The sequence below is a fragment of the Balaenoptera borealis genome (genome assembly GCF_965194805.1).
Source record: "Balaenoptera borealis genome assembly, chromosome: 19".
In the NCBI taxonomy this organism is placed as follows: Eukaryota; Metazoa; Chordata; class Mammalia; order Artiodactyla; family Balaenopteridae; genus Balaenoptera; species Balaenoptera borealis.
Genome location: NC_138878.1, coordinates 57,288,083 through 57,359,123, shown reverse-complemented (window position 1 = coordinate 57,359,123; position 71,041 = coordinate 57,288,083). Strand labels below are relative to the sequence as shown.

Sequence of the window (71,041 nt, the reverse complement as noted above, 5' to 3'; positions counted from 1 at the left end):
AGGCCCGGCCACCCTCGATGTGGAGGTGGTGCTTTCCATGAGGTTCAGCTGCTTCACCCCATGAGGAGCGGGGACATGCTGAGGGTTGGGGATGGTGGAGTTGAAGCCTGGCATGTGAAGTGGAAATCCTGTCACCCACACAGAGGTCTGCGTGCTCCCCATCTTTTCTGAAATGGAGGGTTAGTCTCCCTCAGGGCCCTGAGCCGGGCAGTGCAGATAAACAGGAGGAAATATGAACCATCCACGACGCGTTTGGAGGGCTGATCCAGTTACACTGCCTGCCTTGAGTGAGGACAACTGAGAGTTTATAGAGTTCAGTTTTGGGGATGTTCACACATTGGGTCCTTGGGGACATCCAGAGATGGGGCAGGGCCCTGGGCTGGGAGTGAGGAGAGCTGGTTCTGAGTCAGCTAAGCGACCAGTTTCCTTTGTTACCATGAGAAAGTCACTTGCTCACTCTGGACTTGAGTTTCTTATCTGGAAATTGTTGGATTTGGGTGAGATCATCTTTGCTCTCAAGTTCTGTTTCTGTGATTAGTAGCAGGGAGGCCAGGGCAAGTGTGGCAGAGCCCTGAATGCTTCTTTTCTTTTGGTCTCACGTGCCTGCGCCCCCACCAAACGAGCAGGTTGTGAGTTCTGTTTGTGCCTCTTCTTGCACAGCCCTGTGTCTCAGTGGCCTGAAGATGTCCACTGTGGGTGTGGTGAGGAGAGTCTGTGGAGCCAGGAGCCACCCTGGCCCTGGGGAAGCAGGGTCTAGTCGGTGGGTTTCCTGCCATTTCTGAGAGTTCTCCTGTTTTGGGGTGATATGACTTCCCTTCCTGTTCTCTCATCGCCTCCTCAACCTACCCCTGAGCATGACATTCAGTTTCTGGAGTGGGCTATGACTGCTGACTTTCCTGGCTGTTTCTTTCCTGCCTGTGGTTCCCTGAAACATATAGCAGGAAATTCATTTCACAGCCACCAGCTTCTCTACTTCATGTTTTTCTCTTTCCCCATAGAACCTGACAGAACACACATGGGTCAGAGGGACACACGTGCGTGCTCCAGCTCCCAGCATTCGTGTACGGTGAATCAATATTCTTTTTTTTTTTTTTTTCCTTTTTTTTTTTTTTTTCACACACACACACTGTATTTTATTTTTACAAGAGATAAATAGACTGACGCCAAGCATTGTACATGGATGACCACAACAAAAGCAACAATGATTGCAATTACCAAACATGAAACACACTCATACTATGTCATAATATTGACATTCAGTCCAGTAATCCTCCACTGTAACAGCTCCTTTACTTTGCAGTGAAAATTGACTTGTATATTCTTTGCTTCTGAGTCCTTGTGGGATTTTTTTTTTTTAAATTCAGACAGAAAGTCACAAAAATTATACTCATCCTCATCAGTTCACTCAGTCCCATGTAATTAATTTTTTTTTTCATCTTGATCTTTTGTTAGCACTTTTATGAGTTCATCAGTTTTTCATTAGAGTTCTGAAAATGCTTATTCATTCAGTTCAGCAGTACAGTCAGTTACCAGAAACCTGTACTTGTCAGAGTCTTTTCCATGAATTTCTTGAAGATGAAACCCTTTTATAGGAACATATTTGCAAAAGCATCAGAGTACACACAGAACTGTCTGTAAATGACAAAAGACTTAAAAATGACCACAGTTAAAGATTTGATGAAAGTTCATAATAATGCAGTTGACAAGAAAATTAGTTATTTCTGAGATATACATTTTAAAGTAATAACTAGGATTATTACTTATAACATTATACCAGAACATATAAGATTTTTAAAAATTTCATGTAATGTCTGAAACATTTATATTAACATATTTCCATACATATTTCCATACAAATACAAATATAAGATTTTCAGAAATTTCATGTAATGTCTGAAACATTTATATTAACATATTTCCATACATATTTCCATACAAATACAAATATAAGATTTTTAGAAATTTCATGTAATGTCTGAAACATTTATATGAACATATTTCCATACAAATAACCCAATGAAAGTTTAGTATTAGTTGTTTTGTTTGTTTGTTTGTTTTTATACTGCAGGTTCTTATTAGGCATCAATTTTATACACATCAGTGTATACATGTCAGTCCCAATCGCCCAATTCAGCACACCACCATCCCCACCCCACCGCAGTTTTCCCCCCCTTGGTGTCCATATGTCCGTTCTCTACATCTGTGTCTCAACTTCTGCCCTGCAAACCTGCTCATCTGTACCATTTTTCTAGGTTCCACATACATGCATTAATATATGATATTTGTTTTTCTCTTTCTGACTTACTTCACTCTGTATGACAGTCTCTAGATCCATCCACTTCTCAACAAATGACTCAATTTTGTTCCTTTTTATGGCTGAGTAATATTCCATTGTATATATGTACCACTACTTCTTTATCCATTCATCTGTTGATGGGCATTTAGGTTGCTTCCATGACCTGGCTATTGTAAATAGTGCTGCAATGAACATTCGGGTGCATGTGTCTTTTTGAATTACGGTTTTCTCTCGGTATATGCCCAGTAGTGGGATGGCTGGGTCATATGGTAATTCTATTTTTAGTTTTTTAAGGAACCTCCATATTGTTCTCCATAGTGGCTGTATCAATTTACATTCCCACCAACAGTGCAAGAGGGTTCCCTTTTCTCCACACCCTCTCCAGCATTTGTTGTTTGTAGATTTTCTGATGATGCCCATTCTAACAGGAGTGAGGTGATACCTCATTGTAGTTTTGATTTGCATTTCTCTAATAATTAGTGATGTTGAGCATCTTTTCATGTGCTTCGTGGCCGTCTGTATGTCTTCTTTGGAGAAATGTCTATTTAGGTCTTCTGCCCATTTTTGGATTGGAGTGTTTGCTTCTTTAATATTGAGCTGAATGAGCTGTTTATATATTTTGGAGATTAATCCTTTGTCCGTTGATTCGTTTGCAAATATTTTCTCCCATTCTGAGGGTTGTCTTTTCGTCTTGTTTATGGTTTCCTTTGCTGTGCAAAAGCTTTGAAGTTTCATTAGGTCCCATTTGTTTATTTTTGTTTTTATTTCCATTACTCTAGGAGGTGGATCAAAAAAGATCTTGCTGTGATTTATGTCAAAGAGTGTTCTTCCTATGTTTTTCTCTAAGAGTTTTATAGTGTCCAGTCTTATATTTAGGTCTCTAATCCATTTTGAGTTTATTTTTGTGTATGGTGTTAGGGAGTATTCTAATTACATTCTTTTACATACAACTGTCCAGTTTTCCCAGCACCACTTATTGAAGAGACTGTCTTTTCTCCATTGTATATCTTTGCCTCCTTTGTCATAGATTAGTTGACCATAGGTGCGTGGGTTAATCTCTGGGCTTTCTATCTTGTTCCATTGATCTATGTTTCTGTTTTTGTGCCAGTACCATATTGTCTTGATTACTGTAGCTTTGTAGTATAGCCTGAAGTCAGGGAGTCTGATTCCTCCAGCTCCATTTTTTTCCCTGAAGACTGCTTTGGCTATTCGGGGTCTTTTGTGTCTCCATACAAATTTTAGATGATTTGTTCTAGCTCCGTAAAAAATGCCATTGGTAATTTGATAGGGATTGCATTGAATCTGTAGATTGCTTTGGGTAGTATAGTCATTTTCACAATGTTGATTCTTCCAATCCAAGAACATGGTATATCTCTCCATCTGTTGGTATCATCTTTAATTTCTTTCATCAGTGTCTTATAGTTTTCTGCATACAGGTCTTTTGTCTCCCTAGGTAGGTTTATTCCTAGGTATTTTATTCTTTTTGTTGCAATGGTAAATGGGAGTGTTTCCATAATTTCTCTTTCAGATTTTTCATCATTAGTGTATAGGAATGCAAGAGATTTCTGTGCATTAATTTTGTATCCTGCAACTTTACCAAATTCATTAATTAGCTCTAGCAGTTTTCTGGTGGCAGTTTTAGGATTCTCTATGTATAGTATCATGTCATCCGCAAACAGTGACAGTTTTACTACTTCTTTTCCAATTTGTATTCCTTTTATTTCTTTTTCTTCTCTGATTGCCATGGCTAGGACTTCCAGAACTATGTTGAATAATAGTGGTGAGAGTGGACATCCTTGTCTCGTTCCTGATCTTAGAGGAAATGCTTTCAGTTTTTCACCATTGAGAATGATGTTTGCTGTGGGTTTGTCATATATGGCCTTTATTATGTTGAGGTAGGTTCCCTCTATGCCCACTTTCTGGAGAGTTTTTATCATAAATGGGTGTTGAATTTTGTCAAAAGCTTTTTCTGCATCTATTGAGATGATCATATGGTTTTTATTCTTCAATTTGTTAATATGGTGTATCACATTGATTGATTTGCGTATATTGAAGAATCCTTGCATCCCTGGGATAAATCCCACTTGATCGTGGTGTATGATCCTTTTAATGTGTTGTTGGATTCTGTTTGCTAGTATTTTGTTGAGGATTTTTGCGTCTATATTCATCAGTGATATTGGTCTGTAAATTTCTTTTTTTGTAGTGTCTTTGTCTGGTTTTGGTATCAGGGTGATGGTGGCCTCATAGAATGAGTTTGGGAGTGTTCCTTCCTCTGCAATTTTTTGGAAGAGTTTGAGAAGGATGGGTGTTAGCTCTTCTCTAAATGTTTGATAGAATTCACCTGTGAAGCCATCTGGTCCTGGACTTTTGTTTGTTGGAAGATTTGTAATCACAGTTTCAATTTCATTACTTGTGATTGGTCTGTTCATATTTTCTGTTTCTTCCTGGTTCAGTCTTAGAAGGTTGTACCTTTCTAAAAATTTGTCCATTTCTTCCAGGTTGTCCATTTTATTGGCATAAAGTTGCTTGTAGTAGTCTCTTAGGATGCTTTGTATTTCTGCAGTGTCTGTTGTAACTTCTCCTTTTTCATTTCTGATTTTATTGATTTGAGTCCTCTCCCTCTTTTTCTTGATGAGTCTGGCTAATGGCTTATCAATTTTGTTTATCTTCTCAAAGAACCAACTTTTAGTATTATTGATCTTTGCTATTGTTTTCTTTGTTTCTATTTCACTTATTTCTGCTCTGATCTTTATGATTTCTTTCCTTCTGCTAACTTTGGGTTTTGTTTGTTCTTCTTTCTCTAGTTCCTTTAGGTGTAAGGTTAGATTGTTTACTTGAGATTTTTCTTGTTTCTTTAGGTAGGCTTCTATAGCTATAAACTTCCCTCTTAGAACTGCTTTTGCTGCATCCCATAGGTTTTGGGTCGTCGTGTTTTCATTGTCATTTGTCTCTAGGTATTTTTTGATTTCCTCTTTGATTTCTTCAGTGATCTCTTGGGTATTTAGTAACGTATTGTTTAGCCTCCATGTGTTTGTCTTTTTTACGTTTTTTTCCCTGTAATTCATTTCTAATCTCATAGTGTTGTGGTCAGAAAAGATGCTTGATATGATTTCAATTTTCTTAAATTTACTGAGGCTTGATTTGTGACCCAAGATGTGATCTATCCTGGAGAATGTTCTGTGCGCACTTGAGAAGAACGTGTAATCTGCTGTTTTTGGATGGAATGTCCTATATATATCAATTAAATCTATCTGGTCTATTGTGTCATTTAAAGCTTCTGTTTCCTTATTTATTTTCATTTTGGATGATCTGTCCATTGGTGTAAGTGAGGTGTTAAAGTCCCCCACTATTATTGTGTTACACAATTCCTCTTTTATGGCTGTTAGCAGTTGTCTTATGTATTGAGGTGCTCCTATGTTGGGTGCATATATATTTATAATTGTTATATCTTCTTCTTGGATTGATCCCTTGATCATTATGTAGTGTCCTTCTTTGTCTCTTGTAACATTCTTTACTTTAAATTCTATTTTATCTGATATGAGTATAGCTACTCCAGCTTTCTTTTGATTTCCATTTGCATGGAATATCTTTTTCCATCCCCTCACTTTCAGTCTGTATGTGTCCCTAGGTCTAAAGTGGGTCTCTTGTAGACAGCATATATATGGATCTTGTTTTTGTATCCATTCAGCCAGTCTATGTCTTTTGGTTGGGGCATTTAATCCATTCACGTTTAAGGTAATTATCGATATGTATGTTCCTATGACCCTTTTCTTAATTGTTTTGGGTTTGTTTTTGTAGGTCCTTTTCTTCTCTTGTGTTTCCCACTTAGAGAAGTTCCTTTAGCATTTGTTGTAGAGCTGGTTTGGTGGTGCTGAATTCTCTTAGCTTTTGCTTGTCTGTAAAGCTTTTGATTTCTCCATCAAATCTAAATGAGATCCTTGCTGGGTAGAGTAATCTTGGTTGTAGGTTCTTCCCTTTCATCACTTTAAGTATATCATGCCACTCCCTTCTGGCTTGTAGAGTTTCTGCTGAGAAATCAGCTGTTAACCTTATGGGAGTTCCCTTGTATGTTATTTGTCGTTTTTCCCTTGCTGCTTTCAATAATTTTTCTTTGTCTTTAATTTTTGTCAGTTTGATTACTATGTGTCTCGGTGTGTTTCTCCTTGGGTTTCTCCTGTATGGGACTCTCTGCGCTTCCTGGACTTGGGTGGCTATTTCCTTTCCCATGTTAGGGAAGTTTTCGACTATAATCTCTTCAAATATTTTCTCGGGTCCTTTCTCTCTCTCTTCTCCTTCTGGGACCCTTATAATGCGAATGTTGTTGCGTTTAATGTTGTCCCAGAGATCTCTTAGGCTGTCTTCATTTCTTTTCATTCTTTTTTCTTTAGTCTGTTCCACAGCAGTGAATTCCACCATTCTGTCTTCCAGGTCACTTATCCATTCTTCTGCCTCAGTTATTCTGCTATTGATTCCTTCTAGTGTAGTTTTCATTTCAGTTATTGTATTGGTCATCTCTTTTTGTTTGTTCTTTAATTCTTCTAGGTCTTTGTTAAGCATTTCTTGCATCTTCTCAATCTTTGCCTCCATTCTTATTCCGAGGTCCTGGATCATCTTCACTATCATTATTCTGAATTCTTTTTCTGGAAGGTTGCCTATCTCCACTTCATTTAGTTGTTTTTCTGGGGTTTTTTCTTGTTCCTTCATCTGGTACATAGCCCTCTGCCTTTTCATCTTGTCTATCTTTCTGTAACTGTGATTTTTGGTCCACAGGCTGCAGGATTGTAGTTTTTCTTGCTTCTGCTGTCTGCCCTCTGGTGGTTGAGGCTATCTAAGAGGCTTGATGGGAGGCTCTGGTGGTGGGTAGAGCTGACTGTTGCTGTGGCGGTCAGAGCTCAGTAAAACTTTAATCCACTTGACTGTTGATGGGTGGGGCTGGGTTCCCTCCCTGTTGGTTGTTTTGCCTGAGGCAACCCAACACTGGAGCCTACCTGGGTTCTTTGGTGGGGTTAATGGCAGACTCTGGGAGGGCTCACACCAAGGAGCACTTCCCAGAACCTCTGCTGCCAGTGTCCTTGTCCCCACGGTGAAACAGAGCCACCCCCCGCCTCTGCAGGAGACCCCCCAACACCAGCAGGTAGGTCTGGTTCAGTCTCCCCCAGGGTCACTGCTCCTTCCCCTGGGTCCCGATGCACACACTACTTTGTGTGTGCCCTCCAAGAGTGGGGTCTCTGTTTCCCCCAGTCCTGTCGAAGTCCTGCAATCAATTCCCACTAGGCTTCAAAGTCTGACTCTCTAGGAATTCCTCCTCCTGTTGCCGGACCCCCAGGTTGGGAAGCCTGACGTGGGGCTCAGAACCTTCACTCCAGTGGGTGGACTTCTGTGGTATAAGTGTTCGCCAGTCTGTGAGTCACCCACCCACCAGTTATGGGATTTGATTTTACTCTGATTGCGCCCCTCCTACCGTCTCACTGTGGCTTCTCCTCTGTCCTTGGACGTGGGGTATCCTCCTTGGTGAAGTCCAGGGTCTTCCTGTCAATGATTGTCCAGCAGCCAGTTGTGATTCTGGTGCTCTCGCAAGAGGGAGTGAGAGCACGTCCTTCTACTCCGCCATCTTGGTTAATCCTCTGAATCAATATTCTTAATGTTGTCTAGGGGCCTGCATATCACATACGTGAACCCGTATGGAGTCCTAATGTCTTCTCTGTTGCTGCCACTTAAGAGCTGAGGGTGGGGGCTACGAATGAGCAGCAGAGTATTACATGTACCTGGGTGTGTGCATGTGGGGCAGAGTGTGGGGTCAATGGCAGTGATGGTGAGAAGAAGTGATTCAGGAGCTGGGTTTGCTCTTTATGTTTCTGCTTTTTACTCAACATACCGGTCACTTGTGTTGTCAGAGGACTGATTAAAAAGGTGTCAGAAATTTCCTGAATGTGGTCTGAAATTCACTTTGTTTTATTCTTGGTTGTGTAATGTGTGAGGGTGTGGGGAGTGGAGGATGAAACACCAGGCCTTCTTGAACAGTCTGAGGTCGGCTCTCAGAAATTAGATGTTGAATATTTAGCTATTACCACCCATGGATTTGTGAGTAGGACCCAGAGGATTTGAGAGCTTCTGTGACCGAGGAGTCATCCTGTTCTGGGAAGGTTAGAGGCACACTGACAAGCAGGAAACAGGCCACATTTGTGGCGTGTTTCTAACCTATATTTAGGCATTCCGACCTTTAAAACAACTTAATTTCACTGATACTGTCACCTACCTACCAACTGCCAGGTGCTGAATATTCAAAGCTAAATGTAATTCAGTCCCTGTCCTCAGGAGCTAGTAGTTGGTCTTTTCTTGAACCAAGGCTTTCTGGGCCTAGTTGCCACGGTTCCCAAATGTGTCTCACTAGGAAGCCTTTGGGGACTCTCAGGACCAGACTGATGAGGTCAAATGCTGGAGCGGCTGATGGAGAAGACCATTCTCATGGAGCAGGAGCCCAGCTCCTTGTCCTTTCTAACCCTCCTTTTCAGCAGCACGGTGACCACAGGAAGTAGGAAACTGGACTCCTTACGAGATGCTGTGATAGGTAATGCGGTGGGGATGGCAACTCGATTGTCCCTCAGCTTGTCTCTCGGCTCCTCGAGACACGAGAGCCTGCCACAAGCATTGCCAGAGATGGAGAATGAGTGTATGTTCCTTGGGGACTTGGAAACAGGGTTTGTTAGCCACTGTTAAGAACAATAGCAGTGGGACTTCCCTGGTGGCACAGTGGTTAAGACTCCGCACTCCCAATTGCAGGGGCCTGGGTTCAATCCCTGGTCAGGGAACTGATCCCACATGCATGCTGCAACTAAGAGTTTGCATGCTGCAACTAAGAGTTTGCATGCCACAGCTGAGTTCGCATGCCACAACTAAGGAGCTGGCAAGCCGCAACTAAGGAGCCTGCCTGACGCAACTAAGACCCGGTGCAACCAGATAAATAAATAAATAAAATGTAAACAAATAACTCAATAAATAAAATAAATATTGAAAAAATTAAAAAAGAGCAATAGCAGTGAGAAGTCAGGGCAGTGTGAGGCCTTGTGGAATTGTCTCTAGGGAACCACACTTTCTTTACCTGTTCAGAACAGGAGGATGGGCTGTAGCTAAGGGTGGGGTAGAGAGAAAGATGCACAAAATGCTCAGAGGAACTGGTGCCAATTTGTTCTCCTGAGGCTCCCATACTAAGCTCATATCCCCTCGACCATACCAAGGCACCAAGTCAACTTGGGTAGGACTTCCCCTCTCCACTGAAAATCCATTCTGCTAAGGCTTCATGGTGCCCTCATGTGACTTCTTTTCCCCTTCAATACTGTCTTGGATATTCACTTTAGCCTGATGTACTTGTGTAAAATCACTGGGGTAGGGTGAGTGAAAGTTTTCCAGACCCCACATTCCTAGGATTGGCTCTGGGCCTTGCACATTTCTACTTCTCCAGGATGACTCTAGGAACTTAATTAAAACCTGGGTCCTACTGTGTCTCTTTCACCACCCAGCTGCTCCCTAAGGACAGTTTACCAAGAGACAGAGACAGGGATAGAGACACAGACAGGGAGAGAGACAGAGAGAGGTTTCACACACTGGGATGTGTCAGGTGTCCATGTGCCTCTGGAAACAGGTAGACCAGGCCTGGATTTAAATCCATGCTTTGTCCTTCATTAACTGTGTGCCCTTGGCAAGTGACTTAAGCTCTAAGAATCAGTTGCTACATCCGTAAAATGCAGAGGATGCCCACATAATAGTTATTATAGTAGCCAATATGTATTGAGCACTTTACACTTAATTGAGTTAATCCTCATACGTTTCTAGGAATTAGTTAGTAGGGTAGCTGTCATTTGTCAGGTAAGAAATTGAGGCACAGAAAAGTTACCAGGTCCAAGTTAATGTAACTTGTAAGTGGTGGAGCTGGGATTCTGAGTTTGGACAGTCCGACCCCAGGGCCTGTGTTTAACTACTGCAGTAGACTGTGTAGCTCACAGAACATTAACAAGCATTAATTGAGAAGAACACTTAAAGCCCTGGGTATAGTTCTTGCCACACAGTAGGCACTCAGTAAATGATAGCTGTTACCACCGCAGGGGAGAAACCTGCTTCCACGTCGGCATGTGGAAGATGTGGTCCTGGGTCAGGGAGAGGCAGGAGAGACACAGGGCTTCCTGCCAATCTGGGGTTTGCACAGTGTCAGGGCTTCTTCCAACCCACTCTGTTAGACAGGGCTTTTGGCAAAGTCTTGTCCCTGCAATCCCAAAGTTGTCTGACAGGCCCCGAAAGGAAAACACAGCCTGAGCTGAGACTAGGTGGCCATAGGGAGGGGCTCCCTCCCAGGTAACCAGCTGCTCAAGAATCACTTTTCTGACTCTGCTTTCCGAGGAATTTGGCTTTTCATTTCCTGCCATCTTACGCATTTGGTCAGGGCTCCCAGATGAACTACCTGTGAAACAGAGTGGGGCTACTGCCTGGATGGGCACAGGGTGAAGGGTTAATACCATGAAGCTCAGGGGACCCTGCAAGGACCCTGGCAAACGCAGTGTGCGCTCAGAGGAGGGGTGTATCAAGCTTGCTTTGTTTCTTGTCATGTGTACCTTGGCTCCCCACCTGGCCTGAGACCAGCTCGGTCAGCAGTGAGCAGTTCCAGCCCACCCATCCTCGCAAAGTGCCAGCCGGGTTAGGGGCAACGTGGCTTATGACTAAGGACTTTTCGAGGCTGGGGGACCTGGATTCCCTTCATGGCTCTGCCACTTCTTAGTTGTGTGACCTTGGCTGTTTATTCATGTTCTCTGAGCCTCAGTTTTCACATTTTTAGAAAAATTGTGAGGATCAAATGAAATACCATTAAACAAAGAACCTAGAATAGCAGCTTCCATACAGTAGGTGCTCAGTAAATGTTCTCAGTCACAGGTAGGTATAGTGACTGGGAATGTGGAGAAACATAAAACACAACCCTTGCCTTTAAGAAGGTTTTAGTCTGGGTGGAGGGAAGGGTAATAAGACAGGTGAACATAGAAACCAGAGTGTCAGGACTGCATGTAATTAAACACAGGCCAACAGGTGTAATGGACGGTGAATCGCTTTGGGAGTTCAAAGGTAGGAGAGATGCCCCATGGGCTAAGCTGGTCAGGGAAGTCTTCCTGAGCAAGTGAACCTTACATGTGTGGAAAGGTTGGAGAGGGAGGTGGAGGGACATTCCAGGAAAATATCTGAGATGAGGCCAGGTAGCATACGTGCAAGGGATGGAGAAGAAACCAGTTGGATTCAATGGTCTGTGGGGGAGATTAGAGGGGGAGGAGGTTCAATAGGTAGGTTGGAGTGGGGTGTGAAGGCTTTGAATGTTATGCTAAGGAGTTTGGAATTTATCTGAAGGCTTATTTTAAATTAATTAATAAATTTTTAAAACATCTTTATTGGGGTATAATTGCTTTACAATGGTGTGTTAGTTTCTGCTTTATAACAAAGTGAATCAGTTATACATATACATATGTTCCCATATCTCTTCCCTCTTGCATCTCCCTCCCTCCCACCCTCCCTATCCTACCCCTGTAGGTGGTCACAAAGCACTGAGCTGATCTCCCTGTGTTATGCGGCTGCTTCCCACTAGCTATCTATTTTACGTTTGGTAGTGTATATATGTCCATGCCACTCTCTCACTTTGTCACAGCTTACCCTTCCCCCTCCCCATATCCTCAAGTCCATTCTCTAGTAGGTCTGTGTCTTCATTCCTGTCTTGCCCCTAGGTTCTTCATGACCTTTTTTTTTTCTTAGATTCCATATATATGTGTTAGCATATGGTATTTCTTTTTCTCTTTCTGACTTACTTCACTCTGTATGACAGACTCTAGGTCCATCCACCTCACTACAAATAACTCAATTTCGTTTCTTTTTATGGCTGAGTAATATTCCATTGTATATATGTGCCACATCTTCTTTATCCATTCATCTGTTGATGGACACTTAGGTTGCTTCCATGTCCTGGCTATTGTAAAGAGAGCTGCAATGAACATTTTGGTACATGACTCTTTTTGAATTCTGGTTTTCTCAGGATATATGCCCAGTAGTGGGATTGCTGGGTTGTATGGTAGTTCTATTTTTAGTTTTTTAAGGAACCTCCATTGTTTCCGTAGTGTATCTGAAGGCTTTTGAGGACGGCAGTGACATTGATATTAGGACCTTGATTCAGTGACTTATTCTTTTAACCTCTCTGGGCCTTAGACCTCTCATCTTTAAAGGAAGGAGTTTGGACTGTGTGATTGTAAAGGAGTCCATGATTCAATGATACAGGAAGATAATTTTGGTGATAAAGTGCAGAATTGGTTGGAAGGGAAAACTGGAGGTAGAGGTATTATTTAGGAAGCCAGTGCAGTACCAGGCATGAAGCTTGTTGTTGCCTCTTGAAAGAGACTCCAGGTGTAGGTAGGGAAGGTCTTTACTGTATGTTTTAGGTACCTTGACATTCTAACTCTATACCAATTTGAGTCCTGCAAGATGCCTCCCCCGGAGACACCCACTCTTGGGGCACCTGGGGAAGTGGGGAAACTGGTAAACTGTTCTGGGAAAGGAGTGATTATTCGGTGGGCTTCAGGTTTATATCATTCCCCTTCTGCAGTAAACCGAGAAGGGCAAAGTAACAGTAGTCCCTTATTGTTTGTCTTTAGATGTTGTGTAGAGTTTACAAAATAATGTCACAGGCATTATCTCCTTTCCTTCGCACCAGAGTCTCCTGAGGGGAGTTAGGCAGTGCTCCCTCCATTTTCTGGGTGAGGAGAGGCCATAATTTCTCAGTGTCTCGAAACTAGGCATCCTCATTCTACGTGGAGTTACGTTTCCCTGCTCCATGTTCCTCAGGCAGCAAATAGGAGCTCACTTCTTCCATTAATTAATTAATTCACCTCATATGTGTTAAGTGCCCAGTAGGTATCGGGTACTGTACTAATTTGAGTCCACAAGAGAGCATATATTTAAGAAAAAATACTTTTTTTTGCTGATTGTAAAAGCAATACATGTTTATTATAGAAACTTTGCAAAGGTAAAGATTTTCATCATCACACCACCTGGAGACATGGATGTGTTTAGACTTTTCTTTGCCCATTTTTCTATTTACTGAGATCACACTAGATATATAACTTTACTGATTTTTTTTTCACTTGTTATGATTTTTTTATGTTATTTAAATTATAACAAACATTTAAAAATGAGTGTATAACATTATATTAATGAATGATTCACAACATAATAATCTCCCTATTGTTGGGCATCTGGGTTATTTCCAATTTTTTTCTCTTTTAAATATTGCTATGGTAAACTTCTTTGCATTAAGTTTGTTTTGCATTCTAGTTGTTTCCCTAGGCTTTATTTCTGAACATGAACAGATAATTTGGTCAAAGGAGTTACTTGGGCTCTTGACAGATATTGCCACATTGTTTCCCAAAACTTGTTAGAATTATCTGTAATTGCATTGGCGTTATATGAGTGAAGGTGAGTTTTGAAGTAGGAAAAGAAGCTGTTTTCTATTGTTTTGGCAAGGGTGGACATGAGGAAGACCTCTGGAAGATGAACTTGTCATTGGAGCCTGGCCCCAATACTGCCCTTGGTGAAAAATATTAAGACACCCTAAAGCAGAGGTCCCCAACCCCCGGGCCACGGACCCCCACTGGTCCGTGGCCTGTTAGGAACCCGGCCACACGGCAGGAGGTGGGCGGCAGGCAAGCGAGCGAAGCTCCATCTGTATTTACAGCCTCTCCCCGTCGCTCGCATTACCGCCTGAGCTCCACCTCCTGTCAGATCCGCGGCGGCATTAGATTCTCATAGGAGCGCGAACCCTACTGTGAACTGCGCGTGCGAGGGATCTAGGTTGCGCGGTCCTTATGAGAATCTAATGCCTGATGATCTGAGGTGGAGTTGAGCCGGTGATGCTAGCGCTGGGGAGTGGCTGCAAATACAGATAATCATTAGCAGAGAGGTTTGACTGCACAGATACCATCATAAATCAATTGCTTACAGAGTCATATCGAAACTCTGTCAGTGAGTGGCAAGTGAAAACAAGCTCAGGACTCCCACTGATTCTGCATTATGGTGAGTTGTATAATTATTTCATTATATATTACAATGTAATAATAATAGAAATAAAGTGCACAATAAATGTAATGCACTTGAATCATACTGAAACCATTCCCCTCCGTCCCAGTCCGTGGAAAAATTGTCTTCATGAAACCGGTCCCTGGTGCCAAAAAGGTTGGGAACCGCTGCCCTAAAGGATAGAACCATCCTTGACAAAGATCAGGCTAAGGCATATATTCCACAGAGGTTATTTTCTCAAAAAAGAGGAGAAAAGGTGTGTTTCAGGCAGCAGAAGAAATTCCAAGACCTCAAAATTAGAGTGATTTCGGGGTAGGGCAAAGGAAGCTGCTGCCAGGTAGCCTCAGGTGAGGCTACAGTACAGGAGAGGAGCCTAGAGTACAGAGAGGAGGGCTCCCCTCCCCCAGCGATCAGGACCAGCAGAGTTTACGTACAGCATCACCCAGGGGTTAATGAAAAGGAGGGAAAAGTAAGTCAGGCCAATCCCTTGGGGAGCTGGTCAGGGGCCTGAGCAGCCAGATCTGTTTTCCAAGGAAGTTCAGACAAGGCACGAGGTATCCAGTGAAAATTCTCTAGCTAGCCTTCAGTTATACTTGGCTGACAATTTCTATCTTTTAAAAAAATTCTTTTGTACTTTTCCTTTTCTTGTTCCTGTTGTTAGTGCCTACTGAAAAGTTAGTCAGACTTGGCTGAACTAAGTAGAAAAGTTTCATTCTTACCTAGACACCATAACTAGGGTGGTTGAAAGAGCAACTCTAGAAAACAGATGGTGGTCCCATGGCCATCCCATAGCCCTTTTTTTAAACTTTAATGGCACCTTTTGCATTGTCATTATGCCTTGTTCTTTATCTGAGTACATATTTACTTACCCTCTTCTGAAAGCAGCTTAAGGATAGAAACTACGTCTTTGTTTCTGATTTTTTAAGTATTTGGCAAGATTCTACTTACACTTTAGGTAACCAATGAATATTTATTACATTGAAGATTTTTCCATGTGTCTCACACTTGGATTCTAGCCAATGCTTGGTACTTTTCATTCATTCAATCCCTTAATAAGTATTTAGTTTCCTGAATGTCTACTAGATACTAAGCATATATAAAGTACTGGGTATACTAATTGGAATAAAAACTAAGGCTTCTAGTGGCCCTTAAGGAGCTCATAGTCTTGTGAGAGAAAGAGTCACTAAACAATTACAGAACAGAGTGTTGTGATTGAGGGACAGATGAGATGTTATAGGAAAACAGAGGAGGGTCTCCGAAATCATCCTGGGATGAGGGTGGAGGTGTTGAGTAAGAGAAGGCTTTTTTTTTTCTTTCTCCTTTTTTCAAGAGCTAAGCTCTAAAGGAGGAGTGAAAAATGAGGGAAGAGCTTTTCAGGCAGAGGGAATATCATGTGTAAAGTCAGTGATGTGGGAGAGTACCTCTATTCAGGGAATGCAGGTGGTTGAGTATGTTGTAACAGAGTACAGAGGGTGGTGGTTGGAAATAAGCAAGGAGCAGACTATGAAAAACCTGGCATGCTGGGTGTAGATTTTGGATTTTATCCTCAAGGTGATGGAGAGCTGCATCTAGATTTGAGGCAGGACATTGACGTGATCAGATTTGTGATTTAGGGAGATCACTCTGAATACCAAAGTGGCTAACAGATTGAATCAATGAGCTGGGGGAAGATGAGCTAAAGCTGGGACAATTTAGCAAGGGAAACCCCAGGAACAGGGTAGGTTGAGTTAGCTGTGATTGCTGCTTCCTTCTTCTCTAGGCTACTCTTTTCCATCTGTAGGGACTAGGTCTTCAGTACCTGCTATAGCACCCGGTAAACAGGAGGCATTTAATAAATGCTTCTTAGATAGCTCACTCCTCTTTGTATCTCTCAAGCATAACATGATGGCTGACACAGGGAGGTGTTTGGTTCGTGTTAGGTAGCTCCACTGCTGTAGCTTGTGCTAGCAGCTACTGAGCCCTGATTTGAGTGTAGGTGGGCACCCTTTTTTTTGGGGGGGGAGCACCCTTTTTCCTGTGGTCACAAACCAGGCAAATTTGCCTTGCAGGTTAGAACTGACCTGGAAGATATATTTTGCATGACCCTTCTCAAGATGTCTCCAAAGACATTCTCCATCTTGTGATGAGTTTTCGTTCCAAAGTAGACAGGAGAGAGGCTGGGACCTAAGACTTGGAACCCTTTGCTGCAGAGCTTGCACCTGGACAAATGTCTCTTCAAGCAACAGAATACAAAGAAACTATAAGGGACCAACAATAACTGCATGCATGCACAGCTGGAGCAGATAAGCAACAACAAGATCCAAAAAGACCAAAACCTAACTGCCACTTCTGAGGTGCCAGGAGCAAAAGCAGAGTACAGTGCAAGATCCCTGCACACAGCACCACCAAGGGGGTGGGCAGACCACCTAAGCCACCCTTCAGGCCTGACCCATGGTTCTGCCCCTACTCTCACCCCATTTAAGGGACGAGCTTGCCCCTGCCCCCCACCCCAGGGAGCGAGCAAGGGAACTGGTTACTTGTTCTCGCTCCCTTGTGCAATTCCCAATAAAGCCTTGCCTGAATTTCTTGTCTGGCCTCTTATCAATTTCCATTGATTAAAGAGTCCAAGAGAGTGGAGTTATTTGGTGGGGCTAATGGCAGACTCTGAGAGGGCTCACGCCAAGGAGTACTTCCCAGAATTTCTGCTGCCAGTGTCCTTGTCCCCACGGTGAGCGACAGCCACCCCCCGCCTCTGCAGGAGACCCTCCAAGCTAGCAGCATACAATTGTACCCTGCTTCTAAATTCATTCTAACAATTGATCACTTTTGATTTGGAGGGCAGACAGCAGAAGCAAGAAGAACTACAATTCTGCAGCCTGTGGAGGGAAAACCACATTCACAGAAAGATAAACAAAATGAAAAGGCAGAGGACTTTGTACCAGATGAAGGAACAAGATAAAACCCCAGGAAAGCAACTAAATGAAGTGGAGATAGGCAGCCTTCCAGAAAAAGAATTCAGAATAATGAGAGTGAAGATGATCCAGGACCTCGGAAAAAGAATGGAGGCAAAGATCGAGAAGACACAAGAAATGCTTAACAAAGACCTAGAAGAATTAAAGAACAAACAAACAGAGATGAACAATACAAGAACTGAAATGAAAAATACACTAGAAGGAATCAATAGCAGAATAACTGAGGCAGAAAAACAGATAAATGACCTGGAAGACAGAATGGTTGAATCCACTGCCATGGAACAGAATAAAGAAAAAAGAATGAAAAGAAATGAAGACAGCCTAAGACAACATTAAATGCAACAACATTCACATTATAGGGGTCCCAGAAGGAGAAGAGAGAGAGAAAGGACCCGAGAAAATATTTGAAGAGATTATAGTTGAAAAATTCCCTAACATGGGAAAGGAAATAGCCATCCAAGTCCATGAAGCACAGAGGGTCCCAGGCAGGATAAAGCCAAGGAGAAACACACCAAGACACATAGTAATCAAACTGACAAAAATTAAAGACAAAGAAAAATTATTGAAAGCAACAAGGGAAAAACGACAAATAACGTACAAGGGAACTCCCATAAGGTTAACAGCTGATTTCTCAGCAGAAACTCTATAGGCCAGAAGGGAGTGGCATGATATATTTAAAGTGATGAAAGGGAAGAACCTACAAGCAAGATTACTCTACCTGGCAAGGATCTCATTCAGATTCGATGGAGAAATCAAAAGCTTTACAGACAAACAAAAGCTAAGAGAATTCAGCACCACCAAACCAGCTCTACAACAAATGCTAAAGGAACTTCTCTAAGCAGGAAACACAAGAGAAGAAAAGGACCAACAAATACAAAACCATAACAATTAAGAAAATGATAATAGGAACATACATATTGATAATTACCTTAAATGTGAATGGATTAAATGCTCCAACCAAAAGACACAGGCTGGCTGAATGTATACAAAAACAAGACCCATATATATGCTGTCTACAAGAGACCCACTTCAGACCTAGAGACGCATACAGACTGAAAGTGAGGGGATGGAAAAAGATATTCCATGCAAATGGAAATCAAAAGAAAGCTGGAGTAGCTATACTCATATCAGATAAAATAGAATTTAAAGTAAAGAATGTTACAAGAGACAAAGAAGGACACTACATAATGATCAAGGGATCAATCCAAGAAGAAGATATAACAATTATAAATATATATGCACCCAACATAGGAGCACCACAATACAAAGGCAACTGCTGAAAGCTATAAAAGAGGAAGTCAACAGTAACACAATAATAGTGAGGAACTTTAACACCTCACTTACACCAATGGACAGATTATTCAAAGAGAAAATTAATAAGGAAATGCAAGCTTTAAATGACACAATAGACCAGGTAGATTTAATTGATATTTATAGGACATTCCATCCAAAAACAGCAGATCACACTGTCTTCTCAAGTGCATATGGAACATTCTCCAAGATAGATCACATCTTGGGTCACAAATCAAGGCTCAGTAAATTTAAGAAAATTGAAATCATATCAAGAAGCATCTTTTCTGACCATAATGCTGTGAGATTAGACATCAATTATAGGGAAAAAAACATAAAAAACAAAAACACATGGAGGCTAAACAATACGCTACTAAATAACCAAGAGATCACTGAAGAAATCAAAGAGGAAATCAAAAAATACCTAGAGAAAAATTACAAGAAAAACACAACAATCCAAAACCTATGGGATGCAACAAAAGCAGTTCTAAGAGGCAAGTTTATAGCAATACAAGCCTACCTCAAGAAACAAGAAAAATCTCAAATAAACAATCTAACCTTACACCTAAAGGAACTAGAGAAAGAAGAACAAACAATACCCAAAGTTAGTAGAAGGAAAGAAGTCATAAAGATCAGAGCAGAAATAAATGAAATAGAAACAAAGAAAACAATAGCAAAGATCAATAATACTAAAAGTTGGTTCTTTGAGAAGATAAACAAAATTGATAAACCATTAGCCAGACTCAAGAAAAAGAGGGAGAGGACTCAAATCAATAATATTAGAAATGAAAAAGGAGAAGTTACAACAGACATGGCAGAAATACAAAGCTTCCTAAGAGACGACTACAGGCAACTCTATGCCAATAAAATGGACAACCTGGAAGAAATGGACAAATTCTTAGAAAGGTATATCCTTCCAAGTCTGAACCAGGAAGAAATAGAAAATATGAACAGACCAATCACAAGTAATGAAATTGAAACTGTGACTAAAAATCTTCCAACAAACAAAGTCCAGGACCAGATGGCTTCACAGGTGAATTCTGTCAAACATTTAGAGAAGAGCTAACACCCATCCTTCTCAAACTCTTCCAAAAACTTGCAGAGGATGGAACACTCCCAAACTCATTCTATGAGCCACCATCACCCTGATACCAAAACCAGACAAAGATACTACAAAAAAAGAAAATTACAGACCAATATCACTGATGAATATAGATGCAAAAATGCTCAACAAATACTAGCAAACAGAATCCAACAACACATTAAAATGATCACACACCATGATCAAGTGGGATTTATCCCAGGGATGCAAGGATTCTTCAATACATGCAAATCAATCAATGTGATACACCATATTAACAAATTGAAGAATAAAAACCACATGATCATCTCAATAGATGCAGAATAAGCTTTTGACAACATTCAACACCCATTTATGATAAAAACTCTCCAGAAAGTGGGCATAGAGGGAACCTACCTCAACATAATAAAGGCCATATACGACAAACCCACAGCAAACATCATTCTCAATGGCGAAAAACTGAAAGCATTTCCTCTAAGATCAGGAACAAGACAAGGATGTCCACTCTCGCCACTATTATTAAAGGAATCCAAATTGGTAAAGAAGAAGTAAAACTGTCACTGTTTGCAAATGACATGATACTATACATAGAGAATCCTAAAGATGCCACCAGAAAACTACTAGAGTTAATCAATGAATTTGGTAAAGTTGCAGGATACAAAATTAATGCACAGAAATCTCTTGCATTCCTATATACTAATGATGAAAAATCTGAAAGAGAAATTAAGGAAACACTCCCATTTACCATTGCAACAAAAAGAATAAAATACCTAGGAATAAACCTACCTAGGGAGACAAAAGACCTGTATGCAGAAAACTGTAAGACACTGATGAAAGAAATTAAAGATGATACAAACAGATGGAGATGTATACCATGTTCTTGGATTGGAAGAATCAATACTGTGAAAATGACTATACTACCCAAAGCAATCTACAGATTCAATGCAATCCCTATCAAATTACCAATGGCATTTTTTACAGAACTAGAACAAAAAATCTTAAAATTTGTATCGAGACATGAAAGACCCCGAATAGCCAAAGCAGTCTTGAGGGACAAAAGCGGAGCTGGAGGAATCAGACTCCCTGACTTCAGACTATACTACAAAGCTACAGTAATCAAGACAATATGGTACTGGCACAAAAACAGAAATATAGATCAATGGAACAAGATAGAAAGCCCAGAGATAAACCCACGCACCTAAGGTCAGCTAATCTATGACAAAGGAGGCACGGATATACAATGGAGAAAAGACAGTCTCTTCAATAAGTGGTGCTGGGAAAACTGAACAGCTACATATAAAAGAATGAAATTAGAACACTCCCTAACACCATACACAAAAATAAACTCAAAATGGATTAGAGACCTAAATGTAAGACCGGACACTATAAAACTCTTAGAGGAAAACATAGGAAGAACACTCTTTGACATAAATCACAGCAAGATATTTTTTGATCCACCTCCTAGAGTAATGGAAATAAAAACAAAAATAAACAAATGGGACCTAATGAAACTTAAAAGCTTTTGCACAGCAAAGGAGACCATAAACAAGACAAAAAGACAACCCTCAGAATGGGAGAAAATATTTGCAAACGAATCAACAGACAAAGGATTAATCTCCAAAATGTATAAACAGCTCATGCAGCTCAATATTAAAAAAACAAACAACCCAATCCAAAAATGGGCAGAAGACCTAAACAGACATTTCTCCAAAGAAGACATACAGATGGCCAAGAAGCACATGAAAAGCTGCTCAACATCACTAATTATTAGAGAAATGCAAATCAAAACTACAATGAGGTATCACCTCACACCAGTTAGAATGGGCATCATCAGAAAATCTACAAACAACAAATGCTGGAGAGGGTGTGGAGAAAAGGAAACCCTCTTGCACTGTTGGTGGGAATGTAAGTTGATACAGCCACTATGGAGAACAATATAGAGGTTCCTTAAAAAACTAAAAATAGAATTACCATATGATCCAGCAATCCCACTTTGGGCGTATACCCAGAGAAAACCATAATTCAAAAAGACACATGCACCCCAATGTTCATTGCAGCACTATTTACAATAGCCAGGTCATGGAAGCAACCTAAATACCCATCAACAGACAAATGGATAAAGAAGATGTGGTACATATATACAATGGAATATTACTCAGCCATAAAAATGAACAAAATTGGGTCATTTGTAGAGACGTGGATGGATCTAGAGACTGTCATACAGAGTGAAGTAAGTCAGAAAGAGAAAAACAAATATCATATATTAATGCATATATGTTGAACCTAGAAATATGGTACAGATGAACCGGTTTGCAAGGCAGAAATAAAGACACAGATGTAGAGAAGAAACGTATGGACACCAAGGGAGGAAAGTGGTGGGGCAGGAGGTGGTGGTGGTGTTGTGATGAATTGGGAGGTTGGGATTGACATGTATACAGTAATATGTATAAAATGGTTAACTAATAAGAACCTGCTGTAGAAAAAAATAAATAAAATAAAATAAAAAAAAAAGAGTCCAAGAATCTGGGTTGATAACAGAGAGCGGGTCCTTTAAGATAGGAAATGTGTGTTTTTTTAATTGATTTTTTCTTCCCCTGACTTAATCACAGTGTATGATACATAGTAGGTTGTGATAGAAATTTGTTGCATGAATTTGAAATTAATTGTTTTGAACTTGAAATATGTTTCATGAAATATGTTGTAAATGTTGATTAGGTGGTGATTCCGCCTCAGAAGGCTTTTACATCTATAGCCTAACAGGGGTAATTGTGAATATTGAAGGCCTGAGAAAGAGAGCAACTCTAGCAGGTGGGAGAATTTAGCAGAATGGAAAGTAAGTTACTTCTCAGAAATATTTAGCAGTTGAACTGAAACAGTTTCAGAAAGGTGCTGGGCCAGAGGTAGGTTCTTACAAAGTCCTAATGGGGAGATAGGGAAGCTCTGTGTTCCCTTTACCAGCTACCCTTATACAAATGGCTTTCGATTTTCCTCATACTCTTTAAGATTTTTTTAAATTGAAGTATAGTTGAGTTACAATATTATATTAGTTTTGGTTGTACAGCATAATGTTAAGTATTTTTACAAATTATACTCCATTAAAAGTTATTGTAAGATAATTGCTATAATTCCCTGTGCTATACAATATATCCTTGTTGCTTTTCTGTTTCATACAGAGTAGTTTGTATTTCTTAATCCCATACTCCTAATGTGTTCCTCCTCATTTCCCTATCCCCTCTAGTGACCACTAGTTTGTTTTCTGTATCAGTGAATCTCTTTCTGTTTTGCTATATACCTTCATTTGTATTAATTTTAGATTCTGCAAGTAAGTGATATCATGTAGTATTTTTCTCTCTGTCTGACATATTTCACTAAGCGTAATATTCTCTGGGATCATCCATGTTGCTGCATATGGCAGAATTTCATTCTTTTTATAGTTCACTAATACTCTATTGTGTATATACACACACACACACACACACACACACACACACACACACAGACCGCATATTCTGTGTCCGTTCTTCTATTGCTGGACAGTTGGATTGTGTCCATATCTTGGCTATTATAAATAGTGCCACTATGAACATTGGGGTGCACATATCTTTTTAAAAATATATATATATTTATTTATTTATTTTTGTCTGCGTTGGGTCTTCGTTGCTGCATGCGGGCTTTCTCTAGTTGTGGCGAGTGGGGGCTACTCTTCATTATGGTGTGTGGGCTTCTCATTGCGGTGGCTTCTCTTGTTGCAGAGCATGGGCTCTAGGTGCTCAGGCTTCAGTAGTTGTGGCACGTGGGTTCCGTAGTTGTGACTCACGGGCTCTAGAGCACAGGCTCAGCACACGGGCTTAGTTGCTCTGTGGCATGTGGGATTTTCCCGGACCAGGGCTTGAACCCGTGTCCCCTGCATTGGCAGGCGGATTCTTAACCACTGCACCACCAGGGAAGTCCCCGCATGTATCTTTTTGAATTAGTGTTTTTGTTTTTTTGGATATATACCCAGGAGTGGAATTGTTGTCTCATATAATAGTTCTATTTTTAGTTGTTTGAGGAACCTCTATACTGTTTTCCACAGTGGTTGCACCAATTCACATTCCCACCAGTGTACAAGTGTTCCCTTTTCTCCACATCCTCACCAATATTTGTTTTTGTAGCCTTTTTAATGATAGCCATTCTTTTTTTTTTTTTTTTTGTACTGCTTGCTTTTATTTTATTTTTATTTTTGGCCATGTCACATGACATGCAGGATCTTAGTTCCCCAACCAGGGATCAAACCCATGCCCCCTGTAGTGGAAGCACAGAGTCTTAACTACTAGACTGCCAGGGAAGTCCCAATGATAGCCATTTTGACCTGTGTGAGGTGATACCTCATCCAGGTTTTTATTTGCATTTCTCTAATAATTAGCAACATTGAGCATCTTTTCATATGCCTGTTAGCCATCTATTTGTCTTCTTTGGAAAAATGTATATTCAGGTCTTCTGCCCTTTTTTAGATTGGGTTGTTTGTTTTTTTGATATTGAGTTGTATGACTTGTTTGTATATTTTTGGATAGTAACCCCTTGTCAGTTATGTAATTTGCAAATATTTTCTCCCACTCTGTAGGTTGTCTTTTCGTTTTGTGATTGTTTCTTTGATGTGCAAAACTTTTAAGTTTAACAAGGTTCCATTTGTTTCTTTTTCTTCTATTTCTTTTGCCTTATGTGACAGACCCAAAAAACTATAACTACGATTTATGTCAAAGAGTGTTCTGCCTATGTTCTCTTCTAGGGATCTTATGGTTTCAGATATTACATTTAGGTCTTTAGTCCATTTTCAGTTTATTTTGGTGGAAGGTGTGAGGAAATGTTCTAATATCATTGTTTTACATATAGATGTCCAGTTTTCCCAGCACCACCTATTGAAGAGACTGTCTTTTGTCCATTGTATATTCTTGCCTCCTTTGTGGTAGATTAATTGACCATACAGGTGCATGGGTTTATTTCTGGTCTCTCTGTTCTGTTCCATTGATCTATGTGTCTGTTTTTGTTCTGGTACCATTCTGTTTTGATTATTGTAGCTTTGTAGTATAATCTGAAGTCTGAGAGGGTGATTCCTTCAGCTTTGTTCCTTTTTTCTCAAAATTGCTTTGCAATTCAGGATCTTTTGTGGTTCCATATGAATTTTGGGATTGTTTAAAGTTCTGTGGAAAATGTCATGGGTATTTTGATACAGGTTACATTAAATCTATAGATTACTTTGGGCAGTGTGGCCATTTTAACAATATTAATTCTCCCAATCCAATAGCACAAGATATCTTTCCATTTTTTTGTATCATTTTAATTTCCTTCATTATTGTTTCATGGTTTTCAGATTATAGGTGTTTCACCTCCTTGTTAAGTTTATTCCTTGGTTTTTTTTTTTTTTGATGTGATTTTAAATGGGATTTTTTTTCTTTCCCTTTCTGATTGCTCTTTATTAGTGTATAGAAAAGCAACAGATTTCTGTATCTTAATCTTGTATCCTGCAACTTTGCTGAATTCATTTATTAGTTCTAATAGTTTTTTGGTGGAGACTTTAGGGTTATCTACATAATGTATAATTTCATCTGCAAATAGTGATAGCTTTAACTCTTCCCTTCCAATTTGAATGCCTTTATTTCTTTTTCTTGTCTGATGGCTATGACTAGGACTTCCAACACTATGTTAAATAGAAGTTGCAAGAGTGAGCATTCTTGTCTTGTTCCTGAATTTAGAGAAGACTTTCAGCTTTTCACCATTGAGTGTAATGTTAGCTGTGGGTTTGTCATAAATGGCCTTTATTATGTTGAGGTATGTTTCTTCCCTGATGACTGTTTTATCATGAATGGTTTTGAATTTTGTGAAATGCTTTTTCTGCATCTATTGAGATGATCATGTGATTTTTATCCTTCCTTTAGTTAACATGGTGTATCACATTGATTGAGTTCTGAATACTGAACCATCCTTGCATCCCTGGAATAAACCCAACTTGATCATGGTGTATGATCCTTTTAATATAACTGTTGGATTCAGTTTGCTAATATTTTGTTGAGAATGTTTGTATCTATAATCATCAACGATATTGGCCTTTAATTTTCTTTCTTTCTTTTTTTTTTTTTTTGTAGCGTCTTTGCTGGTTTTGGTATCAGGGTAATGGTAGCCTTATAGAATGATTTTGGGAGTGTTCTGTTTTCTTTAATTTTTTAGTATAGTTTGAGAAAGATAGGTATTAGCTCTTCTTTGTATGTTTGGTAGAATTTACCTCTGAAGCCATCTGCTTCTAGACTTTTGTTTGCTGGGGGTTTTTAAAATTACCAATTCAATTTCACTACCAGTGATTGGTCAGTTCAAAGTGTTTATTTCTTCTTGATTCCATCTGGGCAGGCTGTATGTTTCTAGAAATGTGTCCATTTCTTCTAGGTTGTCTAATTTGTTGGCATATAACTGTTTATAGTATTGTCTTATGATTTTTGTATCTCTGTGGTGTCAATTGTTATTTCTCCTCTTTCATTTCTTATTTTGTTAATTTTGCTTCTCTCTCTTTTCTTCTTGGTGAGCATGGCTAAATTTTTATCAATTTTATTTATTTTAAAAAAAGCCCCAGCTCTTGGCTTACTTTATCTTTTCTATTATGGCAGGGTCTCTATTTTATTTATTTCCTGTCTGATCTTTACTATTTCCTTCCTTCTGCTGACTTTGGGCTTTGTTTGTTCTTCTTTTTCTAATTCCTTTTGGTGGTAGGTTAGGTTGCTTATTTGCGATTTTTCTCGTTTCTTCAGGAAGGCCTGCATCACTATAAACTCTCTCTTTGAACTTCTTTTTCTGCATTCCATAGATTTTGGATAGTTGTGATTCCATTTTCATTTGTCTCAAGGTATTTTCTCATTTCCTCTTTTATTTCTCATTGTCCCATTGTTTTTTTTAAACTTTTAATTTTATTTTGGAGGATAGTTGATTAACAATGTTATGTTAGTTTCAGTTGTACAACAAAGTGATTTCCTTATACATATACATGTATCTATTATTTTTCAAATTCTTTTGGTCCATTGGTTTCTTAGTAGCTTGTTTATACGTGTTTGTTCTTTTCACATTTTTTTTTCTGTAATTGATTTCTAGTTTCATACCATTGTGGTGGAAAAAATGCTTGATATCAATTCTATCCTCTTAAATTTGTTGAAACTTGTTTTGTGATCTAGCATGTGATCTATCCTGGAGAACATTCCATGTGCACTTGAAAATAATGTATATTCTGCTGGTTTTGGATAGAATGTCCTGTAGATATCTATTAAGTCCGACTGGACTATTGTGTCACTTAAGACCACTATTGGGACTTCCCTGGTGGTCAAATGGTTAAGACTCCACGTTCCCAGTGCAGGGGGCATGGGTTCAATCCCTGGTCAGGGAGCTAAGATTCCACATGTTTCAGGGCATGGCCAAAAAAAGGAAAAAAAGACCACTATTGCCTTATTGATTTTCTGTCTGGATGATCTGTCCATTGATGTATGGGGTGTTACAGTCTCCTATTATTATTGTTTTATTGTCAATTCCTCTTTTTATGTATGTTAGTTTTTGCTTTATATGTCTAGGTGCTCCTGTATTGCATACATATATGTTAATGAGTGTAATATCCTCCTCTTGTATTGATCCCTTTATCATTATATAGTGCCCTTGTTTGTGTTTTGTTATAGCCTTTCTTTTAAAATCTGTTTTGTCTGATATGAGTATTGCTACCCCCACTTTCTAATCATTTACATTAGTATCCCCTCACTTTCAGTCTGTGTGGGCCTTTAGCTCTGAAGTCTATCTCTAGTAGGCAACATATAGACAGGTCTTTTTTTTTTTTTAAAATCCAATCAGCCACTCTATATCTTTTGATTGGAGCATTTAGTCCATTTGACATTTAAAGTAATTATTGATAGGTATGTACTTATTACCATTTTACTACTCGTTTTCTGGTTGTTTTTGTAGTTCTCTGTTCATTTATTCTTTTTGTTTCTTCACTTGTAGTGTGATGATTTTCTTTAGTAGTATGCTTGTGTTCCTTTCTTTTTAGTTTTTGTGTATTATTGTAGGCTTTTTTTTTTTTTTAATTTAGACTGCCTGGAGTCAGACTGCCTGACTGATTTATTTATTTATTTATTTATTTTTGGCTGTGTTGGGTCCTCGTTTCTGTGTGTGGGCTTTCTCCAGTTGCAGTGAGCAGGGGCCACTCTTCATCGTGGTGTGCGGACCTCTCACTGTTGCAGCCTCTCTTGTTGTGGAGCACAAGCTCCAGACGCGCAGGCTCAGGAGTTGTGGCTCATGGGCCTAGCTGCTCCGTGGCATGTGGGATCTTCCCAGACCAGGGCTCGAACCCGTGTCCCCTGCATTGGCAGGCAGATTCTCAACCACTGGGCCACCAGGGAAGCCCTATTGTAGGTTTTTGATTTGTGGTTACCATGGGGTTCACAAATGTCAACCTATAACTATATCTATTTGTTTCAATCTGGTAGTCATTTAAGTTCAAACACATTCTTAAAGATCTACAGTGTTTTACTCCCCTCCCCAACATTTTGTGTTTTTTGATGTCATATTTTACATCTTCATGCTTATCCCTTAACTATTTATTCTAGTTGTAGTTGCTTTTTACAATTTTTTTGTCTTTTAATCTCTGTACTGACTTATTTAAGTGATTGATCCTCAGTCCTTATGATATAGTTGCCTTTCCTAGTGGGATTTTTCCTTTCCTATAGATTCTTACTTCTTTTCCACTTAGAGAAGACCCTTAAAATTTCTTTTAGAGTAAGTTTAGTATTGATGAACTCTTTTAGTTTTTGCTTATCTGAGAAATACTTTATCTTTCTGTCTATTCTAAATGGTAATCTTTCTGAGTAGAGTATCCTAGGTTGTAGGTTTTTCCCTTTCAGCACTTTGAAAATATTGTGCCATTCCTTCAGGCCTGCAAAGTGTCTGCAGATAAATTAGCTAATAGCCTTATGGGAATTCCCTTGTATATGACTCTTTGTTTTTCTCTTGCTACCTTTAGAGTTCTCTCTTTATCTTTAACTTTTGCCATTTTAATTATGATATGTATTGATGTGGATCTATTTGGGTTCATCTTGTTTGCCACCCTCTGTGCTTCTTGTACCTGGATATCTGTACTGTTCTTCAGGTTTGGGAATTTTCAGCCATAATTTTCTCAAATACATTTTTGATCCCCTTCCCCCTCTCTCTTCTCTTTTTGGGATCCCTATAACGTGAATGTTGGTATCCTTAATGTAATACCAGAAATCTCTTAAATTGTTTTCATTTCTCAAAATTTGTTTTTCTTTTTGCTGTTCTGATTGGGTGATTTCCTTTATTTTATTTCCCAAATGACTTATGTGTTCTTTGGTATCAGTCTGCTATTCATTCCTTTATTTATTTATTTATTTATTTATTTGGCTGTGCCAGGTCTTAGTTGTGGTACACAGGATCTTTGTTGCAGCATGTGGGATCTTTAGTTGTGGCATGTGGAATCTTTAGTTGTGGCATACGGAATCTTTAGTTGTGGCATGCAAACTCTTAGTTGCGGCATATAAGATCTAGTTCCCTGACCAGGGATCGAACCTGGGCCTCCTGCATTGGGAGCATGGAGTGTTAGCCAGTGTACCACCAGGGAAGTCCCTGCTATTCATTCCTACTAATGTGTTTTTAATTTCATCTATTGAATTCTTCATTTCTGATTAGGTCTTTTTTATATTTTCTACTTCCTTGTTAAAGTATTCACTGTGTACATCAATTCTTTTCTCTAATTCAGTTAACATTTTTATTACCAATTCTTTGAATTCTTTATCTGATAAATTGTTTCTTTCTGATTTATTTAGTTTTTCAGGGGTTTTCTCTTATTCTTTCAATTGAGAGTAGTTCCTCTGCCTTTTCATTTTGCTTAACTTTCTCTACCTCTATGAGTTTAGGTGAAATAGATACCTACTGTGGTCTTGAAATGGTGTTCTTGTGTGGGAGCATCCCTCTATAGACTGCATGTACCCAGTACCTTTGGTTGGAAAACTGGATTTGACATGGATATAAGTCATGTCTTGCCTCTGAGTGTGCTGGTATCTATAACCTTTGTAGGGTGTGGGGCTGGAGATGGAGGGGCTACAACTGGAGCCCGGTGTCTGGTGGGACTTCCCCTCTGCTCAGTGGCCATCACTGCCCTATTGGAGGTGGGGTCTGATACCAAGTTGCTGGAGAAGAAGCTGTGAGAGTTGGCCTGAACTGGCTCTGTTCCCTTTAAGTGTATGTTTTTCACTCTCCCCACACTGAGACCCCTGCCCCAGAGCAGGGGAGGGCCAAAGCAAGTGGGGCTCTTGTGAGCTCTTGGCTTGCATTGGCCACAGACAGAGGTCCAATGCACTGCCTATGCAGACGCCTGTGGTTCTGCTCTGACATAGCTTTGGTTGCAAGTCCTCTTTGTCCCTCACAGCTGGTCACTGTCCCCAGCCTCTGCTACCCCTGCTGTGTTGTAGAACCACGCTGCAAGGCAGGTGGGGCCTATGTGGGATCTCAGCATGTATCAGGGTGAGCTGTGGTGGAGTAGCTGCCCTCAGAGATCTGGGCTGCTTCTGCGGAACTATTTGAGTAAGCGCCAACAATGGCCACCACCACCCCACACAGACTCTGCCCTGGGACTAGGTTGCCTCTGTGTCCCATGGTTGATTCTTTACCAATTCTTTATCACTGAGGAATTGACGTAAACAAATTTCTCTGTCTAATGTAAGCTAACCAAAAAATGCACAAAGTCTAACACTCCAGTGTAGGGTAATAAAGCCCTTCTTGGGTTTAAATGGAATTGGGAGACTTTAATGTCTGTTTCTGCCCATTTCCACTCCTACTTCATTTCATCCTGGACGACACAGGGCTGGGTGACAGTGTTACCCAGAAAAGCTTCAGCTGGGGAAGGGGGTCTATTAGCTGATTTTAGTCATAATTAACACAGTGCTTACATCTCTGGAATTTATTGTTCCCTTTGTATTACTCTTTCCTTTGGGTCTTCTTTTTCCTTATCTACAAATCTCTGCCACCATTTACACTCCTTTTCCCCCCCTAATCTTCCCTTTCTCCTTAAACTCCTAGTTGTATCAAATTGTTGTTCAGTCCTATGTTAAGACAAAGTTATGAGACTCAAGTGAGTTATAGGATTCCTTTTACAAGTATATCGTATCCAAATAAGTATGGGTACCTTAAAAGTAGTTGTCCTAGTTGGCTACCTTTTTATTCCAAAAGTTCTGTCATTACTCAAAATATTTTAGTCACTTATGTAGAGTTGCTCTCAAAACTAGTCTGAGCCCTACAAGAAGACCAGTTTCACTTCCTTATAATCACACTGAGTATTTTAAGAGTCCTGCCACTCTGCTTTTTTCCTTTGTCTTCCTGTTCCCAGTTCCCCTTTTCCTTGACTTCTCTAGTCCTCTAGCAAGAAGAGTTCTAGGTTCAGTGGGACTCAAAGCACAGGGCAAGGCTCATCGTCATAGAGAGCCCAGGCAGGGAAGGGAGGTTGGCATGGTTCACAAGACTTTGACCTTTAAACAAAGCATGCTTACCCAGTTCTTTTTAGTCTGTCCTTTCCAGTGTCCCATTTCTGCTCTGTGATCCCTCCCCAAACGTTATAAAAGAAAAGAACCATCAAATCCTAGGGCTGGGACATGGCCTTGAATCGTCCAACTCTTAGTGGTAACTTGGGGAGAATATGTAGGGAGAGACCCTTCAGAGAGCCCCATTTCCTTCTGCTCTCAGGTAGTTAGTTAATGTTCTACCAGCACTTCCCACTCATGGGGAGACAAGGATCATGTTCCAGCCGCAGATTGCTGCTCAGGGCAGAGGGCACTTTGTACAGACAGTTACGATTCAAGAGAGACCTGCATCTGAGCTTCATACTTCATCTTTAGAGTCTATATGTCTGTTGTCTTGTGTCTTCTGAGTTCTCAGACTCTGGATCTTCCTCTCTAAGTCTCTGCTTTGGAGGGTAATTGAGGATGTCTACTAGTGGGGGAGAAAGAAATTATTTTGCACAGCAAAAATTAACATAAAACTGGACTCCCGGCCCATTGTGCCTCTCTCTCCTCCCCAGAAGTTTCTGACTACCCCCAAACCCTAGTGAGGTGTTAGCTGATTATTACTAATATGTCTATGGGTTCTCCTCAGTAGTGGGGCTATGTGTGAAGGCTTTATGTTCTGGCTACCATCTTACTTGCTTTTCTCTTTTCCAGAGACATCTACTTCTCACAAATAGGTGTGAGGCCAATGGTCTATAAATTCATCCTCCTTTCACCCTTTATTAGTTGCAGAATAAGTGTTGCAGTGTCTGTTTAGATAATACAGCGGTGGGGAGAGAGATAAAGGAAGCGTTGGATCACCTGCTAGGGGGTGGACCAGAGAGCACCATTAGTGAATGAACATCTCTGGAGCAGAGTAAGGGACAAGGTGCAAACAAGGAAGGGAAATGAAAGGAAACCAAAGAACTGTAAGAATTCAGGGTCTAATCCAGAGAAGAATAAATAGGGGCCTAGACAGAGCTTTTGGGTGGTCCCAGCCCTGCTGCCTGAAAGAAGAGTTGCCTGATTGGTGCCTGTTATGGCCATGACCTTAGGCTACGTTCTGGGCTGTAGAGATCAATAGACATAGTCCCTAATTTGCAAATATACAGTCTAATCAAAGAAGATAAGTAACAAATAGAAATTAGATGAGATTTTCAAGATGTGTGGTATTGTGGGCTGGGATACTACTTCCATCACTAACAGCTAATGTTTATTCTTCACTCATTTTTTTCTTAACTCTTTGCACATGGTTTAACTCATTGACTCCTGACAACAGCCCTGTGAAGTAGGTATTGTTATAATCTGCATTTTAAACGTGAACAATCTGAGGCACAGAGACATGACAGACAGCTTGCCTGAGGTCTCACAGTAGGGACTCAGGAGCAGGCACTCCAGCACAGCTGGTCTGGCTCTAGAACATATGCTCTTAAGTAACATAGCCTCTAGTAAGTCATCCGAAGAGTGTGTGGAAGCTCTGTGGCTTCACATCCGCATGCCTTTGTACCTGCTTGCCTGCCCTTCTGCCTGGAAGACTCTTCCTTGTAGACTCTGATCAAGGGAGCCACTCATTTGACATCTTGTCTGACTCCTTCTGCCTATTCCAGGGCAGTCACTGTCCTCAGAGCTGGACTAGCAATTTGTGTAAATTTTGTTAAACTACTTAGCAGTCTATTTGTTGGAATATCTGACTCTTGTGTTATAAGCTTCTGGAGAGCAAGGATTTTTTGTCTTGAAAATTTCAAATAGTTGCAAAAGTAAAGCTAATAATACAATGAATCTATGTGTACTCATCACACAGCTTCAGCAATTATCATTTCATGGTCAACCTTTTTAAAAAAATACTTATTTATTTATTTGGCTGCGTAGGGTCTTAGTTGAGGCATGTGGGATCTTCATTGCCACATGCGGGATCTTCGTTGCAGCATGTGGGATCTTTAGTTGCAGCGTGCGAACTCTTAGTTGCAGCATGTGGGATCTAGTTTCCTGACCAGGGATTGAACCCAGGCCCCCTGCATTGGGAGCGCAGAATCTTAGTCACTGGACCACCAGGGAAGTCCCCTTCATGACCAATCTTGTTGCATCTATACTCCCTTCTCCAAATCTGGATTGTTTTGAAGCAAATCCCAGATATCATATCATATCATCTGTAAATATTTCAGTTGTGTTACTAAAATACAAGGGCTTTCTGAAAAACATCATCAAAGTACCATTGTCACACTAAAGAGTAGTACTTCCTCAGTACCATAAAATTTTCAGTATTTGAATTTCTGCAATTACCTCAGAATTTTCCCCTTTCCTTCCCTTCCCATTTTTTGTTACTCCTTCATTTCTTTTTTGTCTCCCCCTTTTTTTACAGTAGAATTTTTTGAATAACAATCCAAATAAGGGCTTTATTTTATAATCATCATGTGTTCTCAGCAAGTGGCTTAGTGCTTGACATATAGTACATCCTCAATAAATGATGTTGAATAAATGAATCATCGTAAGTCTATAAAATGTCCTGGTTGAATTAGTGCAGCCTTACTGTAACTTTTGGTTGGTTTATTGGGATGACTTTTGGTTTCTGATAACTTTAGTTAGGGGTTAACTTCGGTGCTAGCTCCTATCAGTGCCTGTGAACATTACTAAAGGTTTGAGGGCAATGAATGCACCTGTGACTCAGATTTACAGGCTAGCAGGAAATGGGCCATTGCTTTCTTGTCTCTGTTTTTTGTCTTTAGTCTCTTGTAATATCAAATTGAGTTTGGACCGACCCTGTTTGACTTTTTTGCCATTTCTTCAGAACAGGGACCCTGAAGGAGCTCCCTGAGAGCATGATCAGCTTTCATATGGTGCTGTGGTAGGCAGCATTCTAGGATAGTACCCCAAGATTTACTCCTAACCCCTGGACTGTGAATATACGATGAGTAATCATGCATGTGATTGTGTTACCTTATGTGGCAAAAGGGATTTTGCAGATGTAAATAGGGTTACTAATCAGCTGAGTTTAAGTTTAACAAAAAAGATGATCTAAGTGGGCTTAGTGTAATCACAGGAGCCCTTTAAAAGCGGGCAGTTTTTTCCAGCTGGTCTCAGAAGGGGAAATCAGAGAGATTAGAAGTGTAAGAGGGATTGGATTTAAGGGATGTTCTCCATCACTGAGATAGAGGGGGCCTCATGCCTAGGACCTGAAAAGGTCCTGTAGTAGCTGAGAGTGTTTGTAACAGGACAGTGAGGACCTCGGTCTTAAAACTTCAAGGAACTGAATTTTGCGAGCTAAAAAAATGGGTGTTGTTTTAAGCCACTAAATTTGTGGTAATTTGTTTTGCAAAAGTAGAAAATTAATACGGGTGCTTTGTACTTGATAGGTTGAATTAGCTGCTCCTTTGTTTATTTTATTTTTAAAAATTCAGATAAAATTAAAATCCATTAAAAAGCACACAGATCTTAAGTGTACAGTTTGATTTTGGGTAACTGTACACACCCATGTGATCACCGCCTGAACTGAGGTGTAGAATCTTTCCATCAGCCCAAAAAGCTCTTGTGTGCACCTTTATAGTTAATTCTACCCCACTACGGTGAATTCTAACACCATTAATTACTATTGCTTAGTTTTGAACTTCATTAAGATGACATCATAGAGCATGTGCTCCTTTGTGTCTGGCTTCTTTTGCATAGCAAAATGTTTTAGAAATGCATTCATCTTATATTAGTAGTCATTTGTGCCCCCTCCCCTTTTTAAAAATTCCTATTTAATATTCCGTTGTATGGATATACCAGTCTGCTTATCCATGCACACGTTGATGGATATTTGAGTTGTTTCCACTTTTTGGCTATTATGAATAATGCTGCTATGAACGTTCATGTATAACTCTTTGTGTGGTTATCTGTTTTCATTTCTCTTGGGTAAATACCTGGGTGTTGCATTGCTGGACTGTATAAGTGCATTTAAATGTATAAGACAATGCCAAACTCTTTTCCAGAGTAGTTGTGCCATTTTATGTTTCTACCAGCAGTCTGTAAGAATACCCGTTGTTTCCCATCCTCAACAACACTTGGTATCATCAGTCTTTCATTTATTTATTTATTTTTATTTTTAATACATCTTTATTGGAGTATAATTGCTTCACAATACCATGTTAGTTTCTGTTGCACAACAAAGGGAATCAGCCATATGCATACATATGTCCCCATATCCCCTCCCTCTTGAGCCTCCCTCCCATCCTCCCTATCCCACCCCTCTAGGTCATCGCAAAGCACCGAGCCAATCTCCCTCTGCTATGCTGCTGCTTCCCACCAGCCAACTATTTTACATTCGGTAGTGTATATACGTCGATGCTACTCTCACTTTGCCCCAGCTTCGCCCTCCCACCCCATGGCATCAAGTCCATTCTCTCTGTCTACCTCTTTATTCCTGCCCCGCAACTAGGTTCATCAGTTGATTGATGAACCTAGTTGCGGGGCATTTTTTTCTTTTTTGGATTCCGTATATATGCGTTATCATACGGTATTTGTTTTTCTTGTTTCTTTTTTTTGGATTCCATATATATGCGTTAGCATACGGTATTTGTTTTTCTTTCTGACTTACTTCACTCTGTATGACAGACTCTAGGTCCACCCACCTCACTACAAATAACTCAATTTAGTTTCTTTTTATGGCTGAGTAATATTCCATTGTATATATGTGCCACATCTTCTTTACCCATTCATCTGTCGATGGACATTTAGGTTGGTTCCATGTCCTGGCTATTGTAAATAGTGCTGCAGTGAACATTGTGGTGCGTGTCTCTTTTTGAATTATGGTTTTCTCAGGGTGTATGTCCAGTAGTGGGATTGCTGGGTCATATGGTAGTTCTATTTTTAGTTTTTTAAGGAACCTCCATACTGTTTTCCATAGTGGTTGTATCAATTTACATTCCCACCAACGTGTAGGAGGGTTCCCTTTTCACCACACCCTTTCCAGCATTTATTGTTTCTAGCTTTTTTGATAATGGCCATTCTGACTGGTGTGAGGTGATACCTCATTGTAGTTTTGATTTGCATTTCTCTAATAATTAGTGATGTTGAGCATCTTTTTATGTGCTTCTTGGCCATCTGTATGTCTTCCTTGGTGAAATGTCTATTTAGGTCTTCTGCTCATTTTTTGACTGGATTGTTTTTTTTTTTAATATTGAGCTCCATGAGATGTTTGTATATTTTGGAGATTAATCCTTTGTCTGTTGTTTCATTTGCAAATATTTTCTCCCATTCTGAAGGTTGTCCTTTTGTCTTATTTATAGTTTCCTTTGCTGTGCAAAAGCTTTTAAGTTTAATTAAGTCCCATTTGTTTATTTTTTTTTAATATTTCTGTTACGCTAGGAGATGGGTCAAGAAAGATCTTGCTGTGGTTTATGTCAAAGAATGTTTTTCTTATGTTTTCCTCTAAAAGTTTTATAATGTCTGTTCTTACATTTAAGGCTTTAATCCATTTGGAGTTTATTTCTGTGTATGGTGTTAGGTAGTGTTTTAATCTCATTCTTTTACATGTAGCTGTCCAATTTTCCCAGCACCACTTATTGAAGAGGCTGTCTTTTCTCTATTGTATGTTCTTGCCTCCTTTGTCATAAATTAGGTGCCCATATGTGTGTGGGTTTATCTCTGGGCATTCTATCCTGTACCATTGATCTGTATTTCTGTTTTTGTACCAGTACCATACTGTCTTGATTACTGTACCTTTGTGGTATAGTTTGAAGTCAGGGAGCCTGATTCCTCCAACTCCATTTTTCTTTCTCAAGATTGCTTTGGCTATTCGGGGTCTTTTGTGTTTCCATACGAATTGTAAGATTTTTTGTTCTAATTCTGTGAAGAATGCCATTGGTAGTTTGATAGGAATTGCATTGAATCTGTAGATTGCATTGGGCAGTATAGTCATTTTCCTAATATTGATTCTTCCAATCTAAGAACATGGTATATTTCTCCATCTGTTTATGTCATCTTTGATTTCTTTCATCAGTGTTTTATAGTTTTCTGAGTACAAGTCTTTTGCCTCCTTAGGCAGGTTTATTCCTAGGTATTTTATTCTTTTTGTTGCAATGGTAAATGGGAGTGTTTCCTTAATTTCTCTTTCTGATTTTTCATTGTTGGTGTATAGGAATGCCAGAGATTTCTGTGCATTAATTTTGTATCCTGCAACCTTACCAAATTCATTGATTAGTTATAGTAGTTTTCTGGTGGCATCTTTAGGATTTTCTATGTATAGTATCCTGTCATCGGCAAACAGTGACAGTTTTACTTCTTCTTTTCCAATTTGTATTCCTTTTATTTCTTTTTCTTCTCTGATTGCCGTGGTTAGGACTTCCAAAACTATGTTGAATAAGAGTAGCAAGAGTGGACATCCTTGTCTTGTTCCTGATCCTAGTGGATCAGTTTTTCACCACTGAGTATGATGCTTGCTGTGGGTTTGTCATATATGGCCTTTATTATGTTGAGGTAGGTTCCCTCTATGCCCATTTTCTGGAGAGTTTTTATCATAAATCGGTGTTGAATTTTGTCAGAAGCTTTTCTGCATCTATTGAGATGATCATATGGTTTTTATTCCTTAATTTGTTAATGTGGTGTATCACATTGATTGATTTGCATATATTGAAGAATCCTTGCATCCCTGGGATAAATCCCACTTGATCATGGTGTATGATCCTTTAATGTGCTGTTGGATTCTGTTTGCTAGTATTTGTTCAGGATTTTTGCATCTATGTTCATCAGTGATATTGGTCTATAAGTTTCTTTTTTTGTGATATCTTTTTCTGGTTTTGGTATCAGAGTGATGGTGGCTTCGTAGAATGAATTTGGGAGTATTTCTCCCTCTGCAATTTTTTGGAAGAGTTTGAGAAGGATCAGTGTTAGCTCTTCTCTAAATGTTTGATAGAATTCACCTGTGAAGCCGTCTGGTCCTGGACTTTTGTTTGTTGGAAGATTTTAAATTATGGTTTCAATTTCACTACTTGTGGTAGGTCTGTTTATATTTTCTAATTCTTCCAGGTTCAGGCTTGGAAAATTGTACCTTTTGAAGAATTTGTCCATTTCTTCATGGTTGTCCATTTTATTGGCATATAGTTGTTTGTAGTAGTCTCTTATAATCCTTTATATTTCTGCAGTGTCATTTGTGATTTCTCCTTTTTCATTTCTAATTTTATTGATTTGCATCCTCTCCCATTGATGAGTCTGGCTAAGGGTTTATCAATTTTGTTTATCTTCTCAAAGAACCAGCTTTTAGTTTTATTGATCTTTGCTATAGTTTTCTTCATTTCTATTTCATTTATTTCTATTTCATTTACGTTGTTCTTTCTCTAGTTGTTTTAAGTGTAGGGTTAGATTTTTTATTTGAGATTTTCTTGTTTCTTGACGTGAGATTGAATTGCTGTAAACTTCCCTCATAGAACTGCTTTCGCTGCGTCCCATGGGTTTTGGGTCATCGTGTTTTTGTTGTCATTTGTTTCTATGTATTTTTTAATTTCTTCTTTGATTTCTTCAGTGATCTCTTGGTTATTTAGTAGCGCACTGTTTAGCCTCCATGTATTTGTGTTTTTTACAGTTTTTTTCCTGTAATTGATTTCCAATCTCATAGGGTTGTGGTCGGAAAAGATGCTTGACACGATTTCAATTTTCTTAAATTTTCCGAGGCTTGATTTGTGCCCCAAGATATGATCTATCCTGGAGAATGTTCCATGTGCACTTGAGAAGAAAGTGTATTCTGCCACTTTTGGGTGGAATGCCCTATAAATATCAATTAAGTCCATCTGTTCTAATGTGTCATTTAAGGCTTGTGTTTCCTTATTTATTTTCTGTTTGGATGATCTGTCCATTGGTGTAAGTGGGGTGTTATAGTCCCCTACTATTATTGTGTTACTATCTATTTCTCCTTTCATGGTTGTTAGCATTTGCCTTATGTATTGAGGTGCTCCTATGTTGGGTGCATAAACATTTATAATTGTTATATCTTCTTCTTGGATTGATCCTTTGATCATTATGTAGTGTCCCTCCTTATCTCCTGTAACTTTCTTTATTTTAAAGTCTATTTTATCTGATATGAGTATTGCTACTCCAGCTTTCTTTTGATTTACATTTGCATGGAATATCTTTTTCCATCCCTTCACTTTCAGTCTGTATGTGTCCCTAGGTCTGAAGTGGGTCTCTTGTAGACAGCATATAAATGGTCATATTTTTGTATACATTCAGCCAGTCTGTGTCTTTTGGTTGGGGCATTTAATCCATTTATATTCAAGGTTATTATCAGTTTGTATGTTCCTATTACCATTTTCTTAATTGTTTTGGGTTTGTTTTTGTGGGTCTTTTTCTTCTCTTGTGTTTCCTGCTTAGAGAAGTTTCTTTAGCAATTGTTGTAAAGCTGGTTTGGTGGTGCTGAATTCTCTTAGCTTTTGTTTGTTTGAAAAGCTTTTGACTTCTCTATCGAATCTGAATGAGATCCTTGCTGGGTAGAGTAACCTTGGTTGTAGATTTTTCTCTTTCATCACTTTAAGTATATCCTGCCACTCCCTTCTGACCTGCAGAGTTTCCACTGAAAAATCAGCTGATAACCTTATGGGGATTCCTTTGTATGTTATTTTTTGTTTTTCCCTTGCTGCTTTGAATATTTTTTCTTTGAATTTAATTTTTGTTAGTTTGATTAATATGTATCTTGGTGTGTTTCTCCTAGGGTTTATCCTGTATGGGACTCTCTGTGCTTCCTGGACTTGGGTGACTATTACCTTTCCCATGTTAGGGAAGTTTTCCACTATGATCTCTTCAAATATTTTCTCAGACCCTTTCTTTTACTCTTCTTTGTCTGGGACCCCTATAATTCGAATGTTGGTGCATTTAGTGTTGTCCCAGAGGTCTCTGAGATTGTCTTCAATTCTTTTCATTCTTTTTTCTTTATTCTGCTCCTCGGCAGTTATTTCCACCATTTTGTCTTCCAGCTCACTTATTCGTTCTTCTGCCTCCGTTATTCTGTTATTTATTCCTTCTAGTGTATTTTTCATTTCACTTAATGTGTTGTTCATCTCTGTTTGTTCTTTAGTTCTTCTAGATCTTTGTTAAACATTTCTTGTATTTTTTCAATCCGTGCTTCCATTCTATTTCCGAGATTCTGGATCGTCTTTATTATCATTACTCTGAATTCTTTTTCAGGTAGATTGCCTATTTCCTCTTCATTTATTTGGTCTTGTAGGTTTTTACCTTGCTCCTTCATCTGTGACATATTTTTTTGCTGTCTCTCTTTTTTTTTTAATGAGTGGGATTGTGTTCTTGTCTTACTGGTTGCTTGGCCTGAGGCTTCCAACACTGGAGTTTGTAGGCTGTTGGGGAGAGCTGGGTCTTGGTGCTGAGATGAGGACCTCCGTGAAACCTCACTCTGATGAATATTGCCTGGGCTCTGAGGTTCTCTGTTAGTCCAGGGCTTCCAACAGGGAGCTCTCACCACAGGAGCTTCAGCCTGACCCCCAGCTTGTGAACCAAGATCCTGCAAGCAGCGGGGGGTTGGGGTGGGGGGGTTGGCAAAAAAAAAAAGAGAGAACAATAGCAAAGTACAAAATAAAATTAGACTAGGAAAATAACAGATATGTCAGAAAGAATATAAAAATAAAAATATAGAAATATAGATGAATCAACAACCAGAAGGTGCAACAGTACCACAGTAGTAAAAAAGAAGAGGAGGGAAAAGAAAAAAAGAAAAAACAAAGGGGGAAAAGGCCTTGGCTGTGGAGGGCGGGACCTAGGCAAGGGTGAGGTTTGGGCAGTGGGCGGGGCCTATGCTTAGGACCCATAGGGCTGGAAAAGGCCCTGGGGACTGTGGGGGGGGTGGGGCTTAGTCTCAACAGAACAGAAGGGGCCCAGGCGTGCCCCCCACCCCTGGTATCAGAGGGTGGGGGACCTCACCTGGGAGCCCAGCAGGCTTCCTGGGCTTGAGTGGGCGGGGCAATCGCCCTCTGCTCATCTCCTGCTCCTCCCAGAGGGCCCCTCCTGCCTGCCTCTCCTGATGTCCCCCATCTCCCTCCTATGCCCCCGAGGACCCACGTGGCCTGGAGAGGGGTTTGGAGGGCAGGGGATCCGCCTGCGAACTCAGCAGGCTCCCCAGGGCCCAAGTGGGCGGGGCAAACGCCCTCCGCTCCTCTCCCGCTCTTCCCGGAGAGTCCCTCCCACCTGCCTCTCCTGATCTCCCCGGCCTCAGGGGTGCTGATCTTGTCTGGCCTTCACTTCTCCTCCCCCCTCGGTCCCCCTACATCCTACCGGTTCACTCTGGGGTTCCTCCCGTCTCCTTGGGGGTCAGAGTTCCCCACCAGTGGCCGGCAGGCGCCCCAGTTGTGGGGAGATGCTAACTCCGCTAACTTCAGTGCTGGAAGCAGCACTTCCAGCAGAGGTGTTGAGGGCCTGGGTCATTTAGGTGTATGGGAGTGGAGAGAATGACACAACTGAGAGATGTTAAACAAGGAATCAACAGGCTTCGACGATGTATTGAATCTAGAAAACGAAAGAGCAAGGGCTGAGGAAGCAGTGGCGTCACTGAGAGGAATGAGTGACCTGTGGGGGAAAGCCAGTTCAGATGGGGAGCAATTTCAGAAGGTATTTCGATGTGAGTGTCATGAGTTCTGGGAAGTAGAACCGGCTAGAGATGTAGATGAAGAAGCCACCTGCAGAGAGGTCATGGAAGCTGTGGAAGGAGGGTGGTGTGGAGCGAGACAAGCAGGTCTGAGTAGGAAATCTGCCGTCGGGGTGCAATGCACGGGGGGGCTGGTAGGAGGAGAGTGTCCAGAAGGAAGAAGTTGTGTGTGGTCTCAGATGCTGTAACAGTGAACAGTGTGAGGACAGTGAAAGTACCTTTGAATTGGCCGAGAGATGGGTGCTGATAATCTGCCACTTCCAGGGGTCTTGGGAAGGGAGCCAGCACTGCAGAGGGCCAGGAGAAACCATGGCATGAGGAAGGAGAAAGACAGCACACGTTTCAATTGCTTGGAAGTGCAGGAAATGATAACAGGCTAATTAAGGAGTGAAGGTTATCCAGGTTAGAAGAGCTCTGACCCTCTGAGGGGCAGAAAGAAAGGAACAGGGTACAAGGAGGAGGGAGGGTGCTAGAGAGATTTCTATACCCCTGAGGCCGTGGAGACTGTTGGAGTGAAAGCTGTATCGCTGCATCTGATTCACAGGAGCCATCTGCGTGGGAAGTGTGATTTGTCCCTAGTAAAGAGGCCAGGAGATCTACTCACGAAATCATCTTCCGTCCCAGAGGAAGACAGGCAGTTTCTTCCAGGCAGGTTGGAGCTGTGGCTTGTTGCTCTAGATGGACTCACTTTGTTAGCAGGTGTGCAAATGAATTTAGCGAATTCTCTGATCACTAGATCAGATACCATGTGGACTTAGAAACAGGCTCACACTGACTCCCTGTTAAGCAATTTCTGTTTCTTCTGCCTGTAAAGAAAACATTGTAGAAAATAGTACCAACTGTGAGGCAGCATGTTGATGCCTGATATATAAATTTTATTATAAATATAGAGCAAATTTTACAAATAATTCAGAAGCGGCCTTAGCCAGGCAAAATTAAATTACACAGAATAGCGTGGATGAGGGGGAGGTATATACAGTCTGTGTCAGGGTTAAAAAACCCTGAAAGAGGTTCCTGAGTACAGAGAACTCCCAACCAACCCTCTTTGAGGGGGCCAGTTCCACACAGCATTAGATCAAGTAATGAATATGGAATGAAACCTTTCTCTCAACAGCCTCAAGGAGGTTCCATCCATGCAGAAGGAGGCTGGGTGGGAAGTAGACATGCCTCTCCTTCTCCTGCCCTTCCTTTTTATGCTGACACGTTGGGTCTCAGAGACCCCATGGGAGAAGACAAGTTTCAGAGACTTTCACGGAGCCGAGAGCTGAGTTACAATCCTCCCCTTGTGTCCTAAGGAGCATCCGCACCAGTGCAGCGTTCTAGGTTGTAAACGATGCCAACTGCGTGGGTGGTCGCGTCCCCTTCAGGTGCTCCTGCTTCTCAAGAACCAAACACACCTTAGCAGAGGCCAAGGTTTCCTGAGAAGGTGAGTGGGGCAGATGGAACGTGCACAGGCAGAAGCACAGAATAGAACGGTGCTGATGGTTGGTCTGAGATGCCTAGAAACTGAGCGAGATCCCTTTCTGGCCATGAATGTAGAAAACTGCTTCTTCTTATCTTCTTTTTGGAGCCCCTGACATAAAAGGCTTGAGGAGCTTCTGGCCAGAGGGACTTGAGGGGTTTTGGTGGCTTCTTTCACCTAAGGCAGTCAGATTGGCTTACACAGCAAATTAAGTAAACATAACCCCTTTCACATAAGCAAACAATTACAAAAATTTAAATGGCGAATGTCTCAGAAGGAGGGAAAAAACTCAATACCCCAAACTGTACATTCTTTAACCATTATTTAAATAATCTCTGCAGGGTAACTTTCTGATTCCTTTCCCAAATCCCAGCCGATTGTCTCTGTTAAGAGCTGATTGTCCTCTAAAGCAATAATCCCTCCATCTCTGAGCATTTCCTTTAATGAAGCCCATAAAGTTATTAAAACAGTATGTGCATTTTTTGCAGTTTCCATTAGGATTCACTTATGGACTTTGAGAAGTTGTTTTCTAGTTGCTTCTAGTAGGTTCTCTGAAGACAGGCTTTCAAAGGTTTAGGTGGTATTCTAGCTAAGTAGTAAGTTGTTTAGCCCTGGTCCTGCAGGTAGACGACCCTGAAAGTGGACAAAGGTATAGAATTTCCCAGTTCAGAATTGGTTATGTATGTGTTTTCCTGTGAATGGTGGGTTCACACCGGGCTTCAGAGAGCAGAAGTTTTTCCTTTTCCTCTCCTTTTCTGGCACATGCATTTCAGTGGATCAAGGACATAATTTTCCAGGTTATGGCAAATTCAAGTTAAACTCCAATGTGAAAGGACTGGGGTGGGAAGGAATGAGTGTGCTCTGAATAGGCAAGTTTAAAACCAGTTTAGGTCAGGAAATGGGGAGACGTGGAGGTTCTGGCAACTCTCTCCCAAGGTCTGCTTTGCCAAAGTTCAATGACAAGGAAGGTTGGGTTTCCTACAGACCTCCTCCTGGATGTACCTTTTCATCTACTGACAGTGAAGGAAGGGGCTGTGACCCGGCAGCCAGGATGTGCCTCATTAGGGATGAAAGGGGGGGGAAAGACACTACTCCCATTTTCCCTGGAGGGCAAAGGGATCTCCTAGGGATGGAGATGAGAAGCTTGGAATAAGTGCAGCGAGCAGGACTGGTTGCATTACTTATTTTTCACTTCTGAATAAACTGTTTCTGTGGCTGATGGGGAGGCTGAAGTTGGTTTCTTTGATTCCTGGGCATTGAAGTTCAGGGCAGAATATGCAACTTCGTCAATCTGAAAGGAATGAACAGCAGTCAATTAAATCAGTGTCATAGGCCAGGCCCTCACCTTGTCCAGTGTGATTCAGCACCACATGCTTTCACCACTTTGAAACTTTTAGTTCAAAGAAGTACTTTTATTACCCATTTTCTCTGCTTACTAACATCCTATTGAATGTTCGTTAGAAGAGATAGATTATGGAATGCTACAATGGAATATGATGATACGACAATGAGAATAAATAAACGACAAAGGCACACAACAATATGAATGACTCTCACAAAACAATTTTGAATCAAAGAAGCCAGACACATGTATACACTGTATTTTTCATTTATGTAAGTGCATAATCAGGTAAAACTAATCTAATGCACTGGAAATAAGGATAGCCATTACTCTTTGGAGGGAAGTAACTGGAGCGTTTTTTGTGTGTGTTTGTTGGGGGGGTTGATTTTTTTAAAATGATTTGGGCGCTGTTTACATAGGTATGTACAACTCGTAGAAACTTACACATTGTTAAAATATACTTATGATTGAAGCATTTTTCAATATAAATGTATATTCTATTGAAGGTTAAGATGAGAAAAATTCAGTACAATTATTAGAAAGTAAAGGAACTAAGACCTCAGATCTATTAGATTGGAAATTATCATTTGATAGTAAGAGCAGGGTCAGATTGGAGGCAGAAGAGGGAGAATGATCTAGTGCCTTCCTTGAGCTGGGCATTGTGTCAGGTGCTTCACCTTTGTTATGTCATTTAATTCCTTGAACTTCTCTTTGAAGGAGGCAGCATGTCCATTTTACACGTGAAAAAGCCAGGGATCAAAGAGGTTAAGTTACCAGCCCAAGGTCCCAGCCAGGATTCAAGTTCACATCTTGCAGTGAGGTAGACTGGTGGGGGCAATACTTCGTTTGTTGCTGAAGTGAGGAACTTTGACCCAAACTTGATGTCACTTTTGTATCTTCAAGAATAACCCATTCTACACAGAGATATTTCCATGAGAAAAGGAGCCAGTGAAACTGGCTGTGCTTACCTTGTTAGGTGAATTGTCAGAGTGGCCCTCACCTAGGGAAACAAAGGAGAGTTATCAACCCATGAAAATGCAGAACTGACTTATTGCCTCAGAACGTGGTGTTCCTAAGCTGTTGTACTTCTAGCTGAAGGAGGTGGCAAGTGGTGAGAGGGTGGGGTGGGAAGGTGGCCCATGATTAAGACTTAAGGAATTCGCTTCCCTCAGTCTGTGGTCCAGACCCCAGGGCATTAGACCAAGGAGGGGTGGGGAGAGGCCTCAGTGCACTTCTGAAGATTTCTTCCAGTTCACAAGGCCCGAGTTTTGCCCAGGTGTGTGTCTCAGCCGCAGGCTCCAGCGGCAAGGAGGGGCATTGAGGCCCACAGTACCCAGAGCACCAAAGGCAGGGAAAGCCTCACCAAAGGAGATGCCCGCATCCGTAATAGAGGCAGGAGGGGGAAGGAGGTAGGATGAGGAAAAGGCTCCTGGAAACATGTCCATCTCATGGCCTGCCTGACTTGCCTGGCCTAGGAGGGGTGAGTGTCTCTCCCCCAGCTGTGTCTCAGGGGAATCTTTTGCAGCAGGAAGGGTGTGAGGACCTATGCCAGTTGTAAGACTGGGAAACTGAGATCCCCTCTAATAATTCAGAAGGTAGGGATTCACTTGGAAATCCAGGATTCCCTGCTAGGGCAGAGTATATAGTAGAACGTACGAGCTCTCACGAGGTGAGCAGGTTTACTTACTCTGGTTGTGGTCTGAGGATTTGTGCTCCATGAGGTCTCGCTGGTCACTTGCCCTAAATAAATATCAGACACTGTGACTGCTATTCCCAGGCACAGGGTCTTTGCTGCTTGAATTAGGAAGGACACTGTCAGCATGATTCCTTGGGGCTCCTCAATGTTCATGTGTACCTTGGTTGGTCCTCTTTCCTCTGAGGACCTCCTTCTTCAATCTACCTATCATCCCTTCTAGTGTTTACTCCTCTCCTGCTTACTGGCTGTTCACATTTAGGGCCATTCATGCCAACTGCTTCTATTTCTACCCTGACACCTTTCCCCTTTTATAGATAGATGCTGTTTTTTTGTCACTTTATTTATTGCCCAGGAGGCCTTTGGTTGTTTCTGCTTTTCTTAGGTTCTCTTCCTGTCCTGTCCCTCTCTCCTCCTGCTACTGTTGTCGACAGAGCACAGGACTCCCTTCCTCCTGCTTCTCCTTTCATTTCCTCATTAGTTTTCCTTCTTGGACCTTAGCTTCCCTGATTGGGGACAGAGGAACATAATTGGTTCTGCCCCCTCTAAACCAGATGGGGATGGGAATAACTATGTCCAAGAGAGAGTAGGGCACAGGAAGCATGAAGACCAGGGAAGAAGAGACCCACAGGAATTAATGCCAAGAAGAAAGACTTTAGGAAGCATGAGGAGCAGATCCAGGCCAGAGACAGAGATGAAGTCTCCTCCCCTCTCCCGAGCATGGCAGTTAGCCTCGGAGAAAGCAGAACAAGAGGAAAGGCATCATACCCTGCAGTTTTTCTGAGATACAGAAAATACACCAAGGCTTTTGTCAGAGCTATCCCAGCCAGGACTGCAATCACGATGCCGGCAATAGCACCACCTGAGAGGCCAGAAGAACTTCCTTGTGTTGAATCAACTGTCATCGAAAGAAAAACGAAGAGTCAATGAAGGTGACATTATTTTACAGTGGGGGCTGCTCTGGAAAATAACTCTCAATATGAAATAGTCTCGACTTGTTCCTTCAAGGAATAAAATTTCTGTGGAAGGTTGCTGTGAGGTGACTAGCCGACTATATTTTTGTAATTTTTTTCTCTCTGACTGTATTTCTAGGTTGGTGGTTGGACATGCCTCAATTCTAGTGCAGCCTTTCTGCACTCAGATATTTTTGAAGGCTTTGGAAATGGAAGAAGCGCTGATGGTTATTTTTCTATGTTATAGCTTCCCATCTTTTCATGATTACATCTTTCTCTGGGTGTGGCCCAGGTGTGGCCGCCATGAATATGTGCCTGTTAGGTGTCTTGGTGGGGATTTATTGATGGAAGGCCCTCTGAATTCACTGCCCCTCTGCACAGAGACCACCCTTCACACAGGTTCCCAGCAGAAATATGAAATCAATCCCAATTCTGCGAGAAATGATTTTTTTGTGATGGATGACTTTAGTTCAAGGACTCCTCACCAGATTTGCAGACACTCTCTTAGAACTGCACTGCAGCCTAAAACTTCCTCCTTCCCTTTCTCCTTCTCAGGGATCCAATATGCATCATGGTCTGAGGACCCTCCCGGGCTCCTCCCACTCCTGCCCCACTTTCCTTCACAGGCATTTTTCCCAATGAATGTCTTGTATGTCTAATCCCATCTGGGCTGCATCTCACGGGGTGAAAACTAACATACTAGACATGAAACTTTGCACTCAACTCCTTTTTTTCTCTCTTCCATATTTACTCAGTAACATGTTCCTATGGGTCTTTTGTGTTATGCCTTCCTACCTTTTGCCTCTTTGTTCTTTTTTATTTCAGTTTTCCTCACCATTCAACTCAAAACTGAAAATTAATCCTAATGTTAGCTATTGTTATGATGTACTTACTATGTGCCAGATTCTGTGCTATATATAATATTTCCCATGTATCTCATTTAATTCATATAATAACCCTGTCAGATAGACATTATTTCCATTTTACAGATGGAAAATCTGAGGCTTCCAGTAGTGAAAAACCCAAAGTCATATGGCTAATAAGAGGTGGATCTAGAGTTAGGTAGTCCTTGACTCTAGGAGTACCCAATTTCACATAGCCTAATGATAATAGTAGTAATTATAGTAGCTAACATTTTTGGAAAATTTTTCCTTTGTGTGTATTTTGCTGTGGATTTAATTGAATATTACATTAAATCTGAAACAAAACCATGAAGCAGGTACTTTTATTGCAATTTTCAGTTGAGGAATCTGAGGCTCAGAGAAGTCAAGAATCCTGTGCAAGAATTTATAATTGTAAATGCTTACATTAAAAAAGTAGATCTCAAATCAGCAACCTAAATTTACAAGTTAAGGGACACGAAAAAAAAAAAAAAACAAGGAAAAAAACCAAACAAACCAAAGCTAGCAGAATGAAGGAAACAATAACAATTAGAATGGAGATAAATAAATTAGAGAATGGAAAAACAGTAGAGAGAATCAATAAAACCAATATTTGGTTCTTCAAAAATATTAACAAAATTGACAAATCTTTAACTAGATTGACTAAGAAAAGAAGAGAAGATTCAAATTACTAAAATCAGAAATGAATGTGGGAACATTACTACCAATTCTACGAAATATGAGTACTATGAATAAGCATTTGGCAACAAATTGGATAACTTCTACAAAATGGACAGATTCCTAGAAACATGAAAGCTACCAAGATAAAATCACAAAGAAATAGAGACTATGAATAGACATATAAAGTAAGGAGGTTAAATCAATAAAAAACACTTGACAAAAATCCACTAACCTTTCATGATGAAAACACTCAAACTAGGAAAAGAAGGAAACCACCTCAACATAATAAAGGCCATATATAAAAAACCCACAGCTAACATCATCCTGAATGGTGAAAGATTGAAAGTTCTTCCTCTAAGGTCAGGAACAAGACAACAATGCCTGTTTTTTCCACATCTATTCAAAATAGTACTGGATGTATTAGCCAGAGCAATTAGGCAAGAAAAAGAAATAAAGGACATCCAAATTGGAAAAGAAGAGTAAAATTATCTCCGTTTGCAGATAACATGACCTTATATGTAGAAAACCATAAAGATCCCCCAGAAAACTGTTAGAACTAATAAACAAATTCATCAAAGCTGCAGAATACTAAATCAACATGTAAAAATCAGTTGTTTCAGGACTTCCCTGGTGGCGCAGTGGTTAAGAATCCTCCTGCCAATGCAGGGGACATGGGTTCGATCCCTGGTCCAGGAAGATGCCACATGCTGCAGAGCAACTAAGCCCATGCACCACAACTACTCATCCTGTGCTTTAGAGCCCGCAAGCCACAACTACTGTGCCCACGAGCCACAACTACTGAAGCTCATGCACATAGAGCCCGTGCTCCGCAACAAGAGAAGCCACCGCAATGAGAAGCCCATGCACCACAATGAAGAGTAGCCCCTGCTCGCCGCAACTAGAGAAAGCCCGCGCACAGCAACGAAGACCCAATGCAGCCAAAACCAAAAATAAATAAATAAATACTATTAAAAAAATCAGTTGTTTCTATACACAGACAATGAAACATTCAAAAAGGAAATTAAGAAAATTTTATTTACAATACTATCAAAAATAATGAAATATTCAGGAATTAACCAGGGAGGTGAAAGATTTATACACTGAGAAACTATAAATAAACACTGCTGAAAGAAATTAAAGAAGACATAAATAAATGGAAAGACATTCCATGTCCATGGATTGGAAGACTTAACATGGTTAAGATGACAGTACTACCCAAAGTGATCTAAGATTCATCGCAATCCCTATCGAAATTCCCCAATGACTTTTTTTTTTTTTGCTGAAATAGAAAATCAGCCCTAAAATTCATATGGCATTTCAGGAGACCCCTAAAAGCCAAAAAAATCTGGAAAAAGAAGAACAGAGTTGGAGGACTCGCATTTCCTGATTTCAAAATTTGTTGCAAAGCTACATAATCAAAAGTGTGGTACTAGAATAAAGACAGACATGCACAACAGTGGAACAGTAAGCCCAGAAATAAACCTTCGTATATATGGTCAGATGACATTGACAAGGGTGTCAAGATGATTATATGGGAGAGTCTTTTCAACAAATGGAACTGGGAAAACCAGATATTTATACAACAGAATGAAGTTGAACCCTTACCTAACACCATATACAAAAAAATTAACTCACAATGCATAAAAAAAATCTAAACGTGAGAGCTAAAGCTAGAAGAAAAACATAGGCTGAAAGCTTCTTTACACTGGATTTGGCAATGATTTCTTGGATAGGAAACCAAAAGCACAAGCAAGGAATAAAAAACAAAAATCAGTAAATTGGACTTCATCAAATTTAAAAACTTTTATGCATCAAAGTGAAAAGACAACCCACAGAATGGGAGAACATATTTGCAAAACATATATATCTGTTAATGGATTAACATCCAGAATATGCAAAGAATTATTACAACTCAACAACAACAACCAAATGTAAAAATGGGCAGAGGAGGGCTTCCCTGGTGGCGCAGTGGTTAAGAATACGCCTGCCAATGCAGGGGACACGGGTTCGAGCCCTGGTCCGGGAAGATCCCACATGCCGTGGAGCAACTAAACCCATGCACCACAACTACTGAGCCCGCGAGCCTAGAGCCCGTGCTCCGCAAGAGAAGCCACCGCAATAAGAAGCCCACGCACCGCAACAAAGAGTAGCCCCCACTCGCCGCAACTAGAGAAAGCCCGCATGCAGCAATGAAGACCCAAGGCAGCCAAAAATAAATAAATTAAAAAAAAAATGGGCAGAGGAACTGAAGAGACATTTCTCCAAAGAAAGAGTCTCTCCAATAAGTGGTGCTGGGAAGACTGCACAGCTACATGTAAAAGAATGAAATTAGAACACTCCCTAACACCATCCACAAAAATAAACTCAAAATCAATCAAAGACTTAAATGTAAGGCCGGGCACTATAAGACTCTTAGAGGAGAACATAGGCTGAACACTCTGTGACATAAATCGCAGCAATATCTCTTTTGATCCAGCTCCTAGAGTAATGAAAATAAAAACAAGAATTGACAAATGGGACCTAATTAAACTTAAAAACTTTTGCACAGCAAAGGAAACATAACAAAATGAAAAGACAACCCACAGAATGGGAGAAAATATTTGCAATCGAAGTGACCGACAAGGGATTAATCTCCAAAATATACAAACAGCTCATGCAGCTCTATGTCAAAACAACAAACAGCCCACTCAAAAAATGGGCAGAAGATCTAAATAGACATTTCTCCAAAGAAGACATACAGATGGGCAAAAAGCACATGAAAAGATGCTCAACATCACTAATGATCAGAGAAATGCGAATCAAAACCACAATGAGGTATCACCTTACACCGATCAGAATGGCCATCCATCATCAAAAAGTCTACAAACAGGGGCTTCCCTGGTGGTGCAGTGGTTACGAATCCTCCTGCCAACGCAGGGGACACGGGTTTGAGCCCTGGTCCGGGAAGATCCCACGTGCCATGGAGCAACTAAGCCCGTGTGTGCCACAGCTACTGAGCTGCACTCTCGAGCCAGTGAGCCACAACTACTGAAGCCCGCACACCTAGAGCCTGTGCTCCGCAACAAAAGAAGCCACCGCAATGAGAAGGCCGCGCACCGCAATGAAGAGTAGCCCCCCCTCACCGCAACTAGAGAAAGCCCGTGCACAGCAACAAAGACCCAACTCAACCAAAAATAAAATAAATAAATAAATAAAATAATAATTAAAAAGAAAAAAAGTCTACAAACAATAAATTCTGGATTGAGTGTGGAGAAAAGGGAACCCTCCTACACTGTTGGTGGGAATGTAAATTGGTACAACCACTATGGAGAAGAGTATGGAGGTTCCTTAAAAAACAAAAATAGAATTACCATATGATCCAGCAATCCCACTCCTGGACATATATTTGGAGAAAACCATAATTCGAAAAGATACATGCACCCCAATGTTCACTGCAGCGCTATTTACAATAGCCAAGATATGGAAGCAACCTAAATGTCCATTGACAGAGGAATGGATAAAGAAGATGTTGTACATATATATACAATGGAATATTACTCAGCTGTAAAAAAAGGAATGAAATAATGCCATTTGCAAAAACATGGATGGACCTCGAGATTCTCATGCTAAGTGAAGTAAGTCAGACAGAGAAGGACAAATATGATATCACTCGTAAGTGGAATGTAATTAAAAAAAATGATACAAGTGAACTTATTTACAATACTGGAACAGACTCACAGATTTCGAAAACAAACCTAACAAACAAACAAAACAGAGGGGAAACGTCCAGGGGAGAGGGAAAAATTAGGAGCATGGGATTAACATATACACACTACTATATATAAAATAGATAACCAACAAGGACCTACTGTATAGCACAGGGAACTCTACTCAATATTCTGTAATAACCTATATGAGTAAAGAATCTGAAAAAGAATGAATATATGACTATGTATAAATGAATTGCTTTGCTGTACACCTGAAACTGACACAACATTGTAAATCAACTATACTCCAATAAAATTTTTTAAAAGATATACAAATGGCCAATAAGCACATGAAAAGATGCTCAACATCACCAATAATTAGGGGAATGCAAATCAAAACCACAGTGAGATATCACTTCACACCCTTTAGAATGGCTATTAAAAAAAAAAAACAACAGGGCTTCCCTGGTGGCGCAGTGGTTGAGAATCTGCCTGCCAATGCAGGGGACACGGGTTCGAGCCCTGGTCTGGGAGGATCCCACATGCCGCGGAGAAACTAGGCCCGTGAGCCACAATTACTGAGCCTGCGCGTCTGGAGCCTGTGCTCCGCAACAAGAGAGGCCACGATAATGAGAGGCCCGCGCACTGCTTTGAAGAGTGGCCCCCACTTGCCGCAACTAGAGAAAGCCCTCGCACAGAAATGAAGACCCAACACAGCCATAAATAAATAAATAAATAAATAAACCCAAAGTTAAAAAAAAAAAATTTATAAAACAACAACAACAACAACAGCAACAACAGAAAACAACAAGTGTTTGCAAGGATGTGGAAAAATTGGAACTTCTGTGCATTGCTGGTGGGAACGTAAATGGTGCAACCACTGTGGAAAACGGTATGTCAGTTCATCAAACAGTCGAACAAAGAATTGCCATTTGACCCAGCAAATCCACTTCTGGGTGTGTGCTCAAAAGACTGAATGCAGGGATTGAACAGATATTTGTACACCCATGTTCACAGTGGCATATTCACAATAGCCAAAAGGTGGAAACAATTTAAAAGACAATCAACTTATGAATGATAAACAAAATGTGGTATATACATACAAGGGAATATTATTCAGTCTTTAAAAGGAATGAAATTCAGATATATGCTATAACATGCATGGAACCTTGAAGACATAATGCTAAGTGAAATAAATCAGACCCAAAAGGATAATTATTATATGATTCCACTTATACAAAATAACTAGAATAGTCAAATTCATAGAGACAAAGAAAGTAGAATGGTGGTTGCCAGGGTTTGGGTTGGGGGACTGGGGAGTTATTGTTTAATGGGTACAGAGTTTTAGTATGGTAAGTTCTAGATGGATAGTGGTAATGATTGCACGAGAATATGAATGTACTTATTGCTACTGAGCTGCAGTCTTAAAAATGGCTAAAATCATATATCTTATGTATATTTTACCACATTAAAAATGGTAACAGAAAAAAAAAAACTAAACAAGAAGAATCTTGTGAAAGTCACACTAAAATGCCAAACCCAGGATAAGAAACTTAAGTATATTTGCTTTAGAGATTAAGCTTTTATCTATTTTGCTATCTGTTTACTGTAATGGTCTCTTATTTGATATTCTGCCCCCTGTGACCTCTATCCATTTTGCACACTGTTTGTAGAGTAATTCTCCCGGGAAGATGTAGCATGGGGCGAGTGGTCACTTACATTTCACATCCAGCCTGAGGGGGTCACTTCTGCTGGAATTGCCCAGGTTGGAGACCTCACACTGATAATCCCCGGCATCCTCCCTCCTGACGGGGTTGATGGTGAGGGTGCTGTTGTCTGGGGACAGCTTCATCCTCTCTGTGAGCAGTAGCCTCTGGCCATTGAAGAACCAGCATATGGAGATCCCAGTGTCATTTGTGTGGCAGGTCAGGACCACGGTATTCTCATGTTCTGTGACTGTGGTGTTGCTGGCTTCGATGGAGGGCTGTGCCACTGGGTCTGTGGAGAGACAGAGGGGTGACTGACTGAGAATAGGTCAGGGGCCTGGGGCCACGCTCCTTCCTCAGAGGTCTCAGCCACCCCCGGGGCCAGTGAGCTCTGTAAAGGTGACCCAGAGGATGGCCCTGACCCTGTGATCAAGGTCATGAGGCTCTCTTCATTGATGATCTGTAAGGAGAGGGCTGCAACTCCTCTCTGAAACCCAGATACCCCAGGATGACCCCTGACCAGTCTCCCCGGACAGCTCTGTAGTATCGGCACCAGGAGCGTCTTCTCAGCCCATATGTCTAGCATCTTCAACATCAAGTGGGATTTTTCATCAACTTTCATTGACCTTTTTCCACAATTTTCTTTAACTTTAAAATAATTCAGGTCCCATTCCTTATATACACTTCCGAGTACACTGGGGAAGGCAGGCTTGCCAGCTCTGTGCATCTCTGGGGCCAAGGGAACTTTCCATAAAGTAGGGGAGGCATCTACTTCCTGTTAAATAATTCCTTAGACTGGCCCAACATAGTCTCCTGGACTGTAGAAGGGTTAAGTATCCCTCTGAGCCAAGGACAGTCTTGTTTTAAAATTCCCCAACAATAACTGCCCCTCATTTTCACTCATCCTGAGTCTGAGACATTAACTTTTTCTCCCATCAGAGGATGGTGACCCTGAGCCTCTCAAGACAGGAGCAGCTGTTGCCTCCCAGTCTTGACTCAAGGCTGGGCCTGCCCAGATTTGCCTGGGACAGGAAGTCATGGCCAGCCTGATATCCAGGGGTGAGGGTCCATGTACTTGGACCTGAGAGGGATGGGTGTGGTGTGGCCTCCGGCAGTGGAGATTCAGTCGGGCTGCCTGGGGCACATAGGAACAGAGGTTACTCACAGATGACGTTCAGGGTGAATGGGTCACTGCGGCTGACACTCACTGGGTTCCGAGTTTCACACATATAGGGTCCTGTGTCATTCCTTGTGACATGGAATAAAGTGAGAGTCCTGTTGTCCTCAGACAGTTCCAGCCTGGTGCTGTTGGGGAGGCTCTGATTGTTGATCCACCACATGTGGGAGGTGTTCGGAGTCTCAGGGCCACATGTTAACACTACAGTGTCCTCCAGCTCCTTGGGGTTGGAGTTGTTGCTGGTGATGACGGGTTTGGGTAACACCGCTGTGAAGACAACAGAGAGAACATTGCCCCTTTTATACCTTGATTCCTCCAATGGCATCTTCAATCAGAGTTGGCATTTCTCACCTTTGAGCCAAACTGAGTCCTTAAACAATAAGGCAGGTCTGTGTATCACAAGACAAATGCATGAACATCTGAACTCAGAGAATATAAGGCCACCTGATCTATGTCTGAGAGAAAGCACAGACTTCCTCAAGTGTCTGTCATGTATCAAGGTTTGATAGCAGTAACATAGGCCTGGAAATCAGAGACCCCTTGCTTCCTCATTTAGTTTTTTACTGACCAGGTCACTACCTGACTGACCTTGGGGTGTTCACCTGGAACATGCAGGTCCCGAGACCCTTCAAGCTGCACAGACCTACATTGCCTGGTGGAGATGTGTTTTCACTGAGTCCTCGATTTCCAAGGTTCCCTAGAGATAGGTAATGATGGGCCATCCCATAGTCCTTAAACCCCAAGAAGACTGGGCAGCATGGCCTGGAACTGGGTGTTTGAGCAGAAATAACACACGGGACGACCCAGAGCAAGCCTGGTGGTCAGTCCATTATTCAGGCTGCAGGGCCATGAGGTGGGGCAGTTCTGCACAGGTGTTAAAGGTGAGTGACAAGACAGTGACCTCATAAAGGCTAGGCGAGTCCAAGGAATGATTAGCAAAGAGTGAGGGGGAGGGACTTCACTGGTGGTCCAGTGGGTAAGACTCTGCGCTCCCCATGCAGGGGGCCCGGCTTCGATCCCTGGTCGGGGAACTAGATCCTACATGTATGCCCCAACTAAGAGTTCGCATGCCGCAACTAAGAAGCCCGCCTGCCACAACTAAAAGATCCTGCGTGCCGCAACTAAGACCCAGCCAAAATAAATAAATAAATAAATAAATAAATAAATAAATAAATATTTAAAAAAAGAGTGAGGGGGACATGCAGGAGCTGGCTGGCTTTGGCAGCAGAACCAATGTCTCTGCCCTTAGTCTTGGACAGAATTGATCGGGGAGAGGTCTGAGTCTCTGTTTTATAAAGAGAGGAATGATTTAAATTAGTAGAAACGTTCTGTGTTATGTTAATAACTTTAGGAGAAGAGGTCCCTGTCACCAATTTCTGTGGACAGTCAAGCAAATGGGGAGGAGGCCCCACTGGCATGTGGCATGTTTTCTTTTCTTTTCTTTCTACCTCAGGAAACACAGCTAGAGCTGGATCAAATTTGTCTGAATTGGGCCAAGTCTAAGTGAAAGGACAGTGGCTTGGGCACCTCATCGTCGGAGAGTGTCCCACCCTATGATACAGGTGCCATCATGAGGACACACGGGCAATGAAATAGGCAGTAAAGCAGTCAGATGGCACAGGGTCTGTCAGCCCCACCCTGGGAAGGTCTCGGGAACCCCTAAGAGGAACGGGAGGCCCACAGAAGGACGAGAATGTGAGTCACAAATCAAAGAGGTGAAGTGAGCCACTGGGGACTGCAGACCTGTCTTTCTGCCTTTGACCCCCTGGTTGAGTCATGTAGGGCTTAGATTCAGGGGTTGCATAACCCTGTTACGTGGTGTGTTCCACTTGTTGGCATCATGGAGGGAAAGAGCCCTGGACCAGGGCAAAGTGGGAGCTCATTCTCCTGGTGACCTGGGGAAACTGGCTCATGTTGGAGCCTCGCAGAGGCTGCTGCTCCCACTGATTTCTGTGTCCTTTACTATTGCCCGGGAGGGTGGGCCTGGCCACAGGTGTTAGCAGGACGGGAACAGGGCAGTCAGCCATTTGTGGGAGTATTTGTGGAAGGCTTAAGGGTAGGGGAGTTGTCCGGAGCAGGGCCAGTTCCGGGTGGAAAGAAGGAGGAGGAAGATGAGAGACACAGAAGCAGCAGAGAGAGCAAAAAATGTCCATTTACAAGTGACTTCAAAGTGGGGATTACAAGTGCCTTCAAAGATCAAAGATCCAAGAGCCCCACTGCTGCCCAGAGGCAGGACCCCTGCAGCCCTGGAAAACCCTCCGCTGGCCGAGCAGCCCCACAGTCACCGTGAGACCTGGCTCCCAACGTGCTTTAGGGGCGGGTGGTCAGAGGATGGAACATGGGTCCCATCCTTGGAGAGACAGGCAATAGGTGTGGCCAGTACCTCCTAGGATTCTGCATCCAGATTCCAGTGCCTGAAGAGATTATAGGTCATTCATTCTTATTCCTTCCATCCTTCCTTCATCAAAGAAAGATTGAGAGTTTACCTGTTGGGCCCTGTGCTGGTTACAGGTGTAGGTTGGAGAGTGAGGAAACCGAGTCCTTTCCATGTTATTCCAGCGGGAGTGACACCCAGCACATTAGGAAACAAACAAATAAATGATTTCTCATCCAGTGCAAGGAGCTTGTGCATTGGCTACCTGAAGAGGGAAGGCCTGGACATTCCTGTCACTGACTATGATCATTGATGCAGGTAATTTAGTTCTAGAGTAAACAGGATTAATTTTCCATTTCTTTTTTTTTTTTTAATTAATTAATTAATTTATTTATTATTTATGGCTGTGTTGGGTCTTCGTTTCTGTGCGAGGGCTTTCTCTAGTTGTGGCAAGCGGGGGCCACTCTTCATCGCGGTGCGCAGGCCTCTCACTATCGCGGCCTCTCTTGCTGTGGAGCACAGGCTCCAGACGCGCAGGCTCAGTAATTGTGGCTCACAGGCCCAGTTGCTCCGCGGCATGTGGGATCTTCCCAGACCAGGGCTCGAACCCGTGTCCCCTGCATCGGCAGGCAGATTCTCAACCACTGCGCCACCAGGGAAGCCCTCCATTTCTTTTCACTTTCCATGCCAGAGTCTCCCTCTGAGCTGGGGATGCCCAAGAAGAAAGGATCTGAACCAACAGCTGGTTTCTGGGTCCAAAGATGCACAACAAGGCCCCTGGGATGGAGGAGAGGATGGGGCTGTTATCTTGGCATGACTCTGATTGGCCAGTTGTGGTCTGTGTGACTCTGATTCAGTGAGTGTAATTCCCTTTAACTCAGTTTCTCCTCATTAAAATAGAAAAAATGGTAAATTGTCTCAGGATTGCCATGTTGCCTGTGTATTAACCTTAAATCATTAATAATTAACTGACCTAAAGCTGAGCAAAGAGGAGCTGACCATAAAAACTGCATCTACTGTTAGTTGCATCCACAGGAGAGGGCTCCCTGGGCTGTGCCCCGGTGGTCAAGGAGCTGCCAGGAGCATCTTCTCTCCTCTGTTCCTCCCTAAGGATGCTGACCTTCCCCTGCAGTCTCCTTAGTCCCCCAGGTGGTCGGCTAATAACCTGGGGATCTAGCCCGTCTTGCTCTCCATGCTGAGTCTCAGGTGAAGGCCCAGACTCTACCCCTGCTCAAATGTGGCTCTTGGGGCTGAGCCCTGGCTGGTGACCAGCTCTGAAGCCTTGGGACTCAGGCAGCTGGGAAATCATTGCTCCCAGTCAACCCCGTCCAGGAGGCTAAAACCCAACAGTGGCAAATGTTCTCCGGGGTCACTGGAGGCAGGAGCTGAGGAGCTGGGGAGGGGCTTCCCGGGGCTGAGATTCTGTGGGGATCCCAGGGGGCCCTCAGGCCAGGCCCATACTGAGTCCTACAGGGTCTTCCTCAGCGTCATGGTCACAGGCAGGGGCCCAGGGGGTTGAACTGAGACTGATCTTCCTCTGCTGTGTTACTCCCATCAGCCCGGTCCTTCTTTCTGCACAGAATGTCTTCAGGGTCCGGATTCTGCGAAAGAATTCTGATCCTTTGAAGATTGTCTCCACTGTGTGTGTGTTCTGAACTAAATGTTCAAACCCCAACCTGGGATGTAATACAGAGGGGGATGGAGACACAGTCCAGGCCTGTCAATCCTCTGTGTGTGAATAGAACTCACCCCACCCAACACCCAGAGGTCAGAGAGGAATCACTCACGGTATACGCGGAGTTGTCCAGCTAGTCTTTCAGTCTGTAAATCACTCTTTATAATGTGCAGGGTGTAGTATCCTGTGTCGTTCTGGGTGACGGTCTGGAACAGCAGGGATCCATTGGGGTATATTGTCTCTCGACCGCTGTGTGCAGGCCCAGTGACATTTGTACTGTTTATTTTAAATGTTGCAATTAGTTGGTTTTTCTCTACACTTTCTCCTCTGTACCAGCTGTAGCCTAGAAGATCCCCTGTCACATTGTGGACCAGTAGAAGAACATCCGTCCCTTCTGCAGCGTTGAAGGGCACCGATTCAATAGTGAGTTGCACAGTGGTGGGCAGGTTCCAGAAGGTTACGAGTGAGACTAGGAGGGAAGAGAGAGAAATTAATATTCTGACCTATGTGTTGGGATGGAAAAATGGGGCCCTGGGTCCTGAGCAGGTCTCTTCATCCCTCAGCCTTGGTGTGTGTTTTTGTAGTACATGTGTGTGTGTGTGTGTGTGTGTGTGTGTGTGTCTGTGTGTGCATGTGTGTGTGTGTGTGTCTGTGTCTGTGTGTGCATGTGTGTGTGTGTGTGTGTGTGTGTGTGCGCGCACGCCCTACTGGTTCAAGGTCAGCAGCATGGTCCCCATTACTTCAGCCCCTCTGAGCTTGTTATTTCCTCTGTTTCCCCAGATGTCTGCCTGGCTCACTCCCTCACTGCCCTCACACGCTTGCTCACACTCAGGGGCCTGTTGGGAGCTGCCCTCCCTGACACCTGCTCTAAATACCCTCTGTCTTCACTTTCTGACCTTTCCCTGCTCCGTTTCCTTCATGACACTTGTCAGCACCTGACAGCACATTCTAGATCTCTTTGCTTGTCTATCTTCCTCCCCATAGAGTGTGAGCTGTGGGATGGCAGGGACTTGTCTGATCCTGGTTGTAACCCAGGGCCTGGACCAGGCTCCAAATACCTGGTGAGGAAGGAATGAGTGTTCCCAGGGCCTCCACCACCTGGTGTTTATTTGTCAGTTTCTAAGGGTGGTGGGTAAGGACAGTGTTTAGCTTCCTGGTTGCGTTCTTTTCTGGATTGACACCCTGACATAAATTGTTATTGTCACCAGTTTTGAAAAATTACTGCTCAGTGATGAATAATTTGGAAAATGTACAGTAATTGAGGTTTTCCTGCCCCTCACCAATTCCAGTTCATTGAGATTTTCCTGTTGCTCAGTCCCTCCACCCACCCTCCCCTGCTCCCAGGTCCTCTCCCCTCAGGTCCAAACAGAAGCCCTCTGTCCCCTCTCAGAGCCCTGTCTCCCCCAGAGACCTCAGCCAGTCTCTGTTCTCCCACCTCTGCCCACACCCTGAAAACTGTCCCCTCTCACCTGCCAGCAGGAGCCCGTCCCAGGGAATGCACCCTCTGCGGGCATGGGCTGAGGGGGGCTTCATGGTGTCTGCTGTCTGCTGTGTCCCTCCCTCTGTGAGAAGAGCTTCAGCTCCCGAACCGCTCACAAGCACTGCTGTCTGATGTGTGAGCTCTGCTGTCCTTCCTCCCTCTGTGCTGGGCCTCCTCCTGGGGCAGGAGCACTTCGCTGGGTCACATGGGCCGGGGGCGGGGTCTCTGCCCAGATCCCTCCCTCTCCCTCCCCTCTCATTCCTGCCTTCTCTCTTCTTCCCTCTTCTTTCTGCCTTTTTCAGCTTGACCTCTCAGCCTAGAAACACACACACACAGTTTGCCATTGGCTGGGGGAGCACAAGCCTGGGGCTCAATGTCCTGGGCGTCCCCCACTGTTCGCAGTTGGGGTGCACAGCCTCTCCCCCACAGCCTCCCCTTCCCCTTCTGGGTTTTCCCTTTAGAGCAGGAGCCCTGCGGCTACATCACGAACCCTTGTCACAGGAATGTCACCCACACTGTGCACTGGAATCACTGTGGAACTTTATAAAGACTGTGAATGCACAGATGACACCTTAGAAATGCTGTGTCAGCAGCTGCCCAGGTCACATGTATGCCCAGCCAGGCTGAGACCCCATAATGTGGGCTGGGGTAGACTCTCCCCTTCTCTTGTGCACACAGAGGGTCTGCAGATCCTGTTAAAGCGCAGAGTCTGCCTCAGCAGGTGTGGGGTGGACCCAGGAGTCTGCATCTAACTAGCTCTCAGGTGATGCTGGTCATACTGGGCTGCGGAGCACAGTGTCAGTAGCAAGGCTGAAGGGGGCTCCTGTCCCCGCCAGAGGCCGACCCACCCGCCCCAGTGCTGGCCTCTGCTGCGTTCTGGCCTGGGGTCTGTCAGCACCACACAGACACCTAGAGGTCCCCAAACCAGGATATTATTTCCCTTTGTGACACAGAGGGTCTTTCCAATGTTCTCAAATGCTCTGAGAAGGTTTCGTTCTGTTCCTGCCAGAAGGCTCCAGGAAAGGATTGAGGGGCTGGAAAGGGTGCAAAGTGAGTGATGCCTGGTGAGAGGGACACTCCTTCTCTCTCCATGGGGGTCTAGCTGGGCCACAGCTTCCTGGGACACACACTGATGACCTGAAGGAATAGTAGTTCCTAAAGGTGTGAAGTGGGCCAGCTCCTGGCTGGATGGAGGAACTGTCCATTGTGGGGAGCTTGGAGAGCGCGAGGAGAGCTATGGACTAAAGTGACACTGGTGAGGGTCCGATTCTGCTGGGCTGAGGGAGGTCTGTGGCCCTTGGGGAGGCTCTAGCCTGTGGAGTAACTCTGCCGCTCTCTGGTGGGCAAGGAGGGAAGTGCAGCAGTTACCGTGCCGTGCTGCTCTGCATGTTTGTTCAACACCATGAACTTTTTACATGGGTTACGTATCAGGTTAATGCTCCATCGTGTTCCAGCTCTGTGAGTCACAGTCTCTGTTGCTCCAAGAACTCCAGCCCCGTTCCTTAATGAGATGTCACCAAGCTCAGATTTCCAGGAATGTATATGAGTTTGTGTTTGTCTCCAGCAAGTTATACTGTGTGCATCCCTGGGAGACAGTAGTGTATGTGGCTGGAGCACTAGGTGATGGGTCTATGGGAAGAAGAGGGAGGAGCAGGGAACCAGGCATGTCAGGAGGGGAAGGTCTGTGTCAGGGGAGCAGAGGGGGAAAGGATGGACAGTCAACTTCCCCTCTCACTCCCGGGACCTGGGTCAGGTGAGAAGGGAGCTGGTTCCCTCTTGTTCATCAAGAGCTGGGCCTCATGTGTGCCCTATGCCCACGGCTGAACTCTCAAGTGTTAAGTCCACTTTTATCCAGGGTTGTTGTTGGCGCTCTCTGTACGCATAGGCTATGAATGGAGAGGCCCCTGGTCTTGAGGCGGCTTCACACACACAGTCCCACCCAGGGCCTCGGGGTAGCTCCCACAGCGCCTGTGATCCTCTGCTTCTCCCTCCCCCATTCCTGGGGTTTCTTTCCTGTACCACCTTCTCCCTGGGTCTCTGTGGACAGCCTCAGCCAGTGACCTCACCTGCTTCCGTTCTAGGCAGCTATCCCTGTGATCTCTGCCCCCTCACAATCTCTGGGCCTCACTAGTCTCTCTCATTTTTTCTGACCCCTGATCCCTGTGAGGAAAGGGGGTTGAAGCTGAGATTGGTACTCTCCAGGTTCTACACTTTTTGGACAGCTTGAAAGCTAGGAACCCTGATGTGTCAGTGGAATCATTTTTGTGTCTCCCGGTGGAAGCATTCCTCCCTTGGGAACTAAGACCTCTAGGCCACCAGAGCATAAAGTCACGGGAACAGGAAGTGTAAATTTTGCTAGTGGATCATTAGAGGTAAGTGAGTGGCATTACTTCCATTTCCACCTCTTGATTCCCGGACCTGAGAATCCTGGCTGTGGGAGAAACAGCCCCACATAGTGGACTGATTCTGAGCATATCCAGCCTCCTGGAGTACCTTCCCCTGGCCCTGCAAGGTACTGCCACCTAGCTGGTGCTGAAATTGAGTTTCTGAAAGACCACTCTACTCTTCTGTCAAGCCAGCTGTTTCAGGATGGTAAGACTAGTGAATTCCATGAGCATGGGCCCACTGCTGCATTTCATTTGCTATGATCAGAAACAATGCTGTGTGGAGAACCATGCTGGAGGATGGTTCAGATGCCAATCACAAGTCCAGGTTGTCACCTGTGCTTCTGACAGAGCGGCTACAGATCGGAGTGTCCAACAGCCCTCTCCTTGGGTTTGATTAATTTGCTAGAGCAGCTCACAGAACTCAGAAAAACATTTTACTTACCAGATTATGGGATTATTATTAAAAGATGTAATTCAGGAAAAGCCAGATGGAAGAGATGCGTAGGACAAAGTATGGGGAAAAGGCACTGAGCTTCCATGCTCTGTGAGTGTTCCGCTCTCCCCACATCTCCATGTGTTCACCAGTCTGGAAGCTCTCTGAACCCTGTCCTTTTTTTAGTGAGTGCTTTATTTTTTAAAAATTTAAATTATTTTAAATTGAGGTATAATTGACATATATTACTTTCAAGTGTACAACGTAATGATTCAATATTTGTATATGCTGCAAAAATGATCACCATAAGAGGTCTAGTTAACGTCTGTCACCATACATAGTTATAGAATCTTATTCCTGTGATGAGAACTTTTAAGATCTACTCTCTTAGCAACTTTCAAATATGCAATACAGTATTACTAACTATAGTCACCTTGCTGTACATTACATCCCCATGGTTTATTTATTTTAAACCGGAATATATACCTTTTGACTCCATTCACCCATTTCACACACACCCCACTCCTCACTTCTGGCAACCACCAATCTGTTCTCTGTTTTTGAGCTTGGGGTTTTTTGATTTGTTTTAAATTCCACATATAAGTGAGATTATACAGTATCCGTCTTTCTCTGACATTTCACTTAACATAATCTCCTCAAGGTCCATACATGTTTGTAGTAAATGGCAAGATTTCATGTTTTTAATGGCTGAATAATATTCCATTATATATATGTACACCACATTATCTTCATCCATTCACCCGTCGATGGACACTTAGGTTCGCTTCATACCTTGACTAATGTAAATAATGCTGCAATGAACATGAGGGTTCATAAATCTTTTCAAGTTAGTGTTTTCATTTTCTTCAGATAAATTCCCAGAAGTGGAATTGCTAGATCATATGGTAGTTCTATTTTTAACTTTTTGAGTAACCTCCATACTGTTTTCCCTAGTGGCTGCACCAATTTATGTTACCACCAACAGCGCACAAGGGTTTCCTTTTCTCCACACCCTCACCAACACTTGTTATTTCTTGTCCTTTGGATAGTAGCCATTCTAAAAGGTGTGAGGTAATATCTCATGTGGTTTTGATCTGCATTTCCCTGATGATTAGTGGTGTTGAGCACTGTTTCCTGTACCTGTTGGCCATCTGTATGTCTTCTTTGGAAAAATGCTTACTCAGATCCTCTGCCTATTTTTTAATCAGATCGTTTGGTTCTGTGCTACTGAGTTGTATCAGTTCTTTACACATTTGGGGTATTTACCCCTTATCAGATATATGACTGCAAATATTATCTCCCATTCAGTAGGTTGCCTTTTCATTTTGTTGATGGTTTGTTTCCTATACTGCGCAGAAGCCTTTTAGTTTGATGTAGTCCTACTTGTTGATTTTTGCTTTTGTTGCCTTTGCTTGTGGTGTCAAATCCAAAAATTCATCACCAAGAGCAATGTCAAGGAACTTACTGCCTATGTTTTTCTTCTAGGATTTTTATGGTTTCAGGTCTTACATTCAAGTCTTTAATCCATTTTGAGTTAATTTTTCTTTATGGTGTAAGATAGTCACCCAGTTTTACTCTTTTGCATGTGGCTGTCCAGTGGCAGGATGGGACTGAACGTTCCAACCCTCTAATCACTCCTTTGGGTCCACTAGCCACCAGCCCTCATCTTTAGATGCAGTCCAGTAGAGACCTCATTAACATAACAAAAGACACCTTCGTAGCTCTAAGCACTTAGGAAATTCCAAGGGCTTTAAGGAGCTCTGTGTCAGAAATGGGGATGAAGACCAAATGTATGCTTCTTATTAGAAACCACAATATCACACCTCCCCTGCATTCTTCAATTCCTTGATGGCACTAATCTCTGCAGTCCCTCCAGGAATGTGGTATTGCTTTTGATTTATTTTCCTAGGTCGAGGCAGTTCTAGTGGCTTCCATTTAGCCTATCCCCCCAAAATAGCCCTCACTCCACAGGTCAGGGAACCAATGTGGGAATTCTGCCAGTTGCTGAATATATCTACTCCAATCATGCATTTCAAAACTGGGGAAGTAACCACAGGATGAGTTCAGGGACCCACTGGGCCCTTGTGAGATGGACTGGAGCTAAAACTCCCTTGCTTGTCTGATTTCCATACGGTCCTGCTCTGACTGGTGGGCTACCGTGACATTTTGGGTCACCTGCAATTAGTGTCAGTTCAGAGCCTGTGTCCATCAATCCCCCCAAAAGTCTGATTATGTCTTTTTCCCTGATGTATAGTCACTCTGGTAAAAGGTCAAAGGTCACTTTGGGGAAGAAGTCTGGGAGAAATATTAACAGTAAAACAAAACAAAACAAAAAACCAAAACCAAAACTAAACAAAACAAAAGAAATATTAACAGTAAAAATTTGGGTAGTATAATGCAGTCCTTCCTCAAGGAGACCTGGCCTCCCCTTTATTCAGGACTCTGGGTCTTTATTTTTTATTTTTTAAATTTTTATTGGAGTATAGTTGATTTACAATGTTGTGTTAGTTTCAGATGTACAGCAAAGTGAATCAGTTATACGTATACATATATCCACTCTTTTTGTTTTTAGATTCTTTTCCCATATAAACCATTACAGAGTATTGAGTAGAGTTCCCTGTGTTATACAGTAGGTTCTTATTTGTTATCTATTTTACGTACAGTAGTGTGTATACGTCAGTCCCAATATCCCAATTTATCCCTCCCCTGCCTATCCCCTGGTAACCATAAGTTTGTTTTCTACATCCTTGACTCTACTTCTATTTTGTAAATAAATTCATTTGTACCCTTTTTTTTAGATTCCACATATAAGCGATAACATATGATATTTGTCTTTCTGCGTCTGACTTACTTCGCTCAGTATGACAATCTCTAGGTCCATCCATGTTGCTGCAAATGGCATTATTTTGTTCTTTTTTTATGGCTGAGTAATATTCCATTGTATATATGTACCGCATCTTCTTTATCCATTCCTCTGTTGATGGACATTTAGGTTGCTTCCATGTCCTGTCTATTGTAAATAGTGCTGAAAAAGATACATGTACCCCAAGGATTCTGGGTCTTTAAACTGGCCCAGTCTGGGAATTGATTGAAGGACATTGACTCTCTTTTTCTTGATTTGATTAAACTTTTGTTCACTTGATTTAGAACTCTTTCACTTATATGGATCAAGTAAGAATTTGGTAGACTTCCTATTTCTTTCATTTCTAGGAACACCATGATCAATTAACCAGTGCCATTGTTCTCTGTGGCAGACTATTCTGATTGCAGCTTTGACTCTGCTGTCTGTTATGGTGAGCATGGCCCGCCTTGCCTTTGGTGATTAAGTACTGCCTCTTAGCCCAGCTACCTCTTGATCCGGTTTACCCCCATTGCATTGAGATTTCCCACTTCTGTGGCAGCAGTTCCCCCTGTAATTTCTGACCTCCAGAGAAGAGCCATCACAGAGCTCTTCAAGCCTGCTGGGGCTCCCTTACAAACTCATATCTCACAGTCATGGTGAAAGGTGTGTCCTCTGAACACCCCCAGGGTGGGTGAGCAGGTCTGAAATGATAAATCCATACCACATTCCAATCTCTCCAAGTCTTTGGATCCCTTTCTCTCTCTCTGAGTAAATGTTCTCTTCTCTGATACAGATACCTCGTGTTTCTGTCAAGATAAACACATATAGATGGAAAACTTAGCAGTGACCTGGTGAGCTGAGTGGGAAAAACTTGGAGGTATTTTTCTCTGAGAAGACCTTCATGTGTCCCAGACCATGGAGCCCCAGAGGAGGGAGAGAGAGAATACCTCACACAGAGTCCCAGGTGCTCCTGCAGTGGCTGAGGGGAGTTAGCCAGATGAGGAGACGCTCACAGATGTGGGCCCTCTGGTCAGGCCTGACACAGTCAGTCTGGAGGGTCCCCCGTTGGGGGTTTCTGTTTTCCTTGAGAACGTCCTATGCCGTGAGATCTTTTGTGCTTTTTTTTTTTTTAAGTTAATTAATTAATTTATTTATTTATTTATTTTATTTATGGCTGTGTTGGGTCTTCGTTTCTGTGCGAGGGCTTTCTCCAGTTGTGGCGAGCAGGGGCCACTCTTCATCGCGGTGCGCGGGCCTCTCACCATCGCGGCCTCTCCCGTTGCGGAGCACAGGCTCCAGACGCGCAGGCTCAGTAGTTGTGGCTCACGGGCTTAGTCGCTCCGCGGCATGTGGGATCTTCCCAGACCAGGGCTCGAACCCGTGTCCCCTGCATTGGCGGGCAGATTCTTAACCACTGCGCCACCAGGGAAGCCCCTTTTGTGCTTTTGACTTGAAGGGAACTTGGGCCATGGTGACAAGATCCCAGTGCAAGGAGGTAGGAGGTGGAGGATGTGGGTGACCTGGGCTCACACGATGGAGTTGGGGGAAGTGCCTATTGAAAAGTCATCCTGTTTAGATGAGTGCATGAGAATGTCATGCAACTGAGAATGAGGGATGAGGACAAAAAGGGAGACCCATTTGCAGATGAGAGAGGGCCCTCTGTCTCCCCCCAAGCAGAGGAGGAAGTCTGGCAGAGGAGAGCCTAGTCTGAAGAAGGGCGCCACTACCCCACAGGTTTCTGGGAACAGAAGACAGTCAGGGGTTTTGTGTCAGAGTCAGCCCAGCTTGGACCCCAGTCATGATGCTCAAAATAGCCTCTGCAGGGAGAAAGGTGCTGAGGCTCCTCGGCAGGTCCATTAATGGGGAAAGGGCAGGGATAAGGAAATCTGCAGTGTTTGCACTTACAGGAGACTCACCCCTACCCCATTCAGATGGGACGCATGTCGCAGCACCGCTCTCCCTAGGAGGTGTGCGCTGGGACATCACTTCTCATGAGAGCAGGATCGTTTTTAAACAAAGGCACGTCTATCATTTTGTCTAAGGATGGTGGTTACTCTCCTCCCCAAATCATCCTGTCTCCACGCTTAGGCTACTTGAGGACATTTTTGGATCGAGTGAGTCTAGCAGTTCCCACGGGGGGTGTGTGTGGGTGTGTGGGTGTCTGGTGTGTGGGTGTGTGAGAGATACCTTTATGTGTCCTGATGTCACCCTCTGGTTCAGATTAGTACTCTGGACATCAACTGCCAGACAGAGATGGGCTCTGACTCTTGCCTTCAAGGCAGGCAGTGCAGGACTGTGGCCACCCTGGGCATATCCTGCAGCACAGTAGAACTCTGGTAAGACCGGATGGGCCACATTCCCTTGGTCTCACACTTCAAAATGGTTAAAGTGGTGAATGTTAGGTTATGTGAATTTTACCTCAAAAACAAAAAATTTAGGAGAGGATCCTACACCTTACCTTGTATAAAACTGGCACCAATACACTGCTGTGGGTGTATGTGAATGTCCATTTCTTCACACCCTAAGCACTCCCATAGTAATTATGCGGGCGCTGAAGGAGGTGTCCACCCATTTATCCATCGTTCTTTCCTTTCCTCCTACTCTGAACACTTTATAGCCATTTTTCTGTGCCAGACCCTTGAGTAGGAGTGATGGCCCCATTGAGAAGCACAGCTAGGCTCAGCCTGCCTGTCTCTCGGGTACTCAGGGATCCACAGGACACATGACGTGAGCATAGGAACTGCTCCTGAACATGTTGTTACAGCACAAAGGAGAAGAGAGTCAGAGGTGGGAGTTCAGAGGGGGTCCCTATTGTCCACCTTTGGAGGTTGGGATGAACTGTGGCAGATGGCCAATGAGCCTGGCTGTAAAAAGGGAAGGAGCAGGTTGATGGAGAAAGGGGAAGAGGGCATCCCAGGCGGGGACTGTGTGATCAGATACGGGGAGGCAGGAGCAAGTCTTGATGGACCAAGAGTTATGAGGGGGTAGTGCATGTGGAAATGAGGTGATAAGGAGCAGGTGAGAGGGAGTTCTTGGGGAAAGGTGAGATGAAACAGATGGTGGCTTTTCTGAAGAGTTGGTGTGTTTTATAGGTATCTTTTCCCCCAGAGCCTGGGCTGAAGAGGCCAGGAGGGCTCAGGACACTGGAAGGGGCTAAGAAGAACTTATGTTCATGATGTGTCTACCACCTATGGTTGCTTCCTCCTGCTCATATTTGTGTGGACATCAGCTGGCCCCGTTTTCTTTTTTTTCATCTTTATTGGAGTATAATTGCTTTACAGTGCTGTATTAGTTTCTGCTGTACAACAAAATGAATCAGCTATATATATACATATATCCCCATGTCCCCTGCCTGGCCCTGTTTTCCTGTGTCACTTCCTGCATTTGCAAAGGAAAAAGCCTGGGAGCTGTCCATGGTCTCTTGGTCCTCAGGGCAGTGTGAGGACAGCCCACAGCTGTCCTCCCTGGGCAAGAGCTCTTGTGCATATCATCCTTTCCTGTTAATATTCTCCCCACCACATTCTGCCACCAGAACTTCTCTTTCCCAGGAAATAGGGATGGGAGTTGGGATAATTTAGACATAATATTTTCCTGTGTGCCCCAGGAAAGGATGGACTCAGAGTTACAGGTGAATTTCTGCTAAGAGAAAATTGCCCTGAGCAAAAAAAAAAAAAAAACAAAAAAAAAAACAACAAAGGAGAGCAAGGGTCCTCTTTATTCAGATCACTTCCAGGTGATCCTGGGGGGGGGGAATCACAGACCTGTCTACTTTCCCAGGAAGTCCCTTACTCCCCAAAGAGAAGGCAAAAAAACCCTGGAGATAAATGTTAAAGATTTAGAATTTTTTCTCAACTGGCGATGGCACTGACCGCCACTCAGAGAGCATTAGAAAATGTATGGGCAGGCCATAGTTTGGCTCTATCTGTGACTTGACAGGCCTTCCAGAGCTTAGAATGTGGGGACACAAGATTTTAAAATGCGGTAAAAGGCTCAGGACTGTCCCACAAAACAAGGAATTTCCCACCCAAAATGCTAGTATGTCAGCTCTTCAAAGGAAATGAATCCGTTAATTTTCTTTATAGTCCATATCTTCAACTGACACAGTATACATTTATTTACTTGTTTATCTTCTGTCTCCACAACTTTTAGAGAGTGAGCTCCATGAGAGAAGTGACTTTGCTTTATTTGCAGCTGTATTTTCTGACTCTATAATTAGGGAAAACCATGAGACTCATGTTTAAACAGTGTTTAAAGATGCTTTGAATGAAAAGAACAGAACATGAAAAGTGCCCAAAGGACCTCTTACCTGGTTTCTGATCTGCTGTATTATGCCTGAAATATTATTTTGTATTTATTGAAATGGCACTGTGCTACATATAAGGTTTATCTATCTC

General features: G+C 42.3%; 1 protein-coding gene across 2 annotated transcripts; it reads right to left on the bottom strand.

The window, feature by feature from the left end:
• Window positions 1-27,827: 27,827 nt before the first annotated feature.
• On the bottom strand, window positions 27,828-61,191 carry LOC309616692 (cell adhesion molecule CEACAM1-like). Of its 2 annotated transcripts, XM_082367554.1 has the most exons (8): window positions 60,975-61,191; window positions 59,618-59,974; window positions 55,445-55,723; window positions 54,293-54,571; window positions 47,141-47,270; window positions 46,367-46,419; window positions 45,648-45,679; window positions 27,828-44,628 (listed from the first exon to the last, which is right to left on the bottom strand). In XM_082367554.1, the coding sequence occupies exons 1-8, from the start codon at window positions 61,036-61,038 to the stop codon at window positions 44,515-44,517; spliced, it is 1,308 nt and encodes a 435-aa protein (XP_082223680.1). In that variant the 5' UTR covers window positions 61,039-61,191; the 3' UTR covers window positions 27,828-44,514. The 2 variants fall into 2 exon arrangements, with proteins under 2 accessions (XP_082223680.1, XP_082223679.1); XM_082367553.1 differs by lacking the exon at window positions 27,828-44,628 and having other exon boundaries at window positions 45,588-47,270.
• Between the last annotated feature and the right edge of the window lie 9,850 nt (window positions 61,192-71,041).

Bases quoted from the DNA above. Each gene is read 5' to 3' on its own strand.
- LOC309616692 (XM_082367553.1), bottom strand. From the start codon at position 61,038: ATGAAGCCCCCCTCAGCCCATGCCCGCAGAGGGTGCATTCCCTGGGAC. The intron at 59,975-60,974 runs GTGAGAGGGGAC...CTTCCCTCCTAG, and splicing joins GGACGGGCTCCTGCTGGCAG to TCTCACTCGTAACCTTCTGG. The intron at 54,572-55,444 runs GTGAGTAACCTC...GTCTCTCCACAG, and splicing joins ATTCACCCTGAACGTCATCT to ACCCAGTGGCACAGCCCTCC.